Raw genomic sequence first — 69169 nt, 5'->3', positions numbered from 1 at the left:
TTGTGTATGGGTGTGTGTTATGTCCAGCCAGCAAAACAGTCATGCATTCTCGCTCTGGCAGATGGCAAATGCTGGGCACAGAACAGAACAGCACGCCTGTTTTGCCTGCTGGGTTATTTGCTATGTTATGTACAATAGCTCGCGCGTATACAGCAACGAACATCACCCAGTAACGTAATACGCCATCTTTGTTTTTTTTTATTCTAGTGGCTGCTATAGATATTCCGCAACACACAGCGTTTTCCTAAAACAAAACACACACACACATACACACACACACGCACGCACACGCGCACACACACACTAACACACTCACTGTAATATATTATTTTTGTTTTTATTAATCTTATACCACTGCGATGGTGGTGGATGCCGCATCGCCTCAGCAATGTATATTTGTTTATTTTACTGTATATTACATGCGAAATCAACCATTTCTTACAGCATGGAAATGGTATTTGCCGTGGATGTTTTTGTCCGAGATAACAAAAAAAAAACACCGGGTGCATTTTGTTTTCCTTGTTTTGGCTCCTAACCCAATCGTCTAAAACCTTAAACCCAAATTGCCTAACGATAATAAAATAGTAAAACTACTTACCGCATCAAGCAAGCACAGCAGGCGTAGCTTTGTAGAAATGATGAACACTGGAATAGTTTTAACTTTATGCAGCCGCTCTAATTATACTTTCGCACTACGGCGATGCTAAAAATTCAGCGTAACAGAGCCGACTGTAGCCGATAATCCATGCAGCGATAGGCGCATGCCGGAACTTATTCGATCCCGGCGTTTCCGGCTCGCATGGGAGAAACTTTAACAATGTAATTGGTGTGTTTTCATAAACGATTTTCAGGCATACGCTTGTGCGAGGCGAGAAGGAACTTGCTAAACGTCAAAGCTTTACGGAAAAGTGGCCCGGTTTGTACACTGCGCTACAAAAAGGCATTGCAGTTAGCCGATTATTCGGGAAACTAGGCAAGGTATATGCAGATGGAAGGTAGAGTCGGGCAGAACAAATTGACATTCGTCGGAAATACCTTGCTAAAATTGAATCTCGGGTGTATTGAAATTTGTACAGCAGGTTTGACATTAGCAATTGCCAAAGATGGCGCCGAGCTGAACGCGATAAATAAAACCGTAAATTCATACGGCTCGAAACCAGCGACCAAACCGTGACCGGTTAATCGAATTCAACGGATTATTGACATGAAAAACCAGGTTGAAAGACCTAACCTAACACCTAATACAAACCCAAGCCAGATTTTCAGCATGGTTTCCTGCTCTGCCGGGCTTTATGTTACATTGAGTAGAAAGAGTAAGCATGTTAATTTAGAATAGAAAGATGCGATGCGTACCCAGCAAACAAAAACCTTCCGTACGATCTAGTTGCCCTCCCATCTAGCCACGGGAAGCGACACGGCGGCCTTTTGGATCGCCCAAGGACTGTGCAGGTACGAGGTCCCGTAATGTGCAACGATTTGACAAGTAGGCAAAAGTTCGTTACAGGCAGTTTGATATCTAAGAGCCCACTTCGATTAAATTTTTAAATGTGATTAAAATGATAAATCTGGCCTGGTCATTGCAAGAAAATTGTTAATTGGATCATACATTTTACAGGAAGAGTATGTAGACCTGTAATAATAGTAAATGTTTGAGGGTATGCTGAGTTTTTCAAGGCTGAACCTCTCATAAGCCGGGGAAAATGATGATAAGTGGAGACACTCTCTCTTTTTCTCATGGAACGTTTATCTGCGGGTTTATCATGGGTTAGCTTGCGCATCTTTTTTCTCCTATATATATATATATATATATATATATATATATATATATATATATATATATATATATATATATATATATATATATATATATATATATATATATATATATATATATATATATATATATATATATATATATATATATATATATATATATATATATATATATATATATATATATATATATATATGTGAGCCGGTCTCGTAGTACAGTCGTCAACTCGTACGACTTAACAACATGCCCGTCATGGGTTCAATCCCCAAATAGACCGCGCCGCCATACGTAGGACTGACTATCCTGCTATGGGGGGAAATCTATTAGTCACTGAAAGCCAAGCCCACAAGTGGGTACAGGCAGGCCTTGACCGACATCGGTTGTTGAGCCAAAGAAGAAATATATATATGTATCTCATTCTAAACCTTTCATTTGTGAGTTAGTACCCAAGCGCCACAGATTAAGCTTAAACGACTGGGAAATTGAATATCCATAGAAAAAAATGAAAGCTCCACAGCTTCATTGGTTTGATCAATAGATGGCGTATTATAACTCATTATTATATTGCTATCCTTTTCTTGCCATGTGTTTCGACAAGTTTCATCTTATCATGACCTATATAGCCTTCTAACGTTCTGAGCAAAAATCTATATAAATGGTCGTGTGGTCAGATACGTGGGTATCAACACCAACGACTATTACTCAAATCTCACTTGCTTCAGTGCTGGTACTTTCCGTTGAAGTTTAGTATTTAAACAATCGTATCGCCGTTCTAGTTCTAGCGATGCATAACTTCAATGCGAAACCATACAACAGTACAGAGGAAATGAGAAAGCTCTCCTCCAAGCGATGAAGCTCAACAGAGAGGGCCACCAGCTTTTTTTTTGCTATTTTTAGAATGCATGAGTCGTTTGCCGTCTGCTAAACGAAGTATTTCTATATTCCGTTTAGGTAGAGAACTTGAGTCGTTTAGAAGCCGTTTAGTGGTCGTTTAGTGGATTTGTGGCACTTGGGTAATGGCTTGGCAGGATGATTTTAAATACAAGTTACGACCCCCTCGAGTTAGGTAATGGCCAGCGAATCGCCCCATGTGATTTTCCCATGTGCCACAATTCCACTAAACGTCTACTACGGCTCTAACTTTCAACCTAAACGGAAAAAGCCTTTGTTTAGCAGACAGTGATGGACTGATGCACTCTACAAATAAAAGCTTGTGATGCCATCTGCTGATGGGTTAACCACACCACACGGAGCTTCTTCGCTTTGTGAGATTTCTCATTTTCTGTTTACTGTTGTATGGTTTCGCATTGAAGTTATGTTATGAAGTTATCGCTAGAACTAGAAAGGCAATACGATTGTTTAAATATTAAGCTCCAAAGTGTACCATCTGTACTAAAGCAAGTGAGATTTGAGTAATGGTCGTTGGTGTCGATACCCAGGTATCTGACCACACGACCATTCATATAGGTTTTTGCTCGGAAAGTTAGAAGGTTATATAGGTCATGATTAGATGAGGCTTGTCAAAAAACATTGCAAGAAAAGGACAGCAATATCATGAAGAGTTATAATACGCCATCTATTGAGCAAACCAGTAAAGCTATGGAGTTTTCGTTTTTTTCCTATGGATATTTGATTTTCCAGTCGTTTAAGCTTAATCTATGGCGCTTGGGTTGTTGTGCCAAAGAAGAAGAAAGAAGGTCAGATATGTTACGAAGAAGCTTTTTAGTGGGAAATTTAAATTGTACGGAAGGAAGAGTAAATCTATATCGTTGTTTTACTCATTAAAACAATCTTTTATTTGGATGCATTATCCAAACAAGAACATTAGGAGAGTAACGATTGCTGAAATTGGGATTTCAACAGATGATTGGAAAAAGGGTAAAATGGTATTCCGTTACGGAAATAACTACCACAAAGAGAAGATATGCGGAGGCTTGCTTGATATGGTGAGCCAATTGAAATATTTAGTCTGATACTGAATTTATCACACATGTTCAGGGATTTAGTGAAACATTCTTTGTACGTCTGGAAAAAGAGACATATCACAGTGACAGGTTGATGGATAAAAACAGAAACAGTGAAAAGTATGATTAATTGTAATCTACGAACATCGTACGTCTTGCAATTTGCAGAAATCCCGCGAATTGTGGTTACAGCCCGCCATCCGGTCCATACTAACTAATCATTGGGAAATTGGTTCGCTACTAACAGGCAAACTCGATAGAAGGCAAACCCTCACTAAGCTATACAATTTACAAACTTTTAGTCTCTATAGGCGAAAGGCCATGAGAGTGACAAAATGCTGACAAAATTTTCAAAACGTGAGCTTTTGTCACTTTTTTGAGCTTTAGTCAAAATTTTGTAACCTGGAGCAGCCAGGAAATAAAGTTAACAAAGTTGACAAGATTTGACGTTCGCAAAAAAGCGCAAACAAACAGCTATTTGGTGCAGTTGTGACCCATTGCTATGATAATAATGCTAAAATGCATGATTCTAATTGATTTATGTACCTATTTCGTGGTTCTTAAACAAAATATCGATGATATTCAGATCCAGGAGCTTTTTGTCGCTCTTGTGTATGTTTTTGGTGCGGCCACGAGAAAAGCTACATTTTGTCACCTCCGTGGCCACGCGCTAAATTCAGATGCCACTGCTGTTAATTATCTAACAGTTGTGATTGTTGTTATCAATCGACCGCGATTAAAATAGCTCATATATTATTAACAATTCAAAAATAGTTCAACAATTATTTCTAGAGGATGAAAGTAGTGATGACTGATGGCTCATAGATGCGATAAGCTCACGCTGACGTTGAAGCAGGTCATCAATTTGAATTTTGTACATGTCCTTCACGTCCGCTAAATCCAGCTGCAATTCTTCGGTTTTTTCCACCGCCTCACCATACATTTGCAAAAGAGCATCATAGCGGTTTTGCAATTCTGTGTGTTCCTCCTCTAATCGAATACTGCATTCAAAACGTTCCCGAACCTGGATAGGGAGAAAAACAAAATGGGGTTAAACATATTTCTGGTTGAATTCTCGCCAAATCATACATACATTATCTAGCTCGATGGTAAGATTTGATATTTCCGCACTAAGCACATTACGTTCCTGCTGAAACCGAGAGACTTCCCATTGAAGCTGACAGATCTCGCCATCACGTTGCTTAAGTGTAGCTTGCAAGGTCTCAAGATGTGATGTCGTGTTGAACAAATTAGGTAAATTATATCCCACATCAACTATTCCATCGTTGAAAGGCTCAACCTTTCCTAGGGAAACTGCATCATCCTCGGGAGTAGTCCATGGAATGCTATTTAATGAATCTGGAAGAGATAGATTTCCAATACTAGTAATAGAAGAGGCTTCTACAGGCTGCATATCCATTCCAAACTGTGGCATAGAGCTATCAATATTCGGATCACTCTCGTTGGCTTCTATTGTGGCTGGTTGCTTCGTAGGGGGTATTTTATCAGCACCATCTAACTGTGTTTCATTTTCGTGAGCATGTTCGATAGCAGGTGCTGCTTCCTTTTCCAAGCTCTCTCCTTTACCCTCATGCTTGTTGCAATCTTCAAGACGTCGTTCAGCCTCAAGAGTCTGCTGTTTTAATCTGGTTACAGCTTCTTTAGTTTGAAGCAGCGCAGCTTGTAAACGTTCCTCCAAATTACTGATGCGATTTTGCATGGTGATAATAATATCTCGCTGTGTTTTCTCTTTGTCGGAAATTAATTTGATACGCTCTAAAGCTTCGGACAGCTGCTGGGCAAATGAAGCATCCCGTTGTTCGCCCAAACGTTCTTTATGTCGCAGTAAGTTTTGCAAGGAATCAAGCTGTTTCATCAGCGGCATTGTGAGCAGGGCAGAAGCATTTTTTTCTTCCTCCGTGCGCAATTCGGCAGCTTCTAGTTTGCGTAACACTTCCGCATGTTCATTTTTCGCCCGATTCAGTCGTTGTCCGTAGTCCTGTTCGGTTCTCCGCAGTTGCTCGCGCAGATCTTCCAGCTGTAGCATGAGCACTTCATTGGTTTTCTGAAACGTTTGGGAGTCGGTTTTGCAGTTTTGTAGCTTGTCCAACCGTTTCTGTAAATCGTGGCACAGCTCTGATTTTTCGTTCAGTTCGTTGCGCACAAACTCCAATGACTTGCGCATCGCTTCACTCTTTTGTATTTGATCGTTTAATTTATCATCTAGCATCGCGCGTTCGCGTTCCAGCTTGCCCTTTTCAGATGTCAGCTTGTGCACAGCATCAATTTGCGAACGCTCTACCTCTTCCTTTGCCGATAACGATCGTTTGAGTCGTTCGGTCTCTTGCGTCAGTTCGCTTATTTCATCACATTGCTTGCTAATCAGTACGCTAGATTCTTTTTCCTTCGCACGCAACTTTTTAATAATATTAGAATGTTGCAACACCTGCTTGGAGAGGCTTTCCCCCTCCTTTTGCAGCTCGTTGATCATAAAATCTCTTTCGCTCACTGCTTTATCCATATCGCACTTGGCAACCTTTTTGTCCGCTTCCATTCGCAGTGCATCAAATTTGCTCTTCAGATTTTCCTTTTCCCGGATAGACTGCTGAAACTTACGCTCCAGGGCAGATAAGCGTTGCATGTACCCGTCCAGATCAGATCCACCCTCCCGTTTAGCTTTGCTCTCAAGCTGCGCAGTCAGCTGTGCGTTTTGTTCGTTTAGTTCCGCATTCTGTCGCCCAAGTTCTACCAGCCGGTATTCCCGTTGCTCCAGCGTCTCTGATACCTCTTCCAGCCGTCGCATCAGCTGTTCGGTTTCGGGCAGATGACTAGAATCGTCACTGTTGCCGCTGTTGATCGAAATTTCCGACGGTTCTCGCGTGTGTCCGCGACGCCTTTTGATTAGCATCATATCAAAATTTTCACCCTTAGCAGTGGACATTTTGAGTGGACTTGTGCGGTAGATGCCACTGTTAGTGCTGCTAGAATCGCCCCCGTTTGGGCTGGAAATAATTTCTATATCGGACGACGTCGTCGTCTCAATTTCATCCTCGCCTAAACTTTGAAACAAATTCTGCCCCGCCCCTAGACCGCCGAGTGTCTCAAAAGCGGCATCCGACAGTTTGTCCGTTGTTTCAAACTGTTCACTCGAAGCAGTGCTCGGGAAATGGCTACCAGCAGCACTGCCGCAAGACTTTAGGTCCTCAAAACTGTGGGTAAGGTCAGTTAGTTGTGCTTGAAATTCGAGATTCTCGTAGCTGTTTTCCAGTTCTTGCTTTGAAGTTAAAAATCGTTGTGATGGCAACGCATCGGACAATTCTTTTGATACTTGCTGCACTGGATCGCCGGCTCGATTGTTCGGATCCTTGTCGAAACTTTCTTTGGATTGCGGCTCTTCGCACTTTTCGCTTAATGTTTCTATGGTTGGACTAGTAACACCAACGACGTTCATCGACGGATCATTGGGAATAGAAAACCGATAGGAACTACGGCCAGGTGCGACAGTAATGGGAGGCGAGTTTACACACGTGTCCTGGACAGTATTTGGTTGCTCGGACAATACGTACGAAACCGTATCACTCTCAACACTGACGTACTCCTCGTTCCTGTCAGGATGCTCTTTTACGACGGTGTACTGATGCCCTTGGTGCGCATCGAAACGTGTACTATGATCAACAATAACTGGCGATTCCGTGTTAGAACTTGTTGATGTTCGTGGCGTATCGATTAGTTCGACCGATTCTGTTCCCATGCCGTCCTGCACATTACTTGCCAAAGGAGATGGTTGACTAGGTGAAGTGATGATTGGGACAGCAGTTGATGAGCTGTCTGCTTCTGTTGTCGAAGAAGTGGAATCATTTCTTTTCTCAGCAGCTTTAACACTCACGTGTCGCAGATTTGATGGGGTTTTAATGGCGTTGCTAGATTTCGCTAGAGTTGATTGTTCTAGCGATGTGCCTGTGAAAGAAATTCATACCATCACAACAACGTTACATTACTCATCGAAGGTCACAAACGTAACACTAATTGCATACCTTCGCTTCCATCCGCATCTAAATCAACGGAGCTAGGCTGCAATACACTCGTGCGTTCGGCCGTAGGGTGTATAGAAACGACAGAGTGCATTGAGCTATTTACTAACTTTTCGCCACCACTGGTATCAACACCAACGCTAGAAACACTGGCAATGGTCGTTTCTTCCTCATCTTTGATATCCAGCGCTTTATCGATTTGCTTCTGTGCTTCTTTGAGTGCATTTTTCGCCAAATTAGCTATGCCCGTGGTATCGAACCAACTCATCTTTATCAGCTCTATGTTTTACGTTCCTTCAATCAATCAATTTGGTGTCGCTACTCACATCACCGTGGCGAATAAAAACACCATTCTTCTTGCCAACTTTGATCGTTGCTATTAAAACCATCAGCTGGATATGTTGACCAATGGCAGCTAGCACATAAGTGGGTGTGAACTTAGAACCATTATAACTTTAAGTTTACGAATCACAATTATTTATTATTATATTTCTAACACGACACGTCATATGATGTTTGTCAATACATGTCTTCATAATCTACACCAAAGTGGGTATAAGGTTGTGTCCACACAATAGCGCATGTGCGTGTATGTGTCAAATTTGTATGAGATCAAGGTGTTTACAGGAGGCTAGGTGGTGGAAGAGCACCTCCATCACCTAATTCCAGTGACATTTTATCATTTTAAATCGTAGACCGTTAGACCATTGCCACACACACCGAAATTGTTAATTGGTTCATGAATTTTACAGGAAAAGTATGTATGCCTCTAGTGATAATAAATTTTTGAGGGTTTGAATAATTGTCAAGGGCTTTCTGCTGTCAAATGGCACCCAACATGGCCAAAGAAGCCGCTGCCAGACACACCGAAAAACCGCCGTAACGGAAAAGTTTGACAACCGAAAAGTAACGCTTGTTATTGTAAACAAACTAAAAGAGAGTTTTGTTTTCCTCAATTGTGATGAGAATAACAGGAATGCTTAAGTTTATTTTGTGTTAAATTGCTATTTTGCACTGCAGAAGCATGCTAACAGTAATTTCGTTATGATTTCGCTCGCTGACCGGTGGACCGAAATCGGTCTACCGAAAAGAGGAGCGTTACAATATTCCTTCTTCAATTAACTTATATAGCTTGGGCAGCAGCAACGAGCTGATTGGCGGCACCAGTGCTTGACACTTTGACAAGAATCACCTCGTACCGATGTCATGCATTAAAAAGCTATGTAGTTCCAGTTCGGTACGCTTGAAGTTCGGTACGCTTTCTTAACAAGCCTTCAAGTTTCATCGTGAACCATACACATCAGGCTAACTAGCCGCAAGGTTCCAAAGAGTACCAAGTGCTTGTTAAAAAGCGCCATAGTTCCGTAAACTATCTCTTATCTCTTAACCAGCCACAAAGTACGATATTGGAACGAGTTTTCGTTAAACAGCCTCTAATCAGTTATAGAGTTCAAGCTGGCTGTTTGGAATGTAGGTCGCGTTACAAAAGATAGGCGTTACAATGAGTTATATTTCATCTGTATTTTTTCATTATAGGTTTATTAGTCATATCGCAATTGACAGATAACTACAGATCTAGAAATTGGAATTCGACATGCTCATTTACAATCTGCTCCGGAGAGAATTTTTCGGTCGAAGTCGATAGAATTACAGTGAAGCGCCGTTCAAAACATTTGATAAATCAAAAAAAAAAAAATCAAGAATTTGTGACTAAGAATATCCTCTGACTCATTATCCGTGTTATTCGCATATCCAGGCGAGGTCGAGTCCCGATGAGCACGGATAAACGGCGCTCCATTGCATTTGAGTTTACTTGGTGTTTGATAAAATCTACGTAAATGATAAAACAATCTTGATTGATTGTGATAAAGCTCGGGAAATCAATAAATTGGATGAACAATGTGAGAACTGACAGAAAAATTCTCATATCTTATTACACGTATGGCAGGATTTTTTGTGTCAAAGCCCGAGATTGACAGAAAATACCAAACGAGGTTGACAGTACTTTCCATCGTCTATTAAGCCTATTATGATGGTTTTTCGATGTATCGGGCCTAATAATTCAAGAGTAAAAAATAAGAAATCTTTTCTATTACATCTTTTCACATTCACTTTTTTCTATCTATTAGACGGATATAAGATTTAAGTAGAATTGCTACTCCCATCTATTTGATTTTTCTTGACTAACGAAATAGTTGTGCGTTAATATAACTCCAACTTTTTCCAACGAAATCGTAAACCCACAAACTGGCAATAGTTTGGAGCTCCTACTGTGAAACGTCAAAGCAATCTGGCCACCCAGCCAAATGGGAGTCGAGCGTTGAACGCAGAACAGGAAAAAAATGAGCACAAAAAAGAGCAGGAGGCACTGCTCGAAACCGTCGCAACCGTGCTCGGCGGGTTGGCATTGGTGTTGACGCGAGACCGAACAAACGAGTTTTCTTCTTCTTATTGTTAGTTTGAGGAATTGGTAAGATACATTGGTGGAATAGTTTTCTGTGTGTGCGCTGTTGGATTTTTTATGGATTCTATACTGTACGCGTTGGATAAAGTGTAATCTTGTGCAATGTGATTAACTGTGTGCAGCATAAATCGTTGGTTGGCACGACGAAACGCTAGTTGTATGACCCGTTTAAATGTACTCAGTACCGTTCACCAGCAAAAGCAACGGAACGGAAACAAAAGAACGAAGGAAATGCTTCGAGATTGAGATACACGCTCCAGTCAACCATCAGCTCGTCTTTGCCTGCCCATCAATCAATACAGCAACGTACTTAGAACGTTTCAGACGGGATAGTGATTAAAAGTGATACGAAGAAAAAAAAAATCCTTTTTTCCATTGGGCTTCAAATTTTCCACATACCACAGGCTGAGAACAATTCTATGTTGCATTTGTGTGCATCGCGTTAAGAAGGTTGGTGCAGGTTTCAGTGTGTACGTGCGCACGCTGCTCAAGACGCGTTGAATGCTTCTGGGAGCGTATGTACCCTGTGCGTAGGTGTGTGTGTGTGAGTGTGATGCTGCTGCTATGCTTGCGTTGATCTATGCTGTCAATAGTTTTGCCTGTGTGATGTTCGTAGAGCGAGAATTGGAAAGGAAAATGCAGTGCTGATTTAAATTACCTTCGGCAGCAGTGCTTCATCACCCAGTCGTGGCTCGTTATTGTACATCTTGCGACCATCGAATAATTGTAAGCTTTAAGCGGGGCCAATTCCCATGCCCCTTCTGACACCCGCGAGTGGTGTTCTAGGGCAGTGCAGTTGGGCGTTTCTTCCCGTACTTAAGTATGCCAGTGCGAGATCGTACGGTAGATAGAACAAACTATGGTACAGTAGCCATCTAAACCCCCCCCCCCCCCCATTGCACCAACTACGTCTGGGCCGTGTTCCGAAACAGCGCGCAAAGCACGGCAATGGAACGGGACAGTCAGCCTTCTTCAGGGTCGCAATGCAGCGATCAACCCCAGCCGCCAGCAAAAATGTTCCAGGAAAAATTCCAGCGGTACGTGCGTCACACTGCACCCGTACTGTGCTGGTGGATAGCTGCCAGGCAGGACGGCCTGCCCGTAACTACCTGCACAAAAGCCCACCAGTCGCGGAGACGGCCGCGCGGTCGGCGGCGAACGCCTGCATGTGGCGGCGGTGCGGCGAGAACAACGATGACGACGGTTTCGATGCAGTTGCTGCTGATGCTACTGCTGTGCGTGAGTCGAGATTCCACCGCCGGGACGGTGAGCGCGTACAGCTTGTCACCGGGTAAGGATATCAAATGTAAGACATGTTTTCAGCCAGCAAACGACGGTATACCACACTCCATTCTGCTTCTTCGATCCATTTGCTGCTTATAAGAAAACTAGATCCTTTTTGCTGTGCGTTCATTAATCATTACTCAAATATCTTACCGAAACTAACTAAACATGAATACAATTATGTGGTTCTCGACTTGGACGCGGTTTAATCTAACTTACCTATTTATGAATAGTATTGTGGCTAAAAAAATGCGTTATTCGACTTACTAAATGCTTTTATATGAGCTAAACATAGTGTATAGTGCAGCGATGTCGAACTCATTTGTCCCCGCGGGCCAAAATGCTTCTGAAAATACAGTGCAATCTCTCTAAGATGTGGTCTCTTCAAGATGAATTGTTTTAAGATGGATATCTCCCCAAGGCGAATATTATCCAACCTGCATATGCGGTTTTCCAACCAAAATTCTCTAACATGAATTTTTGGGTGGCAGTTCACAACAATATTGTTCAAAGGATGCCATGTTTTTCCCTTGGTTTCTTGGATATTTCATAGCAACAGCTTCATTAGTTTTCCTCCACATTAATATCTCTCTAAGCTGGCGGTCCCTTCACCGAGATTCATCTTAGAGAGATTTAACTGTAGTAGTCCGGGCCGCAGCCTAGTTTTTACACGATATTATATGATATTTACGAAGATAAAAATTTGATGTAAAAAAGGAAACAAAAAAGCAGTAGCAGATTATTTTTAACTGATCATAGGCCTCTGATATTTCTAACATTTGCATAGTGTTATGGCAACTAACAAGATTCAGTACGCTAAAATTATGTGCGAAAAGAGAATTTGCCAGAGCATTAAATTTTGTAACGCAAAGTTGACATTGGTGTCATTTTAATTTTCAATATTTTTAAGCTGGAATTGAAGTAGCGAATTCTTACTTTTTTATGTTTTCTCAAGTCCATAAATTACAACAGCTCGTTCAGTCCAGTTCAGATTTTCATTTTACAGAGGAGTACTAGTCCTTTGTACCTTAGTATTGCGACCAAAATCAGAGTCATAAGCCTGTTGTTTATCTAATCACATTGGTCTTGGTAGGATGCCTGATGGTAAGCTTGAGATCGTTTGTAACATCCTATCAAAAGTAACACGTGTTTGTGCTGATACCTGATGTCATCAGATTTCTAAACATTTTGCAGAAATATTATGTTTTATCTTTAGTATATCTAAAGATGGGTTCGACCTTTCCCAAAATAATATGCCAAAAAAGTATAAAAGCTGGCGTTTTTAATTCTTGTTGGTTGAGTGATTTTGTTAATTCGTACTAGTATTTTTCTTATAGAAATTGGAAAGGGTATAAAATAATTTTCATTGATGTTTTTGTCCATTTTACTAAAATTGTGCGTAATTGAAAGCTCCGTTTCAACATAATAACCATGTTTGATTTTCCTTCTATGACTACAACAGTTTTTGCAATTATTATCTTTTTCATGGATACATGCATATGAAGAAGGTACAATAAAACACCGACAAGGCTTTTATGACGATGCACCCTTCATGGACATGGACTGACATGTACTGTAGAAGCAGAAATGTTTCTACAAATAAATTTTGGCTCAAGCGGTCGCGGGCCAAACCAAAAGACCTTGCGGGCCACATTTGGCTCGCAGGCCGACAGTTTGACATCTCTGATATAGTGGATCTTATTGTAAGAAGTTCAATCTGTTTCAATTGCATGGTTGTTAGTCGAAGGAAAATACTATAACCTTCCTTTGATTTTTTTTCTGAAGAACGAAGAAAACTCGAAAATGTTTGTCCAACATTAGTCTCTACTCGCCTGTATAATGCTTGTTCTAATATGTTTCAAACGTAAACGTTCAATTTTTGTAAATGCTCATGCTTCCATTAACTTTTGCCATTGCTTCCATCTATAGCTCTTATTTGAGTTAGTTCGTTAGTATTTCTTGGTTAATGTATCAATAATTCGTTTCAGATACTCAACTTCAAGCGCCGCGGTTTACCACCCAGCCATCGTCATCCGGTTCGATTGTGAATGAGGGCCGAACCAAGATCCTGCAATGCCACGCTTTGGGTAAGTTTGTGAACTAAAGTTTGTAAAGTGTAAAGTTTGTAAACTGTACCTGTACCTAGATGACTAAAATCTGGAACGTACGAAACAGTGTAGGATTTAAATCTCGATAAATTGTAATTCCACTGATTGTTTGTCGAAAATTCCAGAGTAATTGTGGTTTCCTTGGATGTTTAAAGAACGTTTTATATTAATAATAACAATAATATTATGTTAAACTTTCCTTTACCGTCGAGCTTGGTAAACTGGCTGATTGAGAAAAGAGATGCGAAGAAAAATGTCATGAGACACCCTTCTGCACTTCACCAAGCTTCCATGGATTATCAATGGAAGTGATGGATGAAGATCACTTCAGAACGAATTTTCGACGATTTTGAGGATTTTCAATTACTACCCGACAATTACAAAACAAACAAATCATTGTTCCAAACGAAACGTTTAAGCGTTTGGTGTTGGGTTTCATGAATCCTTCGTTGAGATTCATTCATATGGATCTTCAGTGATGAGTAATTCAAATCTCGAGATGAATCTTCAAAGATTCATGAATCTTCAAAGATTTATGAATTTCTAAAGATTTACGAATCTCTAAAACCGCTGGGCCGGTCTGGTGGTACAGTCGTCAACTCGAACGACTTAACAACATGACCGTCATGGGTTCAAGTCCCGAATAGACCGTGCCCCGTAGGACTGACGTAGGACTGACTATCCTGCTATGGTAACAATAAGTCACTGAAAGCCAAGCTCACTAGTGGGTACAGGCAGGCCTTGACCGACAGCGGTTGTTGTGCCAAAGAAGAAGAAGAAGAAATATTCATGAATCTCGAAAGATTAATGAATCTTTAAAATTCATATATCTCAATTTATGAATCTTTAGAGATGTACGAATTTACAAACATTGAATTTGCCTAATCTCACCCAAAACATGCCCATCGTGAGTTCAAGCCTCGCATATACCGTCTCCCCATAGCAAAACAAACTATCCGGCTGCTTGGTATTGCCAAAAAGTCTCGATAACATGTCTGGCTGGTATGACCACGTAGGTTGTTACGCCAAGAAGAAGAATAGGAAGAAGCTCTTTGCATATTTGGAGATTCATGAATCCCATGAGATTCATTAATCTTTCGAGATATAAGAATTTTTAGTGATTCATAAATCTTTTGAGATTCATGAACCTTTTGAGATTCATGTGTCTTTCCAGATTCATGAATTTTTGAGATTCATAAATCTTTCCAATCGAGATTAAGATTCATTGTAACATTCCACATATTCATTCAGATTCATGAATCTGAATCAGATGTACCCAACACTATAAGCGTCTAGGGAAATATTTAGGAATTTAAGTATAAAAAAACAAGCACCCAAAGCTTGTCACACGTGAGAGTGTTTTTTGGACTGTATTTTAAAAATTGTGTTTCATTCATTATAGGTTTCCCGCAGCCTACCTATCGTTGGCTAAAAAATGGCGTCCCAGTGGGAAACTTCAGCAGCAGCCAGTATTTGAAGATATTAAATATTACGCGAGATGATGCCGGTTCTTACCAGTGCGAGGCGTCCAACAAGGCGGGAACCATCTTCAGCGAAAAAATTGACGTTGTTGTTGCCTGTAAGCATATGCTGTAGACAAACCGTTTATAGGAATCAATCTATATTACCATATGTTTCATTTGCACGGTTACAGATATGGGCGTGTTTGTTGATCAGTCGGAAAGCATAATATCGGTAGCGTCGGGCTATCCGGCTATACTAAACCTTTCCTTCATTGAGTCCGTCCCGTCTCCCTCGGTTACCTGGCAAACCGACGAAGGGCCGCTAGAGTATAACATCAAGTATGCGCAAACTTCTAGCAACCAGCTCATCATCCTGAGCGCCGACGAGGGAGACATTCGCGCATACCGTGCACGTGCCTTCAATACTCAAATTGGTCGCGAAGAAAGCACCGGCTTCGTGCGGCTAAATGTGACCGGCAACCCGTACACCGAGATTGCGCCGGAGATTATTGTACACCCGCAGAACACGAAGGTGGTCCGGGGCGCGCAGACGGTCGAGTTGGAGTGCATTGCAAACGCGCGACCGCTTCACGAGCTCGAAACGATATGGCTGAAGGATGGTATACCGATCGAAAACACTGGCATCCATTACACGCAAACCGATCCGTGGAACCGTACAGTCACACTGCTGCATGTCAACCTGACGCACACCGGTGAGTACACCTGTCAGGTGCAGATGCGCACCGGTGGCCATCCGATCGTGTTCTCCATGGCGCAGGTAACGGTGCAGGAGCCACCGACGTTCGTGACGCCGCTGCGCACCGAAACGCTAGGCGAGTACGGATCGCGCACTGTGCTGGCGTGCGATGTGATCGGTGAACCGCTGCCTAAAATAACGTGGTTCAAAAACGCCTGGCCCATCGAACAAGTGGCTGGCCGGTATACGGTACAGGACGATAACTCGCTAGAAATCTACAAGCTAGGCATGGACGATACGGCTATGTTTCAATGTCTAGCAACGAACGAAGCGGGTGAAAAGTCTGCTTACACTTGGCTTAAAGTGAAAAGTAAGTAATGGTTACCATGGTGCATCAAAGAATATGCTAGTAAAATGTTTCTCTCTTCTTCCAGCTTCAATCCCCTTTATGGAGATTCCGCCGGCGAATCAAACGATTCTTGATGGGAAAGATGCAACGATGAACTGTCGAGCAATTGCAGCTCCCACACCCAGCATCCAATGGATATTCAATGGTATTTATCCAAGTACATTTATACTATTAGTTAAACATGGGCTAGACTGAATGATCTGCGTTGAGACACTAGGTCCGCGAGAGCCTTTTTATGTTTAAATCAATTCGACCTAACTTACAATTCAATTGATGGTAAAATTTTCCTCTTCATTAGTCTTCACACGCAGACGTATTGTCAGCTCAGTTTAGCCCTTGTACAGTATTAAAGCGTGGGTACGCGGAGCGTAAATGTTACTGTCTAAGAAAGTATAAACACTGAATCAAATAGTAGAAAACATTCGATACTAAACCGAAGGGATTGGTAATCTTGTTCCCCATCGAGTTGATTCGGAAGACACTTTGTAGCGCTAAAAATTACGGTGGACCCTAACGAGCATTACGAGCTTAATTCGTTCCAGTGTCTCCAGTGACTCGGCATACACGAAATTCGTTATGCAGAAAGTTCTTTTCTATAATACAGGGGTGTTCATGTCATTTTGCAATGTGTGCTACATATTTTGTCGCACGCTAATCTTCCTTTGACACCTAGTACGTACTTGGAGTGATCCATTGTTAATTTTAACCCGTCCAAGATTAATTTTGACAGCCCTATAGAGGTTTGTGACACATTTTGACATGCACTAAAACGGAAAGAGGAAAGCTTAAGTTCTAGCTTTACAATCGTCTGTCGTTTGGTCCGTTACTCGTATGATTCACTGAAAAATTTACATTTGAAAATTCACTCAACAATTGAGCGTAGCGCCATCGGTCAAATCCAAGCCAAACGAAACATAAATAATCAATGTTGGAGAGAATCAGATTCAGTATGTTTATTGGTATTTTTCTTATAAAGTTCATGAATACATTTGATTTGTGAGATTCAGCGTGACGCTCGCTTTTCACCGCTGTGGAGGATTTTGTCAGGAGGCTGTTTGATTGCGATATTTATTAGGCCTATAGCCCTTTGGTTACGCTGATTTAAACTAAACTGAATTGAACTAACCTATCTACTTACACTATTAGTACAAAAAAGCAAACGATAAAAAAATAAATTCAAAATGAAAAGAAAAACAAATGCTAATAATATTTAAAATAAGTGCCCTTAGAAGGGGATAATCTGATGTAACGCATTTTTCTTCAAGGCGTTCTGTTAGTATAGATCCAATTTCATCAATTGGATGTGTACTGGTTTTCCCGTGCCGCTTTTCTAACCTGGTCCAGTAAGGGGCATCCGCAATGAGTCGTAAAAATCGATTCAACCCTACATGAACCCTGCGGATGTTGGTAGGAACGTTACTTTTGCACATTGAGATGTACTGTATGTTGCGATGGAAATAGCTATTTGCTTATAGATCGCGATCTTATTCTTGTAGCAAAGGCGAGAGCCACGATTTACAAGGGGATACAGTTTTTTTTTTTAAGCAGGACAATGATTCGAATTGCAAGCTCATGGGTGTGGCGATGCTATACCAGCTTGTTGTCCATTTTTAGACCCAGATATTTTACCCTTGGCAACCAGGGGATTAATTTTGGAGAGAATTTTCAAATGCTTCATAGCAACCTGAAAACGTGGACAATGAGATATGAGATATTAATGAGAATATTTATTTTTGTTTAATTTATTTATTTTTGATTTTGTATTGGTTGTATTGATTTTATAGTTAGATGTTTTTGGCTAGTATTTTTAATTTATTTATTATTGTCAAAACCAATCTCAAAACCTCACTAGCACAAGATATGACAACGCAGTACCATATGGCTCTTCTTCAACTGCATCTGCTTCAACTTATTCGATTCTAAACAGCCTTTCTCATGATCCGAATATTCCTTTCTTCTTATCTCTCTTCAAATTCAAGCTTTTATTAATGGTAAACAAATAACAGTTCGCGTTTGAGCCCAACTTAATTCGTGTGTATGATACAAAAAATGTATCAATAACGCAAATATTACTTCTTGTTAAAATGGGTATATGCGGATTATTTAGATTTGCTCATTATGCGAAAACTCGTTACGAGGAGTACACTCGTTATGAAAGGATTCACTATACAGAAAAAAGGAGCTATCACAGAATCGCTTAGAAATCTCAGTAAACGGTATCTCATTTTTATATGAATTCATTTTAGTTTGATGATTGAAAGGGTTACAGAATTTACAGCCCAAATGCTTTCAGTAAAATTTACTAAACTGTAGTTAAAAAAAGAAGATCACAACTGCTTCAAATACACCTTAATAAGAGAGAAATAGTCATATCATTTCATCCAGCAACAAACCGTTAAAGAGACCCATTTCTTCCTTTCAGATACATATCCCATAGAGACTTCCTCGCGGATGCAGATACTGGATTCGGGGGATTTGCTAATTTCGAATGTGCGTGAAACAGATGGTGGCCTTTACACATGTATAAGAGAAAATGAGGCCGGTCGTGTGATAGGATCCGGCTATTTGACTGTTCTAGGTATGTCATGTGGCAAAATCGGTGTGTCTGTCACATCAGAAACATTTAAGTGAACTTGTTCCTACTATATCCATACTTGCAGTTCGTACGCAAATCAATCGTCCACCCGCAGATACGACCGTGCTGCTTGGACATTCGGCTGCACTGGAATGTGGCGTTTCCAGCGATCCCACTGTGCCTTACAACATCGATTGGTATCGGGAGCCCAAGTGAGTGTTTTGCTTGTTACGAACACACCAGTGTGGCATGACATGCAGGAGGCTTATTCATAACATATTCATTCGCCATTTCAGTCGGCTGCCGATCAAAAACAGTCAACGTATTGGAGTAAAAAAGGATGGCACTCTCGAGATTACTGAGGTGCGTCCTTCGGACGTTGGCCAGTATTCATGCATTGTAACGTCCCCCGGTGGCAATGAAACGCGCTCAGCACGGCTGAGTGTCATCGAGCTGCCATTCGCTCCGTCCAACGTGCAAGCTGTGCGACTGACCACACCGCAAAACCGCGCCATCAACGTGTCCTGGACTCCCGGGTTTGACGGTAACAGCAAGATAATTAAATTTATTATTCAGCGCCGCGAGGTACCGGAGCTTGGCCCACTGCCAGACCCTCTGTTGAATTGGGTGACCGAGGTAGCTAATGTATCTGCGCAAGCAAAATGGATGCTGTTGACGAACTTAAAAGCGGCAACTGCGTATCAATTCAGGATCAGCTCTGTAAACCGAGTCGGTGAAGGTTCACCATCCGATCCGAGTAACGTAGTGAAGCTACCCCAGGAAGGTAAGTTGTGATTTATTAATGCATTTAATTTCTCGTTGTATATGATAATTTGCTGCAATGCTTTATTTTGTGAATTTTAGTCTTTAAACTAAATAGTAACCTCCCTGTATATGATATAGCCTAGGGAACTAGAATCTCTTTTGTCTACGTAACAGTTGTTTTTTTCTTCATCATAGCTGCCTTTGAATGTAAAAAATTATACAGTCTTTAATTTTTTGATGCTATTCGTAAAGTAAGCTTTATCTAATTATTTACATTTTTTATATTGGTCATAGAAAATAGGAAAAACTAAAATATACATACTTGTTCTATTCTCCAAATCGATTCGTGGCGAAAAATTTGGCTCCATTGCTCTACAATAGTTGTAGTTTTGAAGTCTATAAGAGAAAAACTATAGCTTAGTCGTCGAATCGCTAGATGAAATTTGGTAAATAAATTATAAATTTATAGATGGGAGAAGATTTATACAGGGTTTATCAGGGGTTCTCATACTTATGGGATACTTTTATACCTCTTTCTTACAGGCAATGAACTTTATGTGTGGGGAATTGGACTCTATAGCATCTTTTTTTGACAAATCTAATTGGAATTCTTAATAAGCCGGTCCAAAAAGGGTGCCGTAGAATCCAATTCCCATTATGTATAGTTCACTTTCCCTAACAAAGAAGCAATAAAGTATCCCACAGCTATGAGAACTCTTGAAATACCTTGTAAACGAAAGCAAAAACGATTAGGAATGGCAAGCAAGCGAGGAAAAAAACATTAAAAAATACAATAGATGATTTTTTTTTGTGTTAGTCAGTTACAATTATTTCTGACGGATTCTTTTTTTTAATGAATTTGTTTGGTTTGATGTCGGAAACGATTATTTTGCATCGTTTCTCGAATCTATAGAACACGTAGATGAGTTCACGCGACATGTTTCTATGGTAACAACAAATTTGCTGTTAGAAGTGAGGTCCTGTAATCGATAAGTACACCTGTTTTGGTTGCTAAGTAATATTCAACTCGACGTCGATTGCAAAAATGGAACAAGCATGGCAGATCGAACTGCAGAGTAATTCCAATGCCACATGTATACTCATGCTAATCTTTTGATTGTATTTATTTACAAACAGCTCCGTCCGGTCCGCCAGTAGGATTTGTTGGTTCGGCGCGTTCCTCGACGGAAATCATTATACAATGGCAGCCACCGCTTGAAGAGCACCGCAATGGACAGATCCATGGCTATATTATACGGTATCGACTTTTTGGATACAATGAGAGCCCATGGAACTATCGTAACATCACGAACGAGGCTCAACGCAACTATCTCATTCAAGAGCTTATCACCTGGAAGGATTATGTGATCGAAATTGCCGCATATAACAACATGGGCGTTGGCGTGTACACTGATGGGGCCAAAATCAAAACGAAGGAAGGTGTACCGGAGGCACCACCCACAGGCGTGCGGGTACAAGCGATCAACTCCACCGCAATCCGAATCTGGTGGACGCCTCCCAACCCGCAGCAAATCAATGGCATTAACCAGGGCTATAAATTGCAAGCTTGGCGCTATGAAAAGCCTCCGACTCTCGGCGCTGGTGGAGGTGGTGCAATAGCGTCGGGTACGGGTGATGACGGCAATGAGCTAATCGAGACGGAGATGAAGGTGCTTACCGTGCCGCCCAACTTGCTGGACCCGCTGGCCGAACAAAGCGAAGTGCTGAGCGGGCTGGAAAAGTATACCGCCTACAATATCACTGTGCTGTGTTTCACCGACCCGGGCGATGGCGAACGAAGCGTCCCGGTGCCGGTACAGACGCTCGAAGACGTGCCCGACGAGGTGAGCTCGTTGCAGTTCAGTGGCGTCTCCGATCGGGAGGTGACCGTAACGTGGGACCCACCACGACGCACCAATGGTGTACTGCTGGGCTATCAGATCCGTTACTATGTCAAAGATCTGCCAGAAACAGCCCGGTTCGTTAATTTAACAGCAACACAGTCTCGCTTCAAGGTGACGCATCTGACGGCGACAACGCATTACACGTTTGAGGTCAGCGGGTGGACGGTGGTGGGTGCTGGTCCACCAAAAGTTGCCACCATTCAGTCCGGCATCGAGCCCGTGTTGCCCCATCCACCCTACCAGCTCGCACTCTCGAATATTGAGGCGTTCTCGGTGGTTATTCAGTTCACTCCCGGCTTCGATGGCAACTCGTCCATCACGAGCTGGATTGTCGAGGCACAGACGGCAAGGAATCTCACATGGTTTGTTGTGCACGAGCTGCAGGACCCGGACGCATCTACCGTGACCGTGCTAGGCTTGACGCCCTTCACAACCTACCGGTTGCGCATCATTGCCTGCAACGTCGTGGGCCGCTCGGAGCCATCGGAAGCGACGAAAGATTTTCAAACGATTCAGGCGCGCCCGAAACACCCTCCGTTCAACGTGACGGTGCGAGCGATGAGTGCCACCGAGCTGCGGGTGCGCTGGATACCGCTGCAGCAAACGGAGTGGTACGGCAATCCGAGAGGGTACAACATAACGTATCGCAACATTCATGAAAGCGAGACATTTGGATCGGCCGAGTCGATCGCCACAAGCCTGGAAGATTCCGAGAAAAGCATCTGGTCATCTGGGCGCAGCGTGGTGATCGAAGACCCTACCGCCAACTCGCACGTGCTGGATGGACTAGAGGAGTGGTCGGTGTACGAGATCGCTATGACAGCGGTGAACGAGGTGGGCGAATCCATTGACAGCCCACATGCCTTTGAACGTACCCGCGAGGCCGTACCTTCGATGGGACCGGCCGGGGTTGAAGCTAATGCCACCTCGTCCACAACCATCGTAGTGCGCTGGACGGAGGTACCGAAAGTGCATCGTAACGGCCAGATCGAAGGCTACCGTGTGTACTACGGGTCCGTGGCCGGTCGGACGCCGGTGCTCCACAAAACCATTGCCAACAACTACACCTTCACGACGACGCTAACCGAGCTGAAAAAGTTTACCCAGTACGACATTCAGGTCCTTGCGTACACTCGCCTAGGCGATGGTGCACTCTCTACGCCGCCTGTGCGCATTCAAACGTTTGAAGACTCACCCGGCGCACCGTCGAACGTGTCGTTTCCGGATGTGTCGTTCAGCATGGCGCGCATCATATGGGACGTGCCGGAAGAACCGAATGGCGAAATATTGGCCTACCGCGTGACGTACCTATTGAATGGGTCCCAGAATCTTAACTTCACGCAAGAATTTCCACCCTCGGATCGCACGTTTCGGGCCACCCAGCTGCTCGCCGAGCGCTACTATCTGTTCAGCGTGACTGCGCAGACCCGCCTAGGGTGGGGGAAGACGGCGGCCGCCCTTGTCTACACCACGAACAACCGCCAGATTCCGCAAGCGCCCTCGGCTCCGCAAATTTCACGGTCGCAGGTTCAGTCGGAGCAGATCACCTTCAGCTGGACACCCGGGCGAGATGGGTTTGCTCCACTGCGCTACTACTCGGTACAGCTGCGCGAAAACGAAGGCTCCTGGATGCTAATACCGGAGCGCGTTGATCCGGACGTAACGTCGTACACGGCGACCCGGCTCAAACCGCACACTTACTACCAGTTCCGCATACAGGCAACGAACGATCTTGGCCCTTCTAGCTACAGTCGGGAGAGCGTTCAGATTCGGACGCTGCCTGCCGCTCCATCGGAAGGCATAACGGGGTTAAAGGTGGTCCCAATCACTACCACAAGCGTCCGCGTACAGTGGGTAGCGTTGCGCCCTAGCGCATGGAACGGTGACGCCGAGACGGGCGGTTATCGCATACTCTATCAACCGTTGTCCGACTTTCCCTCCACGCTGCAGAGCACACCCAAGATGGATGTGCTGGGCGTGAATCAGGTTTCGGCTGTATTGGTAGACCTAACGCAGGATCGCAATTACGAAATCATCCTGCAACCGTTCAACTCGCAAGGCTCGGGACCACCGTCGTCCCCGGTGGCGGTTTACGTCGGGGAAGCCGTCCCAATCGGCGAACCGCTCGACATCGAAGGGAAAGCAATTTCATCGACCGAAGTATCGTTGCGCTGGAATCCTCCCCAGCAGAACACTCAGAATGGAGAGCTACTGGGCTACAAGATATTTTACCTTGTGACCGACTCATCTACGCAAGATCTCGATCCGGTACCGGCGGCCGTTGCCGGTGGAATTAACAATGGAAGCGTCGTGCGGCGCAACAAACCGCCCGAGGAAGAGATTGAGGTGGTGCCTGCATCGTACAACACGCACAATCTTGTGTTTCTCGACAAGTATACCGAGTACCGGATTCAGATACTAGCCTTCAACCCGGCCGGCGATGGACCGCGGTCCGCCCCGATAACCGTAAAGACAATGGCTGGCTTGCCTGGACCTCCGACGCAGCTACACTTCTCCGATATCACTATGAACAGTCTTACGGTGAGCTGGGATTTGCCGCGCAAGCGCAACGGACTTATAGTCGGTTATATCGTAGCGTACGAAACAACCGAGGACAATGAAAGTAAGCACGCGATAAATGCTAAGGCTAGCGCATACACTAGTTCAACATTTGTAACACTATTTTCTTTTTTTTCGCTTCAAAAGAATTCAGCAAACAGGTGAAACAGAAGGTGACCGGTACGAGCCTGATCGTTCAGAACTTAGAGGAAGAGGTGACCTACACGTTTACAGTACGCGCGCAAACCATTGACTACGGACCGGCAATCAGTGGCAATGTAACGACCGGGCCGCAGGAAGGTTCGCCGGGCTCACCCCGGGATCTTATGATCTCAAAGTCGCAGGCCAGTGTGCAGATGCACTGGATCAATGGGCAGTCGGGCAAGGGCCCCATTCTAGGGTATTACATCGAGTCGAAGAAAAGAGGTAGGTGCAAATGTCTTCACCAGTGAAAAGATTATCCTTTTACTCATGAACATATTACTTTTACAGATGATCTGCGCTGGGAAACTGTGGCCCGTTCTACAAACGGACCGATTCAAGAGTTCACTGTCAGTTTCCAGAATCTCTTACCATCCACCGCGTATAAGTTCCGAGTAATCTCATACAATCGTTACGGTATTAGCTGCCCCGTATATTCAGACGATGCTGTTCTTACACCTTCGAAGCTATATCTGGAATATGGCTACCTACAGTTGAAACCTTTCTACAGGCAAACTTGGTTTATGGTAGCACTAGCGGCTACTTCTATCGTGATAGTCATCATGGTCATCGCCGTCTTATGCGTTAAGAGCAAAAGTTACAAGTATAAGCGTAAGTATTTGTGTTGCTGTGTCCCTGTTGGGATTATAGAACTAAATAGTGTTGCACAAAACTGTACAAATGGCTCAACTCCTGTCCTATTCTATTTTACCAATGCAGAAGAAGTTCAGAAAACACTAGAAGAATCCATTGCAATGTCCATCGACGAACGGCAGGAGCTGGCCCTCGAGCTTTATCGCTCGCGCCATGGTGTATCAGCGAACGGTGCAGCAAATGGCATTACCGGTGTATCCGGTACAATGATCCACAGCACGCTAGGCCGACGTACTGGCACAATACTCAGCAGGAAGGGCGGCGGGGGAGGATGTTCGAGTACGGCAGCTGCAGCAGCAGCCGCCGCATCGTTGGGTAAGTCCCCACCCCGGCCCTCACCTGCCTCCGTTGCCTACCATAGTGATGAGGAGAGTTTGAAGTGTTACGACGAAAATCCCGATGATAGCAGCGTCACAGAGAAACCGTCCGAAATGAGCTCCAGTGATTCTCAGGTGAGGCAAAACTTTGATGCTTATTTTTATGTACAACGGCCAATCTGGAACTACAGTTCAGGAGTTGGTTTTGCTAAAAAAAAATCAATTTTTTAAACAACTCTTTTCTTTTGTCCCTACGACCTCTAGGCATCGGAAAGTGAAAACGAAAGTGTCCGCTCGGATCCGCACTCATTCGTAAACCATTACGTAAACAACGATCTGTTGCGACAGTCCTGGAAGCGGCAGAAACCGGTGCGCAATTATTCTAGCTACACCGACTCAGACCCCGAAGGTTCGGCGGTGATGAGTCTGAACGGGGGCCAAATTATAATGAACAATATGGCACGATCGCGGGCGCCCTTACCTGGCTTCAGCTCCTTTGTGTGAGAAATTTGTGATTGCCAACTTGGTCCACGCCATGGTTTTCTGCTCCCCATGAAAATATGCTAGCAAATTGGCAAATGACTTCCCGTCAGCGTGTAAACAAGGGCAGCACCAGTAGAACCAGTTCAATGGTCATACAATTGCTGCATTCTGATACCAATCGAGTAACACGGTTTTTGGACCAGGGTTATGAACAAATATCAGCCTAGGCACTTTTCTCAAATTATTTGTTTTGAATATCCTTTTTTTTACAATAGAATACATATAGCATAGGCTACTAGAATATTGAAACCAGGGCAACTTTTTCCGGGTAGACTGTTATTTGGTAGCATCAATAGTGCAGTACAGTTTCCCTTATAGATGAGAAAACCAAAATATTACGCTTACGTTTGTAAAAAACGTATTGAACAAACATTTCAAATCTATATTTTTACATCTCCTTACAAGCACAAAACTAGTTTGGATTTTTCGGTTTTTAGCTTTGCGAGTTTAATCAATGTTTTTTTTAGTTAATCTTTTCGAATGCACAACCAATAAGTAATTGCTTGCATTTTTTTTAAAGGCTGAACAAATCCTGCCAGAAAGAGAAAGTCTTAATTCGTGTGTAGTTTTATGTCGAGCGTTGACATTAGTTAAGTCGCCAATATAGCATTTAAAATGAGTATCTCCGACATGAACGTCCGTAGAAGTTGCCCATCAATCAAACAAACTGTTTGCATTTGGCAAAGTTGCTACTGTTGCTACTATTACTGCTACCGCGAAATAGGAACCCCTAGGAAATTATAGACGATGATTAGCATTATACAAATGATTGTACTGTCCCTTTGTCAGGCTGGCTGCAGCTACTTACATACTTAGAAATGAACTATGTGATAATCGTACTACTTAAGGATTTTAAAACAACGACAATCGAGCTCTAGCATCTTTACGGTGGTATCTCCTGCCTTTTCTGATCCCGTATTTTGTCATCATGGTTCAAGTTTTCAGATGCCAATTTTGCGTAGCACTAATCAAAAACAAAAAAAAAAGTATTTGCGATTGCGGACCTATACACAACATATTACTATATTGAAAAGATCTATGTTTTACACTAGACTTTAAAATTTTATCTAGTATATGTCTATATTAAATGTGAATATTTGCAACCTAAGAAAGCCATTTTCATACATGAAATATACAAATAAACTTGGGACGGAAGAACCGTCTGAGGCTTTTAGATTTGCTTTTTTAACAATCTCAAATATCACAATCTTTCACTAAAATAAAGTAATTAGTTCCAAGCGGATTGGAAAATCAAAATCAACGCACTTTGGATTACAAATGAGCCTGTCCAATAAGGGTGCCTAGTAATTCACTTTCCATCACAAGAGATCCAATTAAATGACAATTTTAACCAAAAGCATCAGAACACCTGAAAATCTCTGTAATCTAAACCAATCACCAAAAGCGTTTCAATCCGCTTAGATCCACAGTGTCAAGCAAGATATTTGGATAAAGCTAAACTGTATTGTCCAGAAAGGATGGTTCAGTACTCTCCTGTGTCTCAGTACTCTCTCCACGCTAGTGATGTGCTCTTTGGAGCGCACCCACGTCTCCGATCCGACTCCGGCTATTGTTAGTTCGACTCCAACTCCGGCAAAATCTGAACCACTAGTTGCGCACGGAGTTGGAGTCATCTGGAGTCGTTCAGAGTCGTTCGAAGTCCTTCGGAGTCGTTCGCAGTCGCCCGGGGTTGCCCGGATTCGTTCGGAGCCGGAGTCGTCCAGAGTCGTCCGGAGTTGTTTGGAGTCGTTTGGAGTTCAGAGTCGTCTGGAGTCGGAGTCGTCTGGAGTTGTTTGGAACCGTTTGGAGCCGAAGTCATCCGCAGTCGTCTGAAGTCGGCCGGAGTCGGAGTCACTCGGAGTCGTCAACAGGAGCCGTCCAGTTCAATGTTCTTGTGACCAGACATTTCATTTCGTTGTGTTTTTTGTCTTTTACTTTGTGCCTGAACTTCGTATACAGCCCATTGTTTCGAAGATCGACTCGGGCCGACTCCGGAAGTCTTCGGCTCCAACCGATTCCGGATGACTCCAAATGACTCCGGGCAACTCAGAATGATTCCCGACGACTCTACCTCCGAACGGCTACGAACGACTCCGAACGACTCAAAATGACTCCACCGACTACGATCGACTATGGACGACTCAGAATTATTCCGACTCCAGCCTAATCCGGACGACTTCGGACGACTCCAGACGACCTTGGACGACTCCGAACAACTCCGGTCGATTCCGGACGATTCCGAACTCGTCTTAATGATTATGAATCTATATGTTCATCACCGCGTGACGTTAAAATTACAACATGTAACCGATCTTTGCTCACTGTACCAAGGTGCAAACATTTTTTTTTTATTCAGGAGTAAAGGTGCAAACATTTTGAGACAAATGCAATCGAAGATCTTTCTACGTGGATATTGTCGGTCGCTGGATTGTCATTGTTAAATTAGAGTACTTAAGCGATAACCGAAGTTACGTAATATTGCTGAGTAGAAAAACGTGTCCTTTTTTAACATTCTCTTATAACAAAGGACGCTGTATTGATGGGATTTTGTCAGCAGTTTTGTAATTAAACTTACTTATTGTTCGAAATTGCTTTGCCAGCCAGATGGAATTTTGATACAGGATTGTTGCTCCATGATATGTTGTTGCTCAACAATACGCCCTATTTGGAACGTTCCTCCTAAATAAAAAAATATATGATCCGTTGATCTAAACTGAATCTAACTAACCTGTATTTAACTAAATCTAACATCATATTTAAACTAGCGAAACAAATATCTATAATGGCGTAAGGTTCGCTGGAGAAGATAGTTTTTTAAGGTTACAAAAGTGTACATGAAATTTTTTATCATTTTTCTTCTGGTTGGTAACATTACACACAGGACCTAATAGAATCAGTCATAGACAACCAAGCCCGTATGTGGCTAAAAAGGGGCACACATAAAAAAATAATAAACACACCCAGAACAATAAGCTAACTGTCTAACAAAATTTGGTTCAAATCGACCTTTTCGTTGTTGCGTGATGAGAGAATATACATACGGACATACATGTACATATGTACATATACATACAAACATTAATTTCTATCTCTAATATAAGACGATTTCATATATGTTTTAACCATGCAGCTATTCAATAGTCAATGATTTATTGAACAGTTAATATTGAGAAATTGATACGATGTCAAGGGAACGGTAATGGTGCTGGAGAAGGGGAGTAGGTCTAATAAGTGAGACGAGGAATTAAATGTGCGGATAACGCGCAGCAGCGGATCATTAAGTCGTACTTCTGTGGGGCAAGGGGCATACGCGTAATGGTAGGCCAGTCTATTATTATAATTATTGTCATAAATATTCTTACCATAGTTGTGTTTGTGATATCGTGGGCTCAATGATGTAATAGAATAGGTGTAGTAGTGTAAGCCTTGAATAAGTTAGTAGCAGAATACAATTAATGTATTAGTGTATGGTTTAGATTGCAAGGAAAACGAGATGGATTTACTCTAGTATCATCCGACCCCGCAACGGATCGATAGGCGATTTCATCGTCTCCATGATCAAGAGTGTGGCTAGTGTGAGAGGCAATTTTGTTCGATACACTTTCATTATGAGTGAGTCCGAGCACTGAGCCGGTGCTGCTCGGCGCTCTGTTTGTGAGCGCCACTTCTAGTTTGGCGCAACAGCCGTAGTTGGTCTAGGCCACTCATGGACTTGGCTATTTGTGCCTTGCTATGACTCTAAACTATTTTTTTTACACAAACACTTCCTAAAACCTTACACACACTGGATTTCATAACGCGCATATTACGCTGGGCCTAAAACTATACGTTAGCGCTTTAAATAAAAAAAGAAACAACGTAAAATGGATGAAAAAAGCATCGATCATTATTGAAAAAAGATAATGGATCATTAAAAGCGATAAAAACAGAGAGATCTCTGAACGTTTTCTCTTCGTCACACACGCAGTTCGCTGCAGCACAAAATTGTGCGCTATAACACCATTGCAGAAACAACAGTCTCTAGCACTGTGCGAGCATGTACACAGGAAGGAATCTTCACTGCACGGAATACGGAAAAACAAGATAGTCGAAGCACTGGCGACAAGACTGGCGGTATACGGGGATATTCCAGACATGTTGCATGGATATTAGCTTTTTAGCTGATTATACATAAATACATAACTTATAACTTAGGTAATACTGGCAGCCCGTGCGTTCTGAATAAATAGGAAGAATATATCTCCATTTGCACTTTCACAAAGTTAGATCACTGCTTAGAGTTAAGTCATGTTTATATTTAAAAGAAATATACTGCCAAAAATGTTACACTTAGAAATTTCATAGCTCTACTTGTACCTCTCATAGTTCTCATACATTTAAACTTGTTTTCAATGAGTTCATACATTGGGTTTATTTTTTTAAATTTACTTATTCACAATTGTGCAAAAATATGTGTGTATAAAAGTGATTTTAATGTTTTATATTATTTGAAATATCTGCTTTATTTCCAATGAGCGGTTTTGTTGCAAAATGGAGACCGAATCGTTAAGAGTACATTCATGACTAAAAATTACTTATCTCCCATTCTCAATTTTTCCATACCTTGCATCCTCTCCAGAGGTTGGGTTCCTCCGTATGCCCAATGTTAGGAAAATGAAGGAAAATTTACCGTTTCGTTATGACTACAGAGTAAGAGAGGAGAGGGGTTGAATGATAGAGCTATATATAAACTGTAAATAAAATTGAAGACACAGAGATAAAAATATCAATCAATCTACAGCTATAGTGCTTAGTGCTTTTCAATAATTAAAAAAAAACCTATATACTTCACAGTTGTACGTGAATATTATTTTTTATATTGTACTGGCAATGGAGGAACTGTTATAACGACGAGCTGACCAAACTGTACGGCAATTTAACTGTCTTGTAGCGTATCAAACTCGCCAGGCTCCGGTGGGCTGATGGAGTAATACGTTTGGTAAGGAACGACTTAACCCGTAATGTCCTTTAAGGCCCTCCACAAGCAAACAAGGACGTGGTGGGTTCAAGCTGAGGTAACCATACGGCGTGGAGCCGCACTACATTAAGGCCGATCATTTTCATTTTTGCAGTAGTTCACGATCTCGAAACGGTTGTAGTGGCTGCTAAGTAAGTGGGTAAATTAGTAGGAATTATTTTTGGACAAAATAAAGTGAACCATTTTACATGTCTTTCGGTTCAAGAAGCAAAACAAAAGGTATACTGAATCAATACGTTTTATTTGATGGTGCTCAAGTGTTTTGAAATCTACCTGTAAACCCTGCAAACTACACTTGCAAGTGTATGAGCGTGAGATTACACAAAAGTGAGAGTAAAAACGAGAGTTATCTTCGTACAGCGCTAGTCCATCCAGCTTGCCCTTGTGTTCAGTACGCCACGTGTTACCGCGTTTGCAACAAGTATAGTGCCCGGTGGGTCGTACTAATTGAGCTGGCACTTGCGAGGAGCGGAATGTTGAAAATAGTTGTTTACGTTGAACGTGCAGCAATCGTGAATTTAATCGAGAATTTTGCAGTCTTTCATTGATAGTTGTAATGCGGGCTGCCGTGTGAAATTAATGAATATAAGTTTTGAAACTGGTGTAAGAATGGTTTCCTAATTGTGATCCTTTATTTGAACCCCACGTTTGAGATATCACTTAAAGGACATCGTATTCATAGCGGGTACATATAAGCTTCGCTATGAGTTGAAATCTGTGTAGAAAGTGACTTTGTAATTTGTAGCCTACATTGCCGTGCCTGCCTAATATAGACCTTATTAGAATTGCCAGAAGGATGTACCTAAATAGTGATCCCTTTCTACTGGAGGACGTATCCTCAGATCAATTTCCAGCTGGGAATTGTAGTACGTCAAACCATTACAGTGGCCGGTGCGTCTGCTGTTAGACACCTAATGATACTCATGCGTTTTTAGTTTTATTGCCATGTGTGTCATTGCTCTTAAACTGGTTATTTAAAATCCACGACTCAGAAAGGAATGCTGAAAAGCAGTTGCCACCAATCTAACCACACAATCAAATATTGCAATTGTAAATAACCAACATAATCAGCAGTCAACATTTATCAAAACAGGTATTTGCGGAGTAAACGTCGATCGAAGTGATGAGTGGTTGATTGATCTTTGACGATTTCAAGTGCCTGGAAATTCTGAAAGAATGGTAGCTGCACATCAAGAAGCTGTTATGAGAAGATACAGGTAAGTTATTAAAATAAGAAATTTAAAGTAAACTAAATTTTAAACTCAAAGAACTACAACCGTATTGGATCGCCCTTCTGTTAATAAATAATGATATGGTTTCTTAACTGAACGGTTCATTCTGATTCCCAGTAGGGTATAGTTGTTCCTTAACCCCTTCGATGATTAACACACGATTTACTGAGATAAGCAAAAGGTTTTTGTATTGATATTGTTAAATCTTATCGTGGTTTTTCTTTGCATTTATCATTGTCTCTTCTCACATGAAAATAGTATCATACAATTTCTTCTCTTACATACTTAGCTAGCACATACGAGATGAGTCAAAGGGGTTTTTTATCGCTACAATATTTTCAATTTACATTCAGGGTCAGTTCTAGCAATACGCATACTAAGTAGCCACATGCGCCCCAAGGACTACGTTCGTTAGAAACAGGTGCTGCACGGGCGATTGAAGGCTTTGAGGTTGGATGATCTTAGCAAACCGTATTTTAGTTTTTTTTTATTTCTACGGATTTTTTAAAGTTTCACACTCCACTAAAGTCATAGTGAATTATTAAGTTGAGCACTCCTGACTCTCGTGTGATCTTATGAGATCTCCCTACCCCGTCTAGGTCCACTCATTTCACCTGCGACGTGTGATCTCCATTTGCGACGGTATATTGTACACATACGGTGCTTCCCGCAGTATTTTACTTCCAAAGTGGACTTGTTGTTCTTGATCGTTGGAATCTCGTTCTTGATCGTCCTTGCCAGTGATCGGCAAACTTGGCGTCATGAAGTGAAAAAATGCGAAACAAAGATACGCAAATGTTCATGTGTACGAGCCAAAATGCATAAACCCAGCATCCTGGGTTGAAACGATTGTAAGAAAGGAAAGAGCCTTCACTTCCAGAAACCAAAAAAAAAAAATCGTACAAGTTGTCAAACGTAGTTTTAACTGCACCATAGGTATTTTGACGGATTCATAATGAATTTAAAAACGCTTAAGATTGTTTTTTGGGAGCTGGATATCTTAATAATATTGCTTTTTAATTACTTTTTCTTTGGTGGTAGCTAAATACCTAAAATTACAGCTTATAACTAAATTGTATTGACATGAAAAACCAAATCGAAAAACGACCTTTTTGGAACGGAACAAAAACGGTACTTCTACAATCAACCTTAAGGTATCAAACATCGTTTTGAACCTGTCAAACTTCATATGTCTAGTGATGCGAAAAATGAATCTTTATAGCATGCGAAGACGGCTAGTTGACATTTTATTGTAATAATTTAACTTAAAATATTTTTAACCTTTTCAAATCTTAAATTTTAAGTACTTTGAAAGAAAATAATTATGCAAGAAATGTAATGATGATAATAAAAAATGCTTTTTGATATTTTCCACAGGTTTTTTAGTATCCAAGAGAGTGTTGAAGTACAAACAAAGATCTACATCCATCTAAAGTATGTTAATTAATGACGAGCCGGAACTTACAACGAACAGGAATCAAACACATTTCAAGACAACTACTGGAAACGAATGAGACGTGTTCCGCTGACCTCTCAACCAGCTGGACATTGAGCTAAACAAATTATAGAACACAGCTACGTTCCACCATGTGGCCAAACTGACCAAAAGCAGCGGCTAGCGAACAAAACGTGCAGCAGAGCAGTTTTCAGCATAAACTGGCTTCATCGTAAGTTCGAGAGACCAGTTGAATGCTTTCTATGAGCTGCTCCAATCACAAGAATTGGGTTTCGCAGGAAGTATGAGCACTTCGTTAAAGAACATGCCATACGAGTTGCTTGAAATTTTGACAACGGACAACGAGAGCATACTTTCCGATGGAGTTGAAAGTTTGACCGAAATGTATGGGCCGAAGCGGGATCCACTATACGTGGTAATACCGATCACCATCATCTACCTACTGATTTTCATCACCGGTGTAGTCGGCAACATTAGCACATGCATCGTGATCGCGCGCAATCGCTCGATGCACACCGCCACCAACTATTATTTGTTCAGTTTAGCCGTATCGGACTTTCTGCTGCTGGTGTCAGGAGTGCCGCAGGAAATATACTTCATCTGGAGCAAGTACCCGTACGTGTTTGGCGAAACGTTCTGTGTGTTGCGTGGCATCGCCGCAGAAATGTCTGCTAATGCCACCGTGCTAACAATCACCGCGTTTACAATCGAGCGCTACTTTGCTATCTGTCACCCATTTCTTTCACACACCATGTCGAAGCTCAGCCGGGCGGTGCGTTTCATCTGTGTGATTTGGCTCATTGCGATCGTTTCGGCTATACCGCAAGCGTTACAGTTTGGCGTCACCAACCAAGGTGGAATCGACCAATGTGTGGTGAAACGCATCATAATTCAGCACTCTTTTGAACTCTCTACATTCTTGTTCTTCTTTGCTCCGATGACGATGATCACCATACTGTATGCGTTGATTGGGTTGAAGCTGCGCACCTCCACGCTGATGCAGCGCGATGGCACATTGCAGCGACGAACCCAGCCCAGCCCACGCCAATCGTTTGCCAATAGTCAAGGCAGTCGCCGTGTCCTGAAAATGCTCGGTAAGGTTCAATATATGGTATATTCTGAGACAAATCCACTACAACATATCACATGCTTTCAACTATAAATGGCAAAATGAATTTGAAAATAAAAATGCTACCTACTCTTGGCCACATGTCGCAAGGCAGAGTTGGAGCAAATATTTGGAATTTAAAAAAAACGTAAAGAGAAAGAAGAATTTGTTAAATAAATTAAATGGTTCAATGCAGTTATTTTTTCGTTTTTAAAACATTCCGCTTTAAAAACATTAGAAAAAATGCTTGTGGTAGCTTGTCCGAATCTGACGAGTTGCTTCAAAAGATTGGCTATTGCAGTATGACAACATTTTTGGAACCTTTGAAAATGCGAACGTAACACTGAATAACTTCGACAGCATTATTATTTATCCCTAATTCAAATTGTGTTCACGGATTGTTAAATAATTACAAAAATCTCATCATGTTACCAGCGAACAAATGTTACTTCTTATATTACTGGATTTTTTAAAAATTATTTTATGTCTCGTTTCGTTTCTAGTGGCTGTGGTTGTGGCTTTTTTTATTTGCTGGGCACCGTTCCACGCACAGCGGCTCGTTTATATTTACGGAGTTAATACGAATCATCAGCCCTCCGACCCCTTAATACTGAAGCTGTTCATCATCACAACCTACATATCCGGTATCCTATACTATCTATCAACGTGTATAAACCCTCTACTGTATAACATTATGAGCAACAAATTCCGACAAGCATTCAAGGTAAATATTTGTTCCATTTATCTTTGTCGAACATTGAATTGTTGTGCTAATATTCATTCTAAACTGTCTATTACGTTCTTACATGACAAACCAACCGTAAAAACACGAACAAAATAATTAAAGCACATTTTAAATTGTATTATATGCTTTCAAAGGTCTTAAGTTTGAAATTGTTAATTAAAAAAAAACCGATAAATTGTAGGTATATAAAGACACTGATACACCTTGGATATTTGCAGTGGAATACTAATTTATGAAATATGATATTTTTTTAATAAGTCTCATTCAATCTATATCAAGGAACTTGGATCGAAATGATCAGCGGAATTGAGCGGTTTCTTTGCTAATGAATAAACTAAGATTTATGTCCAAAATTATGATATTTGAACCGTCCCGAAATAAGCATCTTTGAGAATGAGTTAAAATATTAGTTCATCCAAATACAATCTACCCTTTCAACTACAGTGACTAAAAACTGCTTTTAGGAAACGCCTGTTGAACGGTAGTTGTTAGCGGGAGACAAAATAAGTTCGCCAGTCATTGATTTTATAGTTTGATTTGATTGTTCATGATTCATTGGGATCAGTTAACTGTGCTATGATATTTTTCGGTAAATTGTTAATTTGTAGTTTGATCAGACATTTTTGAGATCCTTACTGAAAAGCATACGAATTAACTCTAAGCTTGATTTTGTAGAATATGCTGACTGTAAGATCCGCCAGAAAACCTCCGTGGCAGACATCCTACGGAGCCAGCCCACCCCACGGCTCAACCTGGACTGGTTGACTATATATGAATGTGGCATTAGGGCCGACAAAAACATCGCCTCGATACCCCTCACAGGTCGCTGGTATTTGATGGAATGTGCCTTTGACACCAGAACTAACCAAAGGAAGATACGCGAAAGAATTCCTGAGTGAGGCCAAGCCCTCTCTCAACCATGCCAACAACAACAACCGACCGAGAAGAATGATTGCGGCGTCCGCAATTAGCATGTCCGCATTTAGACCCGTCAGAACATGAAGAACTGCTGGCGAATGAAGATTTTTTCCCAACCACGTTACAGGGGATTGGAAAATGCAAAAAGGAAGTTCGATACTCGAACCGATTGTACCGTTATGCACAAGGTTCTAGCTGGGCGGTGATCTAAAGCCTGAAGTATTCTTCGACGCATAGCTGAAACGATCAAAGACTACATATGTTATCGCTGATACAAACAGCAGAGCGACATCAGCAGCATGGATGCTGACGACTAAATTTACCGTCATCTCTGGATAAGGTTGCTAGTGCTAACAGACATTTGAAGAGCAGTGATAGAGTGATGGCTCTTCAAGATAGGCTTACTGGTTTGATGCAACATCAGATCAGCAGAAAGATCTTGAGAAAAAGTGTATACGATAAAAATATATAAACAACGATAGCTGTGTAGAGTTTTGCAATCTTTAAAAATGTTGCAAGTGTTGTTGGCAGGTTTTCCAAAATTATTGTAACCGGTTATAGAAATAGTCGACAAAGTACGGCTTGCAATCCGTATGCAGCTCTTTCACTCTCGGATTATGTCACTTATTAACAAGTAAGATAGTTTGATGTTCATACAATGATTCTTTTTTGAGTCACTTGAGAATTAGAAACAAACACATGAACACAAGTCCAAGCTGTTAAGCAGTTTACAAAATCCAAAAATATCTATAATCGGTTTTGCCAGAAAGTAATTATTCTAGATTTTATAAAACATTTCTTAAGACTCTCAGGCCAATCAGCCTGCGACATTTCATACAAAATCTCTCGGGTATTCATTTAGTTCATTTTTGTATCGTTTGAAGAGTTCCGTTATCGTATAAATAATCGTCGGCAGTATCGAGTCGATGAACTTCAAAATGGTGTCGTATATCCCGAACGGCTAGTCAAATTGGACAAATTTTCTGACAAACAGCTCAAATTGATAGACACGCGTAAATTAAACCATTCCAAGAATTTAAGCCGCTGTCTATGTTCATAAATTGCCTTTAACACTAGTTTGACAACACTCTAATCTATTGATTTTCCTATTGATGAGACTTCCATGTCAACAAAAATATGGAAACCATCAATTAAAAAAAATGTTGCTCACATCTACTTCGCCCGTCGGTGAAACAAGAACAAAAAGTCGACATAGCCCTTTTTGACTTGATCGGCAAACACGAAACCAAATATACTGTTGTTTGTTGTAAGCAGCTAACTTTTGATAGGCTAATTGTGAACCAGTAGAATAAACAGGAAAGGCTTAACAAGTTACCTGATCCATTCAATATTAACGAAAAGCGTAAATTGGTAGATTTTTTGAATTTCAACAACTGTTTATGTTTTTAAAAACTCTTAGTACTAGTTTATTGGTATTCTCTGTTTAGAATAATAATGTTGAGCCTTTACAAAACTGTTTGCAGGCTATTTTGAGAGTTATGTGTAAGTAGTGTAAGTAGAATAAGTAAAAGATGAATTGTAAAAGTTATTGATTTCATTAGCAATAAAGACATTGAAGCAAAACGAGCTATCGAATCATTGGTCCTTCGAAACGGATATTTATCCAAATCCTAAAAAGTTTACATTTCTGGTATTAAGATTTTCTAATCAGTAGAGATACTAGATTGACCATCGTAATCCTTATGAAAAACGTATTTTACCTAAACGGAAGGATATATTCGGTCATACCGGCCCAAACATACTTCCAAGACTTATGAGCACCCAACCCGATACTTCATCTTTGCTACGGAATCGATCCCGCCCAGTGCCACCACTAATTCGACATGGACTTGGAATTGAATGAATAACATTACACCCAAGCCTCTATTACAGTATTCAAAACTCTAGCTACAGTATTCAAATGCGTCAAGTGCTCTGAATTGCAGTGCTGCAAACTAAATAAAATTATATTGAGATTTGCTATTTACAAGGGGTTTTTTCATTGGATATGAGCTTTATGAGAACTCTATCAAAACCTTCTTACACAATTTCCTTACAATTTTAACTTGCCTATCATATCTCACTATCACAAACTATTAGTTAAAGATGGAGCTGATGAACCGGATGACGAGGTGACAAACCGTTATAAGAAAATCTATAGTTGTCAGAAGCGACCATCCGTAGAATAGTCCAATCAAACCGCCGAACGCAACTGTAGCCCGAAAGAGAGGTTATGGAAAACACAAGATATGTAATTAAATCATTTACCTGAGATTGAAATATCATGAGTTGCAAACCCAGAACCATTTGTTCGAGAACTATTATTTTCCGAACTAATTACTTACTGAACAGATCCATTTCCGTCTTGACAATGTTGCGCACGAATCTTTCGTAAGGTAACGATAAAAGTCGAACTATAACCAAGCCTTCCTCCTCTTCATTTTCCGCAAAGAAACTATAAATTAAATACGAAAAAGAGATAGATAGCTGCTGGATATTTAAAGCTAGCTTAAAGCTGTTATCAATCATGAAATTTTCACGTTCTAAAATGCTGTTTTTAAACTCGCTCGGAACCACTAGTCGGTCTTGACTGTAAGTTACTAATAGGCTTGGATATTTGTGGTTTTAGTTTGGTGGCTGGAGGTGATGTGTTTGATTATCTATAGCAAGATTGGTTTTCCTATTGCAAGAGAGGGCGTGTATGGAGATCGGTCCTCGTTGAACAAAATGACATCGACATCAAAATTGTTGAGATCAATAGCACAGGAATAACATCTATTGCAAAGTATGATAAATTTCTTACTCTTCAGATTTGTGTACTACGAAGTACTCTGATTCAACGCAGGATGATAGGCAGTCACATTGTTTACGAGCCTGAGCAATTTCCGCCGAATGTTCGGTGAGGCAGGTGAGCCCTTCGAAGGAACACATTTGAGATTCAAGTGTTTCGATTCCTTTCGAAGATATAAAATAAAATCAGTGTATGCTGACATGCATATTCTAAAAGAGCATTCTTGAACGGCTCACCTGGAGGATTTAGAAGTTGTGGCATTAAATGATGCGTACAGTTACAAAGCTGGTGTTGTGTTTTCCAGAAACACTCCATAGAACACGTGGAGAAACTGTAGTGGCGGTACAGTTGATAATCTAGCAGTTCATTGGAGAATAATAAAAATAAACAATACAATTAAAACTTGTTTAATCTCTTTGCAAAATTAACAACTTCTTATACAAATCTCAGGATAAGTAACACGGACTGCAAGGAGAACCTATCGTTATTTAATTAATGGTAGCGTCGTCCGACCACATATAATCTATCGCTCTTGGATGCTGTCTACATCTGACCAAACGCTGCTACCCGAAACAGAGAGGTACATGCTCAGAGGGAGGCTCCGGTGAGCTGCTTATGTTATATGCAAGCCGTCTACAAGGACAGTGGAGGCGTAGTATACCGGGATATCAAATTAGCAAACGAAGGAGCTCGACAGTGAGCGGTTCTAGCAGGGCATAAACGTGCTAAGGTTGTTTTGTGATACGACCAACCTATTTATTTTAGATTACACGTGCTGCTATTACTAACACTCATCATTAATACTTATCCTGAAACTATGATTAACACTCACACTGTAACTATTATACCATTTGTAACATTGATTGTTTGTGATATGGGCATTGCGATGATACATAATTTATACGAAAATAAGTATACTGCCCGTGCTGAATAAATCGGCTACGCCTACCTACCTTTATCGACAGTTTCCCAAGGGAAACGACAATTGCGACGCCAAATCGGCAGATCGTGCACCGTTTCTTTGTTTTCCATCTCTATCACACGTACCACGATCTCCTTACGCATGCCCCACAGCACAGTTTCCCGCAGTGAGCGATCGACATATGCATGTGGTACGCTGTATTCATCGTGCAGATAGAGCTGAACGTCCTCCAGTACTCGAAATCCTATCCAACCTGGACCCGTTTCACGATTGCTCGTGAGTCGCCGAGAAGGTGGCCCAGATAGATCATGGTGGTTTGCCGTATTCACACTAAAACAACGCCCAAATTCTGTATCGAGCGGACGAAACAATCGGCAGCAATCAAACGACACCCTTTGCCAGTGGCAGTCGATGACTAGCTCTTCGCAGGGGGCCCGATGACGGCGTACTATTTCGGTGAAATTTTGTAAAGCAGCACAGTTCACCGACGTGTTGTGCGATGTACTTGAGTGACACTCTTCACAGGAATAGCATGTACCCCCGTAAAATGCGATATCAATGATGAGACTGTCAATAATTGGGTCACGATTTACGCCAAAGTATCTGGAACAATTCGAGAAGCGTTCGTTCAATGTAGGTTTGCCCGTGGGCTAGTTTGTTCAATGTTAGCAGGAAATGATAATAACTTACTCGTCTGCCATTTTTACCACTGTTTCACCATTAACCACCTGGCAGAGTGTAACAGTTGGAAATGTTGTGTTCCAATGCAAGCTATTAGGGGGAGAAAATAACGTATCCTCTGTTTTTTGTCCTTTTCACTAACAAGGCGAGTTTTGGCAGATCTGATGATTTCATTTTATTTGATTTTTTTTACTTCATGGAGGATTAGGGAAGGGAAATCAAACAACAGTATAGTGTACCCTAGTCTAACGAGATACATGTCTCCCAGTGACTCACTCGTCATATAAAAACTCGCTTGCGATGCATTACTTATGCTTTATATTGTCTTACTTACTGTGCCGTATCCACGTAAAAAGTGAGTGGATTATGCAAGTAGTTACTAAGCAAGTTCCACACTGAACCGTATATCACAAAGCTCAGGCTGGATAAAACCACCATCCGATGTAGTCTGAAAATATGTGCAATAAAGAAAATTGGCTTCACTGAGTTAAGTCTGATAATGCACGAGAAAATCGAGTCTGATGTCTGGCCTGACCCATGGGTCGGGGATGATTTACGACCGTACGAGAACTACACCTAATAGGCAATAGTTAAATACTATAGAGTTTTTCAAACGATTGAATGATGATACCACGGTACATTTGTTTAAAGAGATAGATCAGTAATAAGCCTTTTAATTTACCTTTACCTAATTCACAAAATCAACCTGTTAGTCTATCTGTTAAATCTATCCCCGTGATTGTTTTAAACACCATTGCAACTGTAGGATAAAATATTATAAATGCGTACTAAAAAACTAACTATCTTTTTTGTATAGTATACCTTACAAACCACTTTTCGACATAAACTGCTTTAACGTTATGGTTGACTGCCGGGTGTAATTGGTTGTGCTGCAAAGATGGCTTTTCCTTTTGCCGTCGGAAACTTTTAGAAAGATTTCTTTGATTATACATGTTTATTGAACGCGCGTGTGCATCTGCTCTCAAATCTGGAATACTTATGAACAGTGTAGTAACAGCTTGTGGCTTGTAAAATTGAAGCAAAAATTGCTCATGTCAGAGGTCGGCATCTTAACTAACAGTTCATAAAAGCACCAGCAAAAAATGTGTTGAATAATTTTGCTTGCTGGGAATAGAAAGTTATTGATTCTTTTATATCACAGTCAAATAATTGATTTATGATAGCCGTTACATAAAAGGCTTTTATAGAACAAAATCTGATAATTTCTAGAAAACATTATACGACAAACTGTTATAAATCTACCCTATTTCGTTCTTGACAACCACTGATTAAATGGCCATTAAGCTCGTCGAATATAGGGGACATTGATTTAATCTTTTGCGCTTCAATGATAAAAAGCATTGATAACCAAACTGCTAGAGCTTACGCATTGCGAGAGACACTCTGTTTTGGCAGGGGTCATAAAAACCTCCTCTGTATCTTTTCAACTTTAGTATACGTCCCGCCGAGGCTAGGACCGAAAGAGGTTTTGTATCTTTAATAAATTGATTCCATCATCGTCAAGAATTATACATGTGCTTTTCCATGAAAGACAGTAGCTTTGATACAGTTTTGTTCGAATCAAAAGGTGTACATTAAATAATTTAATCAAAAAAAAAAATAATAATAAACAATACATCAAGTTTACAAGATGAACGGCAAAGCGTTTTTTTTTTAGCTCATAAGGGTTCAAGAACGTATTTTTGGTAATATACATGAAGGCTAACAATCATGGCAACTAGAAGAGTTAATTTCAATTTCATCAGAATATTACATCAATATTAGATAAGGTAGCGTCGGTCCTCGAGCTAAGTAGGCAATGCGTTCCGAAACCATTAGCGTAATTTGAATGACGCGTTGTTGGGCCAAAGGTGGAATTACGCGCCCGCGAAATTCCGGTTCGTGTATTTTTGACCTAAGGTAGGTGACACATTTTGGGGCCGAATAGTGCCAAATAAACCCATTCCAAACAAACCGAAACTTTAGGGCCAATGTATTTGCGACTTGAGTGTTAGAGAAAAGTGTCAAAATTGCTGATTTTCTATTACGATCCGAAAAAAATAAGAAATCACTCAAAAGTTTGTACAATACAAATTTTGTGTCCGTTAGTATAGGGTGGTTTTGTTTGACACTTTTCCGTTTGACTCACATGATTGGCCCAATTAACGCCCACTACCATTCCAAAGCTCACGAAGTCTTACAAAAATCGAAAAAATCCGAGGTGAACCATGGGCACGTTCACTTCACGTCCAGATAACTCTTTTCAGAACAGATAGGGGAGCTGGGAGTTTTGCAGCGCTTATCGATAGGTGGAGTAAGGTAGGTAATGTCTTCAGTTTAATTGCTCCATTTCCGTCCTTCTTATTTGATAATATTGGAGGCTCTCTTTGGGGTCTCGACAATATTGGAGACTTGCTTGCATTCTTGATCTTTTTGCTTCAGCTGAAGGCGAGAATTTCGATACTAAGAATTGATCAATGCATTACTATTGCCACTTTTCATCACCGGCAACCAATTATTTCACTTTTCATACAAATTGTATGAAAAAGAGTCTCCCGCATAACGAGTGAGTCATTGGAACTAGTATTGGGTAAATCAGATTCAGATTCATGAATCTGAATCAATCTTTGGAGTGATTCAATGAATCTGAATCTCGGTTGGAATGATTCATGAATTTCAAAGATTCGTGAATCTTCAAGGATTCATGAATATGGAAAAATTCATTAAACTCAACAGATTCAGTAATCTCGAAAGACTCATGAATCTCTAAAGAATCAAAAAGCTTGAGCTTTTTATTGTTCTTCTTCTTAGCGTAACAACCTACGTGGTCATGCCAGCCTATACAGGCTTTGTTTTTGATAGTTTGTTTTGCTACGGGTAGACGGTCCATGCGAGGCTTCAACCGACAACTGGCAAATTTTAGATGGGATTGGGCAAATTCTGTATTTTGGAAATCATACATCTCTAAAGATTCATGAATCCTTAGAGATATATGGATTTTAATGGATTTATGAATCTTACAGATCCATGAATCTTAAGAGATTCATGAATCCTTGGAGATTCGCGAATCTTTAGAGATTCATGAGTTGCTGGAGATTCGACTCGAGATTCGAATTACTCATCACTGAAAATTCATATGAACGAATCTCAACGAAAGATTCATGAAACCCAACACTAATTGGAACGGATTAAACCACATGTAGCAAATCGAGTCCTTCGAGTTCCCATATTCAAAGACAAAAAATAATAAAATAAATTTGGTTTAGCTACAAAGGTTGCCTGGAATAGTATTCAACTAACATCCCGAGATATAGTTTTGTCTAGTCAAGTATCACTAATTGTTTATTCAATCCTTAATTTTTGTTTGTTTTTTTTTCTTTTTGCATAACATCGGTGAATCTTCCAGAAATTCTACAACTCCGCTAAACTGCTTTTCACAACGCATATACGATTAACTTAGAAGCGCATTCGCGCAAATGCCGTTGGACTGAAATTGTTGATTGTTGCTGTTGTTGATATTGATAACCTATATTGTTCCACAAAATGCTTTCAGCAGTCTTCTCTCGGCCCCAACCGTTTATTGTTGTGTGCTATGGTTGGCTCGTTAACCATACTTTCTTCTTTTTTTTTACAACAAGCATGTCCATTCTATTGTTTAATAGCGAACCCTTCCCTCAGCGAAATAATGTGTGTACGCGACTTCACGAAAACGGTCGGTTTCATCGATGCCTTTGATTGATAAGTTTCAGCCTCCCGATGATACTACCGTACTAGAATACTCAACTAATCACCAGCGTCTCCCCCTTCGTCCTTGCTGCCGCAAAGGAGCACCGCTCGCGTGCCGGTTCGATTGCAAAAGGGAGGCCGTCCCCGTGTCCGAGGTACGCCATTACCAGTGCGGTTGGATTTCTTTAAACTTCCACGACTGGTACGCGTTGTTAATGTCGCACGGCATCAGCGCTAGCTGGCGGGTTTGCGGCTGGTAGCCCATACACTTTTTGTGCGTTCGGTGTAGCAGCGTGCCGGACTGCTCGTCGTACTGCCACGGTCCGTCGACCGTGCCGAGCCGGCAGAAGGCGAGCTTGATCTCGGAGTTGTACGCCTCGATGCAGCGCTCCCCCACGCCCAGCTGGCCCGCACCGTTCAGCCGAATAAGCTGGTTGTGGCCCTGGCCATGGCATTGCTGCAGCCCGATGACGGCGGGCGGCTGCCGGCCGAGCGCGTCCACGCACTTCTCCTTGCCGACGTTCTGCAGCTCGCCCCACTTCACGTTCGCCGGCAGCATCGGGTACTTGTCCAGCACGTCGTACGCCACGTTGTCCATGTACCACTGGAAGCTCTTGCACTGCAGCCGCTCCTTCAGCGCCAGCTGCTCGCTGATGTCGCCCATGTCGAGGAAGCGGGCGAGCGGCTCGCGCGTGTAGAAGTACTCCTTGTACGGCCCGTCGAACCACGTCTCGATGACGCGCTTGTAGTTGATCGTAATCAGCGGGCCCTTCTTCTTGTTCGCGAGCTTGCCGAAGTTGTACGGCATGAAGCCGCGGTAGACGTGGCCGACGCGCGAGCACGGCACCCACTCGATGCTGCCGCCGCACTGCCAAATCTTGAAGCTCAGCTCGAAGTTCTCGCCGCCCCAGACGAGCAGGCCGGAATCGTACGCGCCCAGCTCGAGGAAAAACTTCCGGTTGATGGCGAACAGGCCGCCGGCGTGGGTCGGGCTGCGGTACGGCTCACTGTCGTGCTTGCGGCGCTTCTGCTCCCGCCGCGGCACCTCGTTCTCCTTGTACAGCATGCCCCACTCGAAGATGCCACGGTAGTGGTGCCCGTCCGCGTACACCGGCCGGTACTCGAACGTCTTGTGGTCGATGCCGTCGATGATCGGGACGGTCATGACGGTGCGGTCCCGGTGGATCGGTGCCAGCAGCGGCGGCAGCCAGTTCGTGTTGACCTCACAGTGGGCGTCCAGGTACACGATCACCTCGCCGGTCGCTTCCTTGGCGCCGCGCGACCGCGTCCGGATCAGGCCCTCGCGCTCGCTGTTCCGTATCAGGCGCACCATGCCGTCGAACCGCTCGATGTACCGCTCCAGCTTGCCCTTCAGGTCCTCCTTGTCCGAGTAGTCGTCCACGAGGATGATCTCGTGCAGCAGGTGCTTCGGCGAGCGGTTCAGCACCGAGTGGACCGTGCGCATCAGCACGCTGAAACCCTCGTTGTGGAACACGATCACGACGCTGGTGCGCGGCAGGTGGTACGGGTAGTCCCAATGCTTGCACTCCTCCAGCCGCGTGTCCTTGATCGTGCGATCGAGCGAGATCGCATCCGACACCACGATGTTCATGCCGTACTCCATCTCCGCATCGGTCGCCCGGTTTTGCTGGTCCTCGGGCAGCACGTACGCCTTGCCGCCCTCGCCCGGACCGTCCACCATCGGTTTGTCTGCCGGCTCGAAGTTGCCCAGGCCCTCCACCAGCTGCGGCACCTCCTTCGGGTGGTTCCGGTCCTGCTCGCCGTTGCCGACGTCACCGCCGTGTCCACGCATCGCCGCCAGCCGGGCATTGTACGCGTCCTTCACCGTGTGGTGGTCCACGCCGGACCAGGTCGCAATCATGTACAGGATCATGATCACGATTGCCAGGCTAACTGCGATCCGGAAAATCCGGCCGCCCCGTATGTTCGTCACGCGCATCGTACCGGTTGGCGAGCAATTTGACTACGTGTCCAAATTTCTGCTGCTGCTGTCGCATGCACACCGGGAACCGCCACGGTTTTTCGGGTCCGCCTCAGATAACAATGGGCTATATTATGTGAGAGAGCATTTACGATCAGCCGCTTTCTCCGTCCACCCCCTGTACCAGTTTCGCTTCTCTCACACCCTTCACGCACCGTGGCAAACACTAGCACACGATTACATTCACCAATAAAGCTTCAGCGAGATATTTCTCCATGAAGCGACTTTTCTGTCCGTAATTTCACTGCGAATAAGTAGTGCTTTACCCGTCGGTTGAAGCGTTCAGTTAATCGCTACGACAAAGTTGTGACGGTAATGAAAAAAAAATACTTTCTAACTGAAAAATAGGAATGTTCCCGTTCTGTGGAAGCGGTATAAGTTTCTACTCCGGGTGAAGTTGTGTGTGCGAGCGTAACCAGTTTTGTATATACGTAAACAAATGTCAAACGTCATCGGGTTGGAAACGTCAGCAAATGACCCAATTGGGGAATGGTCACAGCTTTATCACATGCGGCATCTGACTGACAGATCGGTATTGCACTTTTATTATCTTTTTTTTATACAGACGTTCCCTGAACTATCCTTATCGCATGGTCTATTTTCCCGGTTTTTTTTTAAAGAATTATGAAATGCTATTTCTTAAAATCCTATTGCATCTAATAACAGTTGTTAATTTACCCATTCGAGCAGTTTTGACACATCTTGTATTATTTTTTTCTCAAGTGCCACAACTCCAATAAACGACCACTAAACGAGTTCTAAACGACTCAACCTACCTAAACAGAATATAGAAAGACTTCGTTTAGCAGACGGTGAACGACTGATGCTTTCTTAAAAATAGCATAAAAATTGGTGGCGCCATCTGTTGGTGGGATACCCAATCAGTGGAACGATTGTCTCGCTTTGAGAGTTTTCTCCTTCCCTCTGTACTTTAGTATGGTTCCACATTGAAGTTATTCATCGCTAGAACTAGAACGGCGATACGACCCAAATAGCCAAATTTGCTTAAGCAGCTAATTTTGGCATGTTAAACATCGCTGCTTAAATTCGTCTTTTGCAGTAGATAAACAGCATCAAAGACGTTTTAAAGTGCTTTTAACACCAATCTTAGGAAAGTACGAGTGTTAAACTGATACAAAAGAAATCTATCTATTTACACAGATAAAAACATTTTCTTACCCGCATTCGCGTTGCCAAAAATAGGAACCCAGCCTGCCGAAAATAAGAGCATTTGCATTTTCAATGTTTGCATTTTCACGAATATTTCTTAAAAAGGTTTTGAAATGGCAAATAAAAATAGCGTAACATACCCCAAGCGCCACAGATTAAGCTTAAACGACTGGAAAATTTAATATCCATAGAAAAAAAATGAAAGCTCCACAGCTTCATTGGTTTGATCAATAGATGGCGTATTAAAACTGATTATTATATTGCTATCCTTTTCTTGCAATGTGTTTCGACAAGTTTCATCTTATCATGACCTATAAAGCCTTCTAACTTTCCGAGCAAAAATCTATATGAATGGTCGTGTGGTCAGATACGTGGGTATCAACACCAACGACCATTACTTAAATCTCACTTGCTTCAGTGCTGATGGTTTCCGTTGAAGTTTAGTATTTAAACAATCGTATCGCCGTTCTAGTTCTAGCGATGCATAACTTCAATGCGAAACCATACAACAGTACAGAGGAAATGAGAAAGCTCTCCTCCAAGCGATGAGGCTCAACTGGTTGGGGTATCCCACCAACAGAGAGAGCGCCACCAGCTTTTTTGCTATTTTTAGAATGCATGAGTCGTTTGCCGTCTGCTAAACGAAGTCTTTCTATATTCCGTTTAGGTAGAGAACTTGAGTCGTTTAGAAGCCGTTTAGTGGTCGTTTAGTGGATTTGTGGCACTTGGGACTACAATAGTTTATAAACCAAAATAATATCGCTTTCATGAAAAATAATAAAAATTGTATATTTATGAGCAGTTTTTTGTAAAACTAGCCTGAGAGCGTTTCTACATACACCGAGACTGCAGCTGAGAGATGGCTGTGAGAGAATTGACAACCGGTTTCTCACGCCGGTGTGTGTAGAAGCTCTGGAAAGCGCCGAGATGAGACTTTTTAAAATTATGTTGTAAAAATCCATTTGAATCGCTAAAATGAAGTAAAAAAAATTCTTTTACTTTTTAGTAACATTTCTACGATTATTAGACTGCAAAAATACAAACAATAATTGATCGTTCGACATAAACTGCCAATTCAATTTTTTCTCAGCTCCATCGTTCTTTGCATGCTGAGGAGATTTCTCTCACCGAAAATGCTGTCAGTCGCTGTCAAAGCATGCTGTCAGCTTTTTTCTCAGCTGCATTCTCGGTGTATGTAGAAACGCTCTGACGAAAATTTGAAAGTTACCCTAGAATCGAGCAAAAACTTTCACTTTTGCAATGCCTGCGGATTTCCAAACTGCTCGAAATTGCTTCTACAAACCTTTTCCGAGACGATCGTGCTGTAGATTTGCGAACTGTTTCCGCCTTTTCAGTTCACCGCAAAAAAGCCTGTAGAAACGCCTTTGGCATCGCTGATTATTTCACTCAAATCTGTCAGCTTTTATTATGCCTTTTTCCTACTTCCGCTGAAACGAAAAGCACGGAGGACTCGCTACGAGGTATGAAATTTTTAATATGGGTATAATTCCGTTGAAATGTTTTCGATTATTTTATATTAAAAATTCACTGTAAACCGCTGGTGCGTGATCTGGCTGTTTCTGATCATGCTAATTTAAATGATTAATCAACCATATAGCCAGTTGTTGGGTGCTTTTTGTTTACCAATCAGCACACCTCAGGCGCTCTGCGTGAATATCAAAATCAACCGCTCTGTATTAATATTGTTCGATCTTTTTATCGTTCTAGTAACATAGTTGCATCATGGCCCCGTCACGAAAGAACAAAGTTGTGAAGGAGGAAGTGCAAGTGTCGCTCGGACCGCAGGTTCGCGACGGTGAGGTGGTGTTTGGAGTGGCGCACATCTACGCCAGTTTCAACGATACCTTTGTCCACGTTACGGACCTGTCCGGCAAGGAAACCATCTCGCGCGTGACCGGCGGTATGAAGGTCAAAGCTGATCGCGATGAGGCCTCGCCTTACGCCGCTATGTTGGCCGCTCAGGTAAGAATAGCCTCGATCCGTGATCGTGATGTGTGGTCAAAGACCTGTGCTAGTTGGAATTAATCTTTTTGTTTTTTTTTTTTAATTACCCTAATATTCGCAATACAATAGGACGTTGCGGAAAAGTGCAAATCGCTTGGCATCACCGCGCTTCACATTAAGCTGCGTGCTACGGGCGGAAACCGCACCAAAACGCCGGGACCGGGCGCCCAGTCGGCGCTGCGTGCGCTGGCGCGTTCCTCGATGAAGATTGGTCGCATCGAAGACGTTACGCCCATCCCGTCGGACTCCACTCGCCGAAAGGGTGGTCGTCGCGGTCGTCGTCTATAGAGAGTGATACCAATATTTCCATCTCGAGTGCGCGTTGCGGCCGTGGATGCATTCATTTGTTTTGCTATGATTTTGTGTGCATCTCGTCTGGACTCTCCCCCGCCCACGTCTCTGTACGCTGGGACTTGTGTGCGCGAGTGTTACTCAAGTGCTAACAGTTTATTTCTTACGCAGACGTTTACAATTTTTGTCACTCCAATGCCGTCGTGTACGAGAATACCAATAAAACACGAACTGCTGCAGTCCTGATGAAACAAAATGTGAACTGGTCGTATTTATTTATTAGCTCTCGGTACGTGGACATACATTCGAAATAATTTTTTTTTGGCAAAGGATTGTAGAAGTCTTTCAGTTGGAAGGGTTGAGAAACATGCGTTTAATAAATAGAAAGATAAACAGCCGGCAAGTGCCTTGGGTACGCGGAAAGCATGGTAGATCAGTGCAAGAGCACCTACAGTAATAGACAATTAAACCTCTCACCACGATCGATTAATGCTATTACAGGGTTGTCCAGGAGTTTTCATAGCTTTAAGACACTTTAGTGACTCCTTACGTGAAATGAGCTTAATGTAATGGGAATTTGACCTTATAGCACCCTTGTTGGACAATTTCCAACTGGAATTTCCAAAGAGCCTGTCCAAAAAGGGTGCCATAGAGTCCAATTTCGATTATATGAAGTTCACTTCCCATAAGAAAGAGTCAAGGAAGTGTCCCACAACTAAACCCTGTAAAGCTGTTTCACCCTTCAGATAGTCTGAAACTATTTGAAATGTTATAAAATAATGTAATAAGGCAGCCCTATTTAGAGTGACTGTATTTATTCGATTCTAGGAGTATTGATTGTTGATTGGAATGAAATTCGCTGTTTGTGTTTGTCTTTGGTTGATTTTTGTGAATTAATAGTGTAGAGGAGTACCGTTCATCCGGGTACATCACAACTCAACATCACCCAGACAGCTCGAGCAATACAAATAATAGTTCAATGTATTTTTTTTTACGCTAATTTCTATGTATTCTGTTGTAATGTGCTGAAAACCTCAACAATTTCTTGATGATTTTATTACTGGTTTAAGTAATTGTACAGATACAGTGAAGGCAGGCAGCGGTCGGCCAAATGCCGCCTGGCACAACATTAAACCTGGGCCGCAAGTGGATTTGACTGACTTTGAAAACACGAGAAGAATTTTGTTTGGAAGACGCGAATGTTGGCAGTAGCATCAACGCCTCTATTATTATGTAGAGAAATTGTTCATAAACAACACAATCTTTCTTTCATCAATTCTTTTCTTTAATCGCCGAAAAGAATTCAAATGTGATATTCATATGTGGAAGTGTGTGTATTCATATGTGCATGTATGTGGGTGAATATAGTGAACTACGGAAAACATACATATTCAGCATAATTTTAGAATACCTAGAAACGAAAGACGATATAATTTGGCCTGAGCCGTAGCATGGTCATCTGGGCGCCCTTGGCAGAAACATAGTTATGCGCCCTGGAAAATGCTTTTACCATCCAATCATGTTATGAAGACTATCAATTTGGCGCACCCCAAGGCCCGGCGCCAAACAGCTGCAACAACCCGAGTAAGCAACATCAATAGGAAGAAATCCTCACTTTGAGAATTTAGCAATATCGGCAATAGAACAATGGCAGCTACAATCGAGTAAGCCCGGGATAAGGCTGTTCTGTTAGGGGAAAATCCTTCGGGAAGCACGTCCACTTCATTTTCGATTGCAACAGCCATGTCCGTATTACTTAATGACATAAATAAAACCTAAGGAGTTCTGAGTTTTTGGTGCCTAAAGCACTACAACTCAACGTAAAAGTATGCGACAGGTATCAATCGCTAGATATAAAGTACAATCTATGTAGTGAACAAAATACGTCAATTTTAGGTACCAGGATCGATGGGTCGATTTTGTTCTCAGTCCTTCTCCATGCTTCCGTCCCAGTGACTTCTCAGTAGAACGAACAGTAGCGGGAACCAAGAACATAATATCAAATCAGCATTGTACCACAACATAATCCTCAAAACTTGAATTTTAAGATCCACAGTAAAAAAATGACCACTGAGTAAAAGGTTCAACGCTGGAGGAAAAACGATATCGGTAAAAATATAGATCCGCATAACACAGTGGCTAAAGTGTGAATATCCTCTTGGCATGCTTATATCGATTATCCCAAACGACCAATACGCGATGAATGCGTAAAACTAGGGACCTGAGATGGGGCCCTACCTCAGTACCCATATACTGCTACCCAAAGGCAGATTGTTTTGGACTTATTTTGTGAGATAGTAATAAAAACAAGCTGAAATGCTCCTCCTCTTCCCTTCTCCCACGCACTTCATTATAATATAGTTGCAGGAGAGGGGAGAGGGTGGGAGGAGACGTAACAAGGGTTTAAGAATATAATTTAATGTAAAGGGCTAACACATTCATCGTCACGTCACACGCCAATATCGATAATGTGATACTGGTCGGTTGTGTTTGATTTATCGGCGTTCCATATGGACCACGGGTGCTAAATGAAATTGGTGCGTATATCCACGTACAGTATCTCATTGTTACTGCGAAGTCAAATTGATGGAAGGGAGTAGGAACGAGGGGGAGAAGAGGAAACACAGAGAAAAAAGCTCCACATTCGCACATACATTCCTACAGCAGCGGGCAAAATTCGCGATAACATCGGGAGAGTATAGTTCAACGCTCTCGCGAATGAGTGTGCAAGCAGGTGCGGTATAGAAGATAAAGTAAGACAGGCGAGGTTTAGGTCAAGCTAGTTTCAAACTGTCTCATTGGGATATTGTAAACAGTATTCCAGCATTCCTTCTTCACGTGTAGCTAAAAAATTGATTGCAGTTTGCATTGCAGCGTTTTTCTCAAGACTATCGCACCGTTCCGAGCCCGCATCGTGTTTGATTGTATGATTGATAGTTAGGCCCAATGGTTAGTTTAGGGGGCAACACCAGCCGAAAAACAGCCATTCGGATGTTTGTCTGCGTTTCTAGAATAGAAACACAAAAAAGCGTTTAGAAACTATTTGTTGATCGTGGTGTTGTAGCAGCATTTTTGATTGCTGTCGCGTCGTTATCTGTAAAGGAAAAAATGGCGAAACGTTAAGAACCACGGTCAGGCTAACGATCATGCATGCTTCCTGGCATATGTACGCTCCCCGCTTCTTCATGTGATCGAAGGCAATGTGACACACACACACACACACTTCAACACAGTGATGAAAATTAAGCAGCATAACCTAATGCATGAGCGAACGAACTCTGTACGACGAAGTTTTTAGGAAAATCGGGTAACGATCACATTAAAGTTTAAGCCTTCTTTTTTATTGACGGAACCAACAAATCCTCGTTACATCACGGCACGCAACTTAGATTGTGTTGCTGGCTTTAATAGCTTTCGCTTGAACTTTTTCGCCGACCAGACACACAAATGAATACAGCCCCTGTCCGTTTTGACTTGCGCCCCCATCAGAGACCAACACTCCCTTAGGCTGAGTTGGCATTCGGACCGCGGCGACGTCCGTACGCCTGCACCACGCTCGAGAAACGGCGGTTGTACTGAATGCGACGCTTAGCACGGCCCGTCTTCTTCTTCTTCTTTTCCTTCTTTTCGACCTTGGGCGTTTGTCCCTTCACTTTGCCGGCACGGGCGAGCGAACCGTGCACCTTACCACCGAGCAGGCTGACGGTGAGGTCGAGCTCGACCGAGGTCAGCTGAGATACGGTCACATCCTCACCGAGTGGTACGCCTTCGCAGTAGAGGTTCAGTTCCTGAGCGTCGACGGACTCTAGTCCTGCCAGAACAGCCTAGTAAAGGGGGGGACACGAAAATGGGAAGAAAACAAAAAAAAAAGCAAAGATGCTGTCTTGATTATTGTGGATCGTTTACAAAGGAGCATTTCGGAGTGCAGTGTGCGGTGCTATTCTTGTGTGCTGTTTACAAATTGAAGCGAATCGTGACGTTATAATGTGGAAGCAATTAATACCACGGATGGTTCTATACAAGCAAGCAACATCCGCTTCTCAATGTTCCTTGTGTATTCTTTGGGCAGAATTGTTTTTGTAGGAGGATCAGTGCGTGTGGGTATCGGCAAAGATCCGCTGGTGCCTGCCGGTGTAATACGCAATGCGTGAAATTCATTTTTATTTTATTTTTTTATGGAAGCAAATTAAAACCACGGAATGTTCTACTCCATCAAGACACAACCGTTTCTCACTGCCCCCTGTGTGTATATTTTGGGCAGTGTTTTTGATAGGAGGATCTTGAGTATGGAAGTATCTGCAAAGATCCGCTGGTGTCTGCCGGTAAAATAAATCGTCCTGATAAATCCAGTATTCTTTTTCTTTGTGGACGCAATTTATACCACGGATTGTTCTACAGAATCAAGACCAATCCGTTTCTCAATGTTTCCTGCGTATAGTTTGGGCAGTGTTTTTTTATAGGAGGATCTTGAGTATGGAAGTATCTGCAAAGATCCGCTGGTGGCTGCCGGTAAATTGATTTTGAATTGCAATGTACTTCAGAAAATACAATTGTAATAAGATTCTTTACATTGGCACAGATTTCAAATTCAGAGCGATAATAATCAGCTCCATCAATTGTTGTACCTTAAATTTATTTATTTGTAGCGAAAGTTATGGCCTCGATTGTAACGTAATAAGACGTTAATACCGAGTAGATATTTTCGCATTACTTTTGCATACACTTTAGAGATAAATCACGATGTAAGCCGTGTATATCCGGCCAAGATGTGGATGCATACACAGAGTGAAGTATTGCTATCAATAGATCAAAGAAATTTATCTGACACCTGCTTATTTGTAAAGAATGGCTGATTTTGTAGCGAGATTTATGGCCTCAATTATAACGAAACAGAACGTTAATACAGAGTAGATATACTCGCGTTTTTCTAGCATACACTCTAGAGATACATCACGATAGAAGACATGTATACCTGGCCAAGATATGGATGCTTATTATGGAGTGAAATATAGTGTTGAATCCCTGCATCACCAGCGGAAACAAAACCTGCGAAACTAGACAGTATATCCAAAAGGTTTGTTTGTAGCAAGATTTATGGCCTCAATTATAACGAAACAGAACGTTAATACCGAGTAGATAGTCTCGCATTACTTTTGCATACACTTTAGAGATATATCACGTGTATTGCGTGTATACCTGGCCAAGATGTGGATGCTTATATAGCGTAAATTCTTATCATCAATACCGGATACCTGCTCATTTGTAAGGAAAGGCTAATTTTGTGGCGAGATTTATGGCCTCCATTATAACGAAATGGAACGTTAATACAGAGTAGATATTCTCGCGCTTTTTTCTAGCATACACTCTAGAGATACATCATGATGGAAGACATGCATACCTGGCCAAGATGTGGATGCTTACACAGAGCAGGATCGATTTGCAAAGTATTATTTTAATGTGGTATCAAATAATAACAGTTTGGTCGTACACATCTTATCTTCGCACAGGAGGCTAAAGATGTTTTTTTTTTGTTTGGATTCACTTATAATTTGGCAAACGTTCTTAAACCGCAGCTCTCTCTCATTTTAGGAAGCATGTACGGTTTGGTAAAGTTTGCTGAAGCTAACATGCATCTCTTCGCTAGTTAACGATTGTATTGATATAAACCTATACCGCAGAACCATTGTAAAGAAAGGCGCTGCGGTTCAAACGTTCAAAGTTACTCTAGCAGCGATTCTAGGGAGTCTAGCCGATGTGTCACAGATGACTCTGCTGTTCGCTGCAAATACCGTCACGAATCAAGCATCAACTTGATGGTTAAAACATTAAAGTATATTATTTTTGAAGTAATGGTAACACAACTGGCAGGATTTTAACGCTTGTTTTGATCTCGATTTTAAGACAGTACCGCACAATCGGAGGCCGTACCGAAGCGTGTACAAAGTTTGCAGAAATTAACATGAATCTCTTCACCATTTGCATTTGTATTGATATAAACCTATGCCGCAGACCCATGGTAAAGAAGGACTCTGCGGTTCAAACGTTCAAAGTTATTCTAGCAGCGATTCTAGGGAGTCTAGCCGATGTGACACAGATGACTCTGCTGTTCACTGCAAATGCCGTCACGAATCAAGCTTTAACTTGAGGTTCAATATAAAGCAACACATTATTGACAAGAAATAGCACTGCGAACGCATCCGACCGGAATTCAATGAAAACCGTGTGTTTGATCGTGGTTCTAAAATAGCAACGACAACCATTCTACAAGCATGGCTGCTGATGGCCATTGCACTTATTTGATTCAATCAATTCAATTTAATTACACTTACCTTAACATGGCTAATGCTGTCACCCGGCTGGACGTCCAAGACGTGCGTATTTAGACCTCGAACGTGCAGCTGCATCTTCACTGATTGGCTTAAAATTAATCAAGCGCGATGGTTTGTAGCAACTAAAACAGAGAACAAAAGGTGACCGTCAGTTAGGCGAAGCGTTCAGATAAACACACATTTCAGACACGAGGTGGGTAAGTGGACAATTTTCAAGAAGCCGACAGAGGATAAACCTAGACACCACCGCGCATAGTGCGCGACATATGATGGTCAGCGGTGGAAATATAAAACTGAAGCACAAATCATGCTCAAAATCATACACAGCACCCCGCAAACTACGTTAAGCGAACACATTTTACTGACTAGTCCAACCCAGGTTTACCAAAAACGAGCCAAAATTAACTTAGCATTTCGTGAGACACGTACCCTGTGCGGAATGCAAACTCGAAAAGAAAGAGGCATGTGGGATGTCAGCGTCTAGTCGGAAATCGTGGCGACAGCTCGCCGCGAACCAGTGGGAAAAGGCCTTTCCATTAGCCAGAGCACGCTCGCAGAAGCAAGTCCAGGCCGAGGTGAACGTAGGGCAACCCGAATTCGAGCAATTTTGGAAATGCCGCGGGATTTTTTTTGTATCGTACAGTAAAGCGCCGTTTTTATCCGGCTGTTCGTTTATTCGTGCTGTTGAGAAATGGCAGTTCAACACAAAGTAGACATTGCGTGCTGAAGAGGATATTTGAAAAAAAGGTTTTTTGAAACATATTGTCATAACAAAAAACACTATAATTAATGGGAAATTTCAAACATTCATGACAACAAAATAATAATGAGTCCTAAAACGCCATCTATTGAGTAAACCAGTGAAGCTATGAAACTTTCGTTTTTTCTATAGATATTTGATTTTCCAGTCGTTTAAGCTTAATCTGTGGTGCTTATGATAGCACTTTCATCACTCACACTTAACCCATTTATAACCAAAATATGGAAAATTATTTATTCAAAAGAAATCCTGAATTAGGTTGTTTACAGTTACACCGTCCCCTGGTTGCTTCGACCAACTGTTAATCATGCTAAAACAAGAACAAAAAAGGCGTCGAAACCTTCATCGAAATCGAACGGCGAATATGATACCAAATATTCTCCCGTTCGATTCTGGGGCTTCCGCCGGATTCGAGAGTCGTTCGACGTATATGCTAGGTCTGATTATGCGTGTTAGGGCCATGGCAACGCTAATCCGATACGATTTTATCGAATGAGATGGGATTTGACAGACGTCGGACGTGCAATTTCGTCGTACGACGGAATCATTTTTTTTATTCCGTCGGATCGTCGCATCCACTTTTATCTGTCAATGTAATTATGCAGGAACAATATAAAATTATATTTTTAGAATGGTTAAACCATTCAAATCATCCAAATTATCCCAATATCAGCCGAAATAACGTTTGACAGCAACGTTCGATAAAATCGCAACGGATCAGCGTTGCCATCGCTCTTATTCGAATATCTGGGTGAGGTCCAGTTCCGACGAGCCCGGATAAACGGCGCTCCACTTTTTTTTTGCCACGATTTTTGTTTTCTCAATTTCCAGCCTACCCTCTGGCTGTAGCTCGTTAGACTTTTTTTGTATTGCCACCGAGAAGCAAGCGAAGTTCGTAGCGCGAACTCGAACACGAACAAGAAAAACACACCTAGGAGGTCGCAAACTGCTCGAAATCACTTGCCGTGCTTTCTAAAAAAAAAAAAACACGGATACACACAGTGTTCAAAACCTCCCACGCCTTCCCTTCCCAAATTCAAATCTAAGCCGGAATTTCAGTTCACTCTACCGCTGCGTCCCTTTTAACCGTAGAGTTGGCAATCAGATTTACACACTTAAGTTCCCAAGTGACATTTGCACGAAATTCTTTTCCCATATCTGCTCGATTAGTACTCGATACGCTTGAAATTGTGAATTTGTGTGTGATCACAAGTGTTGAAAGCGCCAAGATTTGGTGTGTTCGTAAATTTGAAGTTTCTCTATCGATGAACGATGCCGTCGAGCTCATTTTTCATTCATAGCTATGGTTTTTTTTATAAAAAACAAAAGATAATTTTTTGTGACGTTATTCTATAAAAAATTGGTATTTTTTTTAGTATAAAATGGGTACTTGAACAACTATGATGATAGGAAACATCATTTCCGAGCGAATATAGAAGAAAGTAACGAAAAAGCCGCACCACAGTTGATTTTAAAGGACTTTTTCTAAATTGCCTTAAACTGGTGAAGTTTAAGGGAAGTTTAAGGCCGAAAATACACGGACCGGAATTTCGCGGCCGCGGAATTCCGCTTGCTGAAAAATGTATGGATATGACAGTTCGGGAAAGTTGCCGTTGACACTTTGTATATGGGTTTGACAGCAGGCGGAATTCCGCGGCCGCGAAATTCCGGTCCGTGTATTTTCGGCCTAAGGCTCCAGTTTAAGGAAATTTGCTCGAATTCCCGATTATTCGTGCTCGAAAATGTCAGTTGGGTTGGCAACCGGCATACCCGGGTATTCCACACGTTTTGATGCAAAAAATTAACGATTTTCATCCCAAGTGCCACAAATCCACTAAACGACCACTAAACGGCTTCTAAACGACTCAAGCACTCTACCTAAACGGAATATAGAAAGACTTCGTTTAGCAGACGGCAAACGACTCATGCATTCTAAAAATAGCGAAAAAGCTGGTGGCGCTCTATGTTGGTGGGATACCCCAACCAGTTGAGCTTCATCGCTTGGAGGAGAGCATTCTCATTTCCTCTGTACTGTTGTATGGTTTCACATTGAAGTTATGCATCGCTAGAACTAGAACGGCGATACGTTTGTTTAAATACTTAACTCCAACGGGAATCACCAGCACTGAAGCAAGTGAGATTTGAGTAATGGTCGTTGGTGTTGATACCCACGTATCTGACCACACGACCATTCATTATAGATTTTTGCTCAGAAAGTTAGAAGGCTATATATAGGTCATGATAAGATGAAACTTGTCGAAACACATTGCAAGAAAAGGATAGCAATATAATAATCAGTTTTAATACGCCATCTATTGATCAAACCAATGAAGCTGTGGAGCTTTCATTTTTTTCTATGGATATTCAATTTTTCAGACGTTTAAGCTTAATCTGTGGCGCTTGGGATAGGTAAACAATGCTTTCTATATTTTAATGCTGTAAGCAAGTAAGGCCACCATATATTCTCTTCTATTTCATTTATTCATTAAGTTTTTTCATTTTATTTTAAAAATAACGGTCAAATTGAAATTAAGAATCGCTTGAATTTGACTCGAAAATAAGCACAATATGAAAAGAGGAAGAAGAGAAACGTCATTCTCCATACAAAGTGTATGGAATACCCGGGTATGCTGGTTGCCAACTTACGTGGTAAAGTTTAAAAAAAATCAAAATAAAATACTTACAGGCTGTTTAAAATTACAACTTATGCACCAAAAAATTACAAATTAAAAGTTGGGAGGCTACGGAAAATTTCATGTCAATAAAAGCAATGAATCAAAAGTTATTGCAGTTCGAAGTTGAAAAAAATACCCGGGTATCCGGTTGCCAACTTAAAGGTTAAATATTGATATAACTTGGACAGAACGAACCAGCACGCGCGTGCTTTTGTTCTCTGGGTAGCACACACACACATACACACATAAACACACACGCAATCAGCACATCAGATGGGATCTGACAGCTGCGTACCCTTTCTTGCAGTGTATTTTTCGTTCCCGTACTCGTTCGACTGCGGGGACTAGCGGTCTGTTTCGGTTTTTGTTTTGATTTTGTCCTTTTGTTTGTCTTTATTATTTCGTGTGTGTTTTTAATTTGTTTTCCCTTCGTACCCGCGCAATCAACCCTGCTCGCCAGCCGAATGCATCGAGCGCGGTAGCTTTGTGCTGGTCAACCTGCTAATGCAAATGTACGTAGCTGACAGCGTTGCTGTGTAGATCGTTTCCACGATTGAGGCGAGCGAGAACGGCAGTGCTAACAACAAGTGAGTTTAATACACTTCAAGTGTTACTATTCATCTGCGTGTACTATTCCGCTACTTTTTTACGTTGTGACTTCAAATCTTTCAAATGTCGTAAATCACAGGTTTTTACACGTTCTACCGTTGTATGCTGTTGCTTTGCTGTATTGTTGTGACAATAATACTGTTCGGCTCTCATGTGGCCGATTTATTTTAAGCTTTTAACAGAGGTTTCTGTCTCAATGCATACAGCCCACTTGGTCCGTGTCTACGTATTGCTTAACAAAACAATCGCTCGCCTCCCCCCTGAAGCAGTCCGAGCACACTAGACTTGAAGATTTAGCGCACGATCTGGTCATTCCTGGTCCGCCTGGATGCGTTCCCTTCAGCTGTGGGCGGTTGCATGACCACCTTCTTCTACCAGCTGTAGTCTTTGGAAAGATTAGGGCACTACTCGTACTTAAGCTACAACTTGTTCACTTTTTCCGGGTAAGGGATGGTGTGTTGCCCGCCCCACGACAGGTCGAAACACACTGCAAAGTTGAAGCTGTTCAACTGCTGGCAGCTGTGTTATGATAAGCAACTGTGTGTAATAACAGCGCTTTTTTTTGTCTTGGGACGGCTTGCTGATCTATAGATAGACGGGCCGCCGGTTTCGGTGAGAAAGAACAGAGAGCTCTTGCCCCTTCCCAGCATGGAGAATCGGGCAAAGAATAGAAAGGGCTAGCTAAACAAGATTGAAGTGGGTATGATAAACTTCCACGTATTTATACGAGTCTTTAAATGGAGATTTCGCAAACTTACCATTCTGACAGCTCATTTTGAAAAGATATGCCATTTCCCTCTTACCTGTACACGAGCTCATTGCATTTACCTAAATGTATTTTTTGTTTTTGCTTTTCCATTGCTTTTTGCTGTATAATCATCCTCATCAGTACCGTGTATATTTGACCTGTTCTTATTCGCATTTTGCAACGCACGAATTACGAAACTCACTCTGTTTGGAGAATGACATCAACGGCATAAATCGTTTTACAGCTAGCAACAGAGAGCGTTGCAATCAGAAAAGGGGTATGCTGTTGCCGTTGCTTTACAAACAGGCCGCTGCTGCACCGAAAACCTGTTGTCTATGGTCCTTTCGGCTGACGGGCACACGGGCAAGAAGGCAAGATTTAGACCTGTTTTATTCTGCTTCCTCTTCTCTAACTTCTGTCTCCCTATGCCATTTGCTTCAGCAAACCGAAACACATGTAAAACGATCAGTTGCGATGCATGTGCATGAGATTTACTTCTGCATGTGCGATTGCATAGCGACTGACTCATTGCTATTTTCAAGCCAAAATTATTTACCACCACTTACTGTGGCTCGGGTGAACGTTACGCGTTTTGCTTTTCAAAAAATCAGTTTACTTTTAAAATTTTCAGATTTTCAGCCAGCTTGATAGGTGTTATCAGAATCGTACCGAAGGGCTGCTGGAAAGGATACAAATTGAATGGGCACTCTGCCAGATACTATGCTTATCTCACACACGAGAATACAGTTCTTCCCACCGTCGCCCCGACCATCTGTACACTCCCTTATCTTATCAATGGAATAATTTGGCTGATCCTTTATGGTTATGATTATATTGTTTGGTGTGTCTTCAGTCTGTGTCGTGCTTTTCCATTTCTTGTAAAATAATACATCATTCGATCCATTGCATTATTTGAAGTAATATTGCTGTACAACATTACCCATCATACAACCTAGTCATTTAAAGACAGCCATACAGGCGGAAACGCATTAAGACAAACCATTATTTCAAGTTGTAATTGCTAATCAAATTAATTGATAATTTCTGCTTATTATGTACGATAGCCATGTGCTCCCAGGAAACATAAACTGACTGGCGTATGCAATAGCCATGGCAGCCCAAGTATTAATAGCACAAATTTGTTCTTTAAAATTTTAGATCGATTCGACGATAGGTGCTAAGCATTTTGCAAACGGACATTTAACGCCGTTAAGATGAAGTTCGCCGAGCATCTTTCCGCACACATTACTCCAGAATGGCGCAAACAATACATCAACTACGAGGTAAGTGACCGCCGTGTTATTGAGTTGCTCCCTTTTTAAGGATAGGCTCTTAATACGATTTCTAAGTCGTGATATGGCTGAATTATTCTGCACTGGGAACTGCCACACCACGGAGCAGGTGGCTAATGTTTTTTTTTTTTTTTTTTTTATTTATTTTTATTTATTATTCTTGTAGGAAATGAAAGCGATGCTTTATACGGCAAACGAAGAAGCGCCAGCCCTGGACAGTGTGGAGGAGGATGTTCGGAAACGGCACTTTGCAAACTTTGACGAAAATTTTTACCACTACTGCGACCAGGAGCTGAAAAAGATAAACACATTTTACTCGGAAAAGCTGGCGGAAGCGACGCGCAAATATGCCGCGCTTAATACACAGCTAAGAACCACGCTGGAGGGCCAGCAGAAGAGCAAAAGCAAAGGCCACAGTCATAAGCCGATCAACTTGCCGTACCGGAAGGCACAGGAGTTGAAACTCGCCTTCAGCGAGTTCTATCTCAGCCTGATTCTGTTGCAGAACTATCAGAACCTAAACCATACCGGTTTCCGCAAGATACTGAAAAAGCACGACAAAATATTGGCCTCCGACAATGGGGCCAGATATCAGAAGGAGCACGTGGAAATGAGCCATTTCTTCATCAACAAGGATATCGACAAGTTGATCAACGACACCGAGACGACGGTAACCACCCAGCTTGAGGGTGGTGATCGGCAGCGGGCTATGAAGCGGCTGCGTGTGCCACCGTTGGGAGAGCAGCAAAGTCCCTGGACCACGTTCAAGGTGGGCTTGTTCAGTGGCAGCTTTGTGGTGCTGTTTGTTGCGGTAATCTTGTCGGCAGTTTTCCATGACAGTGCCACTGGGGAGAATCTCAAGATCGCCTTCCGGCTGTACCGTGGTCCGCTGCTGCTTATTGAGTTCATCTTCCTGATTGGCGTTAACATTTACGGCTGGCGTTCGTCCGGTGTAAACCACGTGCTCATCTTCGAGCTGGACCCGCGCAACCATCTGTCCGAGCAGCACCTGATGGAGATGGCCGCCATCTTTGGCGTCGTGTGGACGCTGAGCCTGTTGAGCTTCCTGTACAGCACCAGCCTGAGCATACCGCCTTACATTAACCCGCTGCTAATGACTGTGATCATGATCGCCTTCCTAATCAATCCGTTGCGCGTGTTCCGGTACGAGGCACGCTTCTGGCTGCTGAAAACGATTGGTCGAATGATAGCGGCACCGTTCTTTCACGTCGGTTTTGCCGATTTCTGGCTGGCTGATCAGCTCAATAGTCTCGTAACGGCGCTGCTGGATTTTCAATTTCTTACCTGCTTTTACGTTACGAATGGAAATTGGCTCGAGGCCGGCAGTAAGTAAATTTTGCGATAAACTATCGAGGACTTGAACGACTCCGACGACTTGAACGACTCCGAATGACTTGAACGACTCCGAATGACTCCGAACGACTCCGGATGTTTTCGACTCTCAATAACTCCGGACGACTCCGGACGACTCCGACACCGAATGATTCCGGACGACTCCGGACGACTCTGACTCCGAATGACTTCAGTCGACTACGAAAGACTCTGGGCGACTTCGATCGACTCTGGGTGACTCCAGACGACTCTGCGAGACTCCGAACGACTCCGAATAGCTCCGAATGACTCCGGACGAGTCCGACTCCGAACGATTCCGAATGACTCAGAATGACCCCAGGCGACTCCGAATGACTCCGAGCGACTCTGGACGACTCTGGGCACTCCGGACGAATCTGGACGACTCCGAACGACACCGGACGAATCCAAACGACTTCGGATATTGCAGGGCGGACCTACCTTCCGGAGTCAATTCCGAATTTATCGGACTGTCGGACTGGAGTCGACTTCAGTTTTTTTTTTTTTTCAACTTTACCCATCACTAGTACAGAGCGTATAAAATGCAAAAAAAAACATTGTTTTTTCTGTTTTGTAGATACTCGTCAATGTATGGAGGAAAGTTACATACTTCGTCCAATAGTAAATTGCCTTCCTGCATGGTTTCGGTTTGCACAGTGCTTGCGCCGATATCGTGATTCACGAGAAGCCTTCCCGCATTTGGTAAATGCTGGTAAATACGCGACAACCTTCTGTGTTGTCATATTTGCAACATTACGTTCCGCGAATGCTTGTAAGTAAAACAATTTTAAAAAAATCTAACTAACTTATTTCTACACAATCATGTAACTACTGGCCACATACAATTGATTTTTAATTGCTGAATTTATTTATTATAGCCAAATATGAAGACTCCTCAGAAAACGTGTTCCTCTGGCTGTGGTTGATTAGCTCCGTTGTCTCATCGTGCTACGCCTATACATGGGATATCAAGATGGATTGGGGATTGTTCGACAAGAACGCTGGAGAGAACAGATTCCTCCGAGAGGAGATTGTTTATTCCATGCCAGTGAGTTATTTTGGCTGTTGATTGCATAACAAGAGTGGATAAACAACACATTCACCATTTTCCTTTTTTATGTTCTTTCAGTTTTTCTACTATTTTGCAATTATAGAAGATCTGCTGTTACGATTTGTGTGGATACTGTCATACGCACTTACGGAAAACAAGCTAATCAGTGGTGATCTAATGACGTCCATCTTGGCACCACTGGAAGTATTTCGCCGTTTCGTGTGGAACTTCTTCCGACTTGAAAACGAGCATCTTAATAATTGTGGTAAATTCCGCGCCGTGCGAGACATTTCCATCGCTCCAATAGATTCCAATGATCAAGTCATCATACTCAAAATGATGGATGAAGAAGATGGTGTCATTAATCGGTAAGTCGTGAGTGTTTGGTATTGGTATAAACAATTTGAGGTGGTTTAATCGTTTGCGATGATTTTGTCTCTTTTTTGCAGATATACCAAGCATAACCGACCAAAGCCTAAAAAGATGAAAGATGACCGTAGAGCTTTGTTGCCGGCTTTTAAGACTACACATGAAGTCATCCCACCCGACGCGACGAACGTTAAACAAGCTTAGTAGCAATATTGGTTACAAACCCTCCATCTGTTTTACACTTACTTTTACAGTTTTACACACAATATAAGAGGTGAATATTAGGAGGTTGTTTACAGTTTCGCTCCTAAGGACGCCAATGTGCTTATAAGTGTCTTAAATGTTATAATTTCTTTATGAATTTCTAATCACAACGCTCGCAAATTAGTTCTCATGATAAAATTTCAATTACATCGATTTTACCCGGCGTGAATAATGTCAGGGATTAACAAAATTAATGCGGCAGTTTTTTTTTTAGAGAATTTTAGCTTGTACTTAGAACGTACTTACTTTTCGTCGATTTGAAGTTCAATTTTTTAAATCATGTTAAATAATCAATAGCATTGGCACACGGCCCAAGGTCAACGTACTATAAACCCTACAATTCCAATAATGGATAATGGATTTGCACAAGCTGCTCCGTTATATTATCTTTTTTGTTTGAATTTGGCTGTTTTAATTTTTAGATTTAACCGTTTCTTTTGCCGTAAATGGTTTCGAAGTATTTGTTAACTCATGTATGCAATTGTGCTGTAGTACTAGAAGACCATCGATAATTTTCAACAAACGACCGTATTTATCGAAACATTCCGCTCTGCACGGTTCAGTAAGGCTAATGCCATGAAGACATTTGCAATTTTCGTTGAATGTTGTGTAGCGAGCGCATTTTAAATTATTCAAGTCTTATAATAAAAAAAGAGGCAAATGTATATTAAACACGCAAACGCGATAGCTCCTTTTAAGCAGAGGGTAATATGCCTTACAAGAAGTCTAGTACGTATGAAACATCCAATAACTACCATTGTTTCAGAAAGGTTGCCTTAATTAGACCTATAAGAATTTACGTTTTCGTAGTTAGAATAGTGAAATGGCTGTAATAGCATGCCTTAGATGAGCTGCACCGGCAATTTTCTTGCAGGAAAATATTAGGATTTACAAAAGCTGATGAAATCTTATCATGCTGCCAGCATATCCAGTAACACCCTTAAATTCATATCAAATCCAATATCAATACTACAATGTGGTTATATTTTATCGCGAACTGTAATAATGTTTCTTACCGCAGTATTAAACACGTGTAAGGGTCGATAAGTCGATTCAATTCCTTTTTTTACAGTTCCGTGTTTTGGTGGATATATTACATTATAGTAATCGTTACCCTTATGATTCTGTTTTATACTTTTAAACTTTGATTTCTTCTTGATTTCCCTTTTTCCTTTTTGAGGATGAATTTTACTCTAAACCCTTTGCCCGTTATGGTTCCTAGCGAGTCATGGCGAGTCATCCAGGGTATACTAAAGCTCAAATTATTTTAAAATAAAATGCGTTTGTTAACAATATTTTGCTGCAAGCACGAAATGTCAGCTGCGGAAAACACGTTGGCGGTGGTTTAACACCGTGTAAAACGAAATTCTACCGGAAAATAGCGTTTTTTAGTGCCAATTGGAACACATTTTCTCCAGAGTGAACAAAATATTCCGTAATGTTTTTCACAGAAAAACAGCGATAAATGTTGTCACCGATGAGTGAAATGGTAGAATAAAACCTCTGAATTATATGAAAATACAATCCGTGTGTTTTACATTATCAGGCCGAAAATGGAATAAAAATAGAAAATCTAAATATCAGATAACAAAATTCGAGCAGTTGGTGCGCTTGGTAGCGATCCGAAAGCGAAGGATGTCCCTTCAAAACGCCAGCGCATGCGAACGACCCCACAAATATTATGTGAACGTTGCTGTAATGCTTGAAGTACTATTCGAAATTGGCCGTGCATCAAACCGTTTAGGCTTTTGAAGCAATGCAATTCCGATGTGAAAAAAAAAAATAATTGTGTGGAAAAATATTCAAACTCACGACTTGGTTTGTTTTTTACTCATTTAACCTTCACTTCTATAACCACCTGCCCGGGTATGTTCTGCTGATTCTTTTTATAAAAACTTTTTTATTGGATAATTGAATCGATCCAACAATTTCAAAAAGCCTAGAAAAACATGTTTTTAAACAGTGGTAAAAAATCTTAATTAAAAAAATAATGTACTTTTAAAACGAAAATTTATTTTTACCCCTCACTTCTATAACCACCTACCCGGAAAAGTAAAACATACAATAAAAGATTTTGGTTTCAGTTTATTGTAGGTATGAATGATATGTATAGCAATGCGTGTATATATATTTATATAATCTATTCCAAAAGTTTTCTAGCTCTAAATATTCTTCTAAAATCATAGACGAGACGACTTTCTATTAGTTCGGTTGAATTTTTACTGTGCATTAAATTAACGTAACTAAAAGTTATACATCATAAATTTGTTACATAAAAACAAGCATTTTTACCATAGTTACATAAAATAAGTTAGATAAAACATTTTTTCACCAATAAATATACAAATTCCCTTATAAAATATGTTAACTACCCGTGTAGGTGGTCAAGAGATTGAGTGTGCATTTTTGACCATAGAAACGAAGGTAAATGTGATTTTAAGATTGCCTAAGAGGCGAATAAGCTAGACCTCAAAGTCTCTATAAAAATATGCAAAGAATGAATGAAGATTGCCGTGATCCCGCAAACTGCTCGAATTTGTTTGTCAGCAATGGTGGGGCGGTCTTGCTCCGTGTAAACATTGCGTCATGTACGGGCTCGCGATGTCATTTTTAGCATAGCCGGCCATCCGCGTGAAGTTCTGTGAGATAAACATGGCCTTCTTTATGCATCGTTCCTGTGAATATTTACTAGTTAGGCCGAACGTGCTACAAACATTTTGCGTTCGTAATGGCCATCAGCTGCGCGGTAAGCCGCCGGGCGTTGCCAAAACGCTTGTGCAGCGATTGCAAGGTATATATTTGGCTTTTTGTTTCGATCATCGCCATCTTACGCCCCGTTGTTTCGTAACTTGCTTGTTGCTTGATTTACCATTGCTGTTGCTTGCATTTTAGGTGAGAAAGTATTAGATCCGGAAATTACCCGGCCCGTTAACATCGGATTTCCCCACATTAAACCGGCGCGATCGGTTCAATTGTCCGAGCGTCTGCAACACCTCAAAGCCCAAAGAAACAATACTGAGCTAGAGCGGCTGTCGCGAGAAAGGAAGTGTAAGCGATTTCAATGAAGCGAGGAAAACTCCGAATGTTTCTCCAATCAAATTTCCTTTTTTTTGCAGTGAAAATTGATCTAGAGCAAGTGCGTGCAGATTGGGTGAAAACGAGCGGTCCTTTCCACATCAAGCGAATTGCCGAACATTACGGTGTGTTCGAGCATCTGTTCGGGGCTGCCTATTTTGTGCCGCGCGTAGCTTTGGACATCCAATACCAGGCAGGCGAATTGCTTCATCCCGTGAAGTATGGAAATGTTCTGAAGCCGAGCGAAACACAAGCTGCCCCACAGGTGCAGTTTGATGGAAACTTTAACTTTACTGGGCAGCCGGCCAGTGAGGAACAGCAAAGCTGGTGGTCTTTGCTGCTGACCAACCCGGATGGACATTTTGAGGATAGTGAAAAGGAATATTGCCACTGGTTCGTGTAAGTATAACGTTTACCTTGCTTCTGAGTCAAATTACTATAATACTTCATTTGTAAGCCTACTGCATATCCAGTACCATTATTAATCTTAGGAAACAAATGATGTAAAGAATGTTTGAACTATTATATAAGATAGATATGCTAGCGATACGCTTCCATAGGAGAAAGGATGTACGATACGTTATTATTGGGTATATATGTTTAGCTCAATGCATTAACGAATTTTTAACAGTATACCAGTATGCATCAATGTTTGCCCCTGACGATCCACAAAGTCCCTATTTTTTTTTGTTAGTCGATACGTTAGTCAAGTTTAGTGATATTATGATACAGGTGTTTGGGCAGATTCGGGCCAAATTGTACAGTTCTTTGCAAATCATGAAAATTGTGTTTAATAATTGTTTTGTCGTCTTTAAAACAATATAGTGACA

At 41.8% G+C, this 69169-nt stretch overlaps 10 protein-coding genes across 11 annotated transcripts in view; 5 read left to right on the top strand and 5 right to left on the bottom strand.

Moving 5' to 3' along the window:
* LOC120949062 (forkhead box protein K2) overlaps positions 1 to 1247 on the bottom strand; it is an 18050-nt gene extending 16803 nt beyond the window's left edge. Inside the window, exon 1 of the mRNA XM_040366056.2 lies at positions 599 to 1247. The gene's annotated coding sequence lies outside the window, so the exon portion shown is untranslated. The remainder of the gene's footprint in view (positions 1 to 598) is intronic.
* A 3204-nt stretch (positions 1248 to 4451) lies between these two features.
* Positions 4452 to 8329, bottom strand: LOC120952290 (TATA element modulatory factor). Its single transcript, XM_040371559.2, has 3 exons — positions 7773 to 8329; positions 4832 to 7695; positions 4452 to 4762 (listed from the first exon to the last, which is right to left on the bottom strand). The coding sequence occupies exons 1-3, from the start codon at positions 8035 to 8037 to the stop codon at positions 4514 to 4516; spliced, it is 3378 nt and encodes a 1125-aa protein (XP_040227493.2). The 5' UTR covers positions 8038 to 8329; the 3' UTR covers positions 4452 to 4513.
* Positions 8330 to 10134: 1805 nt separating this feature from the next.
* LOC120950863 (protein sidekick) lies at positions 10135 to 26886 on the top strand. Its single transcript, XM_040369238.2, has 13 exons — positions 10135 to 11539; positions 13506 to 13604; positions 15028 to 15204; positions 15280 to 16155; positions 16220 to 16339; positions 18617 to 18772; positions 18855 to 18981; positions 19066 to 19553; positions 20672 to 24061; positions 24145 to 24423; positions 24490 to 24810; positions 24919 to 25304; positions 25434 to 26886. The coding sequence occupies exons 1-13, from the start codon at positions 11182 to 11184 to the stop codon at positions 25671 to 25673; spliced, it is 7017 nt and encodes a 2338-aa protein (XP_040225172.2). The 5' UTR covers positions 10135 to 11181; the 3' UTR covers positions 25674 to 26886.
* A 4097-nt stretch (positions 26887 to 30983) lies between these two features.
* On the top strand, positions 30984 to 38635 carry LOC120957189 (pyrokinin-1 receptor-like). Its single transcript, XM_040379257.2, has 5 exons — positions 30984 to 31332; positions 31823 to 31946; positions 33339 to 34511; positions 35029 to 35249; positions 35946 to 38635. Exons 3-5 carry the CDS (start codon positions 33701 to 33703, stop codon positions 36033 to 36035), a joined length of 1122 nt encoding a protein of 373 aa, XP_040235191.1. The 5' UTR covers positions 30984 to 31332; positions 31823 to 31946; positions 33339 to 33700; the 3' UTR covers positions 36036 to 38635.
* A 352-nt stretch (positions 38636 to 38987) lies between these two features.
* On the bottom strand, positions 38988 to 40602 carry LOC120957199 (uncharacterized). Its single transcript, XM_049610972.1, has 4 exons — positions 40592 to 40602; positions 40440 to 40504; positions 39933 to 40250; positions 38988 to 39142 (listed from the first exon to the last, which is right to left on the bottom strand). The coding sequence occupies exons 1-4, from the start codon at positions 40600 to 40602 to the stop codon at positions 38988 to 38990; spliced, it is 549 nt and encodes a 182-aa protein (XP_049466929.1).
* Positions 40603 to 43891: 3289 nt separating this feature from the next.
* LOC120953243 (N-acetylgalactosaminyltransferase 7) lies at positions 43892 to 46752 on the bottom strand. The gene has a single exon (XM_040373022.2). It carries the CDS (start codon positions 46266 to 46268, stop codon positions 44472 to 44474), a length of 1797 nt encoding a protein of 598 aa, XP_040228956.1. The 5' UTR covers positions 46269 to 46752; the 3' UTR covers positions 43892 to 44471.
* A 2089-nt stretch (positions 46753 to 48841) lies between these two features.
* LOC120955733 (40S ribosomal protein S14a) lies at positions 48842 to 50052 on the top strand. Its single transcript, XM_040376846.2, has 3 exons — positions 48842 to 48961; positions 49209 to 49463; positions 49575 to 50052. Exons 2-3 carry the CDS (start codon positions 49224 to 49226, stop codon positions 49791 to 49793), a joined length of 459 nt encoding a protein of 152 aa, XP_040232780.1. The 5' UTR covers positions 48842 to 48961; positions 49209 to 49223; the 3' UTR covers positions 49794 to 50052.
* Positions 50053 to 53115: 3063 nt separating this feature from the next.
* LOC120954064 (FAU ubiquitin-like and ribosomal protein S30) lies at positions 53116 to 56653 on the bottom strand. Its single transcript, XM_040374618.2, has 3 exons — positions 56555 to 56653; positions 56126 to 56247; positions 53116 to 53620 (listed from the first exon to the last, which is right to left on the bottom strand). The coding sequence occupies exons 2-3, from the start codon at positions 56198 to 56200 to the stop codon at positions 53300 to 53302; spliced, it is 396 nt and encodes a 131-aa protein (XP_040230552.1). The 5' UTR covers positions 56201 to 56247; positions 56555 to 56653; the 3' UTR covers positions 53116 to 53299.
* A 3189-nt stretch (positions 56654 to 59842) lies between these two features.
* On the top strand, positions 59843 to 66788 carry LOC120951010 (xenotropic and polytropic retrovirus receptor 1-like). 2 transcript variants are annotated; one of them, XM_040369477.2, is made up of 7 exons: positions 59843 to 60147; positions 62076 to 62200; positions 62376 to 63555; positions 64158 to 64352; positions 64459 to 64628; positions 64710 to 64999; positions 65081 to 66788. In XM_040369477.2, exons 2-7 carry the CDS (start codon positions 62132 to 62134, stop codon positions 65202 to 65204), a joined length of 2028 nt encoding a protein of 675 aa, XP_040225411.1. In that variant the 5' UTR covers positions 59843 to 60147; positions 62076 to 62131; the 3' UTR covers positions 65205 to 66788. The 2 variants fall into 2 exon arrangements, with proteins under 2 accessions (XP_040225411.1, XP_040225419.1); XM_040369485.2 differs by lacking the exon at positions 59843 to 60147 and adding an exon at positions 61851 to 61928.
* Positions 66789 to 67861: 1073 nt separating this feature from the next.
* The window catches only part of LOC120955319 (39S ribosomal protein L38, mitochondrial), a 4995-nt gene continuing 3687 nt past the window's right edge, over positions 67862 to 69169 (top strand). Inside the window, exons 1-3 of the mRNA XM_040376076.2 lie at positions 67862 to 68055; positions 68157 to 68312; positions 68381 to 68738. Of these exons, the coding sequence (XP_040232010.2) occupies positions 67917 to 68055; positions 68157 to 68312; positions 68381 to 68738 (653 nt within the window). The 5' untranslated portion in view covers positions 67862 to 67916. The remainder of the gene's footprint in view (positions 68056 to 68156; positions 68313 to 68380; positions 68739 to 69169) is intronic.

The sequence above is a fragment of the Anopheles coluzzii genome, chromosome X (assembly GCF_943734685.1).
Source record: "Anopheles coluzzii chromosome X, AcolN3, whole genome shotgun sequence".
Lineage (NCBI taxonomy): Eukaryota > Metazoa > Arthropoda > Insecta > Diptera > Culicidae > Anopheles > Anopheles coluzzii.
The sequence above is the reverse complement of the archived record's forward strand: the minus strand, read 5'-3'. Positions and strand labels throughout refer to the sequence as shown.

Bases quoted from the DNA above. Each gene is read 5' to 3' on its own strand.
- LOC120957199 (XM_049610972.1), bottom strand. The intron at 40,251-40,439 runs GTACATGCTATT...CGCTCGATACAG, and splicing joins TGATATCGCATTTTACGGGG to AATTTGGGCGTTGTTTTAGT. The intron at 39,143-39,932 runs GTAGGTAGGCGT...TATCTTCGAAAG, and splicing joins TTGGGAAACTGTCGATAAAG to GAATCGAAACACTTGAATCT.
- LOC120952290 (XM_040371559.2), bottom strand. From the start codon at position 8,037: ATGAGTTGGTTCGATACCACGGGCATAGCTAATTTGGCGAAAAATGCA. The intron at 7,696-7,772 runs GTATGCAATTAG...TTTCTTTCACAG, and splicing joins AGATGCGGATGGAAGCGAAG to GCACATCGCTAGAACAATCA. The intron at 4,763-4,831 runs GTATGTATGATT...CTCCCTATCCAG, and splicing joins TTACCATCGAGCTAGATAAT to GTTCGGGAACGTTTTGAATG.
- LOC120957189 (XM_040379257.2), top strand. From the start codon at position 33,701: ATGAGCACTTCGTTAAAGAACATGCCATACGAGTTGCTTGAAATTTTG. The intron at 34,512-35,028 runs GTAAGGTTCAAT...TTTCGTTTCTAG, and splicing joins CCGTGTCCTGAAAATGCTCG to TGGCTGTGGTTGTGGCTTTT. The intron at 35,250-35,945 runs GTAAATATTTGT...TTGATTTTGTAG, and splicing joins AATTCCGACAAGCATTCAAG to AATATGCTGACTGTAAGATC.
- LOC120954064 (XM_040374618.2), bottom strand. From the start codon at position 56,200: ATGCAGCTGCACGTTCGAGGTCTAAATACGCACGTCTTGGACGTCCAG. The intron at 53,621-56,125 runs GTAAGTGTAATT...CCCCTTTACTAG, and splicing joins ACAGCATTAGCCATGTTAAG to GCTGTTCTGGCAGGACTAGA.
- LOC120950863 (XM_040369238.2), top strand. From the start codon at position 11,182: ATGGAACGGGACAGTCAGCCTTCTTCAGGGTCGCAATGCAGCGATCAA. The intron at 18,773-18,854 runs GTATGTCATGTG...CCATACTTGCAG, and splicing joins CGGCTATTTGACTGTTCTAG to TTCGTACGCAAATCAATCGT. The intron at 24,424-24,489 runs GTAGGTGCAAAT...TTACTTTTACAG, and splicing joins CATCGAGTCGAAGAAAAGAG to ATGATCTGCGCTGGGAAACT.
- LOC120955733 (XM_040376846.2), top strand. From the start codon at position 49,224: ATGGCCCCGTCACGAAAGAACAAAGTTGTGAAGGAGGAAGTGCAAGTG. The intron at 49,464-49,574 runs GTAAGAATAGCC...GCAATACAATAG, and splicing joins CCGCTATGTTGGCCGCTCAG to GACGTTGCGGAAAAGTGCAA.
- LOC120953243 (XM_040373022.2), bottom strand. From the start codon at position 46,268: ATGCGCGTGACGAACATACGGGGCGGCCGGATTTTCCGGATCGCAGTT.
- LOC120951010 (XM_040369477.2), top strand. From the start codon at position 62,132: ATGAAGTTCGCCGAGCATCTTTCCGCACACATTACTCCAGAATGGCGC. The intron at 64,629-64,709 runs GTGAGTTATTTT...ATGTTCTTTCAG, and splicing joins AGATTGTTTATTCCATGCCA to TTTTTCTACTATTTTGCAAT. The intron at 65,000-65,080 runs GTAAGTCGTGAG...TCTTTTTTGCAG, and splicing joins GAAGATGGTGTCATTAATCG to ATATACCAAGCATAACCGAC.